Source organism: Staurois parvus, unplaced genomic scaffold (genome assembly GCF_062004578.1).
Source record: "Staurois parvus isolate SC_StPar_1 unplaced genomic scaffold, SC_StPar_1.0 ptg000910l, whole genome shotgun sequence".
Lineage (NCBI taxonomy): Eukaryota > Metazoa > Chordata > Amphibia > Anura > Ranidae > Staurois > Staurois parvus.
The window spans coordinates 143,792-215,880 of record NW_028318706.1 but is presented as its reverse complement, the minus strand read 5'-3'; the positions used below and the strand labels follow the sequence as shown (position 1 = coordinate 215,880).

Below are 72,089 nucleotides of genomic sequence, written 5' to 3'. Positions count from 1 at the left end.
CCCCCCCACTCCCCATCTCACCACCCTCCTCCCCCCCACATCCCACAACCCCCCCCCTCCCCCCCTCCCCCCCTCCCCTTCCCCTCCCCTTCCCCTCCAGGCCTCCTCTGCCTATGGATCTTTATCCACCGTAGATCCCTACCTCAGGGGTTCAACTCCTCCCATGACCGCACTCCCCCCCCCTCCTCCCCCGTGTCCCTTTATCCATTGCTTCTCTATTTCTTTTTCTAACCGGCTGCCAATTTTCTTCCTCCAGATTATATAACTCTCCCTCCTCCTCTTCCCAACCCGGGATCTCTAGTTTCTGTATGCCAAATTTATCACAGAAATCCCCCACATCTTCTGGGAACCTCAGGACTGCTGTAATTCCTTCCCTCCAGCCAATTAAACCCGCTGTACGACCCCATCTATAGTTCACATTATGCTTTTTCAGTACTTCTAATAGGGGTTTCAGTGATCTCTTTTTCCGCAAAGTCTCTGCTGTTAAGTCCGCAAAAATTTGGATGTTTTTCCCTTCATATACAATACTTGTTCTTCCTTTCACCTTTTTCCATATCTCTTCTTTATCACCGTGATTATGAAATTTAACAATTATGTCTCTTGGTTTCTCTACTCCTTTTTCTCGTTGAAACCTCCCTATCCTATATACTCCATCCAATTTACATATCGCCATGTCCTGATTATCCATTATGAAGGTCAAAATTTTGCCAATTACCTCTTTTAAATCTTCCCCCATGGTCAACTCGGGGACTCCTCTCACTCTTAGATTGTTCCTCCTTGCTCTGTTTTCTTGTTGTTCCATCATATAAAGCAGTCTTTTTAGGTCCTTTCTATTGTCTATTATCCCTTTTTCCAGATTTGGGATAATTTGGGCATGTTTTTGAACTTTTTCCTCCGTTTCCTCCACCCTAGTTAACAATTGCTCCAGATCTTCCCGAATTATACCCATCTCTTGCTTTATTGATATTTCCAGATTTTTAAACATCTCTGCCATTTCCTTTTTATTTGGTATTTGAAGGTCCCTTTCAATTTCTCTCGACTCAATGCCTTCCATTAATTGTTGACTGTTGTACACCGGACCCAGGGAAAGTCTCGGGCTGTTATCCAGGCTTATTTCCAATTCACTTTTTTCACTGATTCCCTGGGGTCTTTCTGGCGTGAGATTTCCCTGTGTCGTAAATTTTTTGATCGTGCCAGATTGGGGGTTCCTAGACCCAATTCCTTTGGTGTTTTTACCTTTCATGATTATTTTTGAAGTTTTGTCCCTACTCCTTTCCTTATAATCTATCGGATCTTTAAACCCACCCTAGGACTCTCCGAATTCAAAGTCCAAATTCCTTAAACAGCAGATGCAGAGCAAAAAAAAAAAAAAAAAACCCCACTCTGCAATAAAACTACTGTTATCACTCACCCTCCAAGTTGAAATGTCCTTCAGGGTGCGAATCTCTTCTGTGGCGATCTTCTCCTGGGGGGTTACTCTTTGTGGGGTTAACTTCTTCTTCTAGGAACAATATGTGATTTCCCAATGGTGTGGAAATAAAGGCTAGAGATGTATCTATAGTAGCATAAAGATAGTATAATTTGTTAACAGGGTAGTATAGTCATGTAGGGTGATATAGAGGTATGGAGGAGGGAGATAAGGAGTATAGTATTATAGTTCTATGATATATATAATATATAATCCCACGGAAACAGTAGCAGTATGGAGGCAATATGGAGGCAGTGTATCTGTGTTCCACACCTCGGGGTACCCGGTCACGGGTTTCTCTCCTCACTGGGCTCGCTGGGCCTCTCCACTCTTACTATATCTGTCTCCCAGGGTATAAGCCGGGGAACGGCGTCTCTCTCGTGTGGCTACGCCGTCCTAACCGTCTCCTGACAGCCACACTCCTCATCGCTCCGTCTCCGCCAATAACCCCAAGGGAGCAGGAGCCTTCTCCAAAGCCTCCAGGGGAAGCCTGGAGATCCACTGAGTCCAGGGGAAACTGGTATGGGGTGCTAGGGATGCACTTACCCAAACCACCGCGGAGCCTTCCGACCAAAAGCCGGCTTTGCTCCGGCCTTCGGCCTCTCAAAACGCCGGCCGGCCGGCAACTCTGTCTCCCAGTAATCCTCCGCGGCTGCACACGTGACTGCGCCTTCCTGTCTCCCGGCAACCGCAACTCCTTCTCTCGCCACTACCGCGAGATGACCCCCGGGGAAGCGGGCGCTCACTGTCTCAGTCCAGGCTCGGCTCCCCACCGTCTCCAGAAAACTTCTTCAGCCAAGCAGGTGGGTCCACATGTCTCCGGGGCAGCCGGTCCACAAGCTGGGACACTTGAGGAGGAGATAGTCGGGGGAGGTTAACGGAGAGTGTTCACTCTACACTCTCCAGTGCCGCCATGTTCAGGCTCCACCCCCTGGGGTCAGCGTATAAGCGTTTGCATTTAAAAACGTTTTTTAACTGTTCCATATCCAAATGCTATCCAGAGCCTTTTTTCATTATCAGAAATGCATGCAAAGCGTTTTCCATGTATTCAAATGGACCTAGCACACCAGCGCAGTCAGTTCCAGGTTTTGCATGAAGGAAAAAATAGCAGAACGTGCTGCATTATGCTCATGATGGGATCCATAGTGAATACAACCAGAAAAGACAGGTCATCTCAACACATTCTGCTCTCCCTGCTTCTGTTCTATTTCTCTCAAAATGTCTGAAATAGTTAATTTTTTACTGTTTTTCAGTGCATTCTGGGCATCTTGGAAGGTCTCCTGATTTTATCTTAAAAAAATGCTTCAAAACACAAACACAATGAAACGTGGTATGCAAACGCAGCTAAACAGACATTTTTTAACTTACGTTTTCCAGCAGTCAGTTTCCATCATTCAGAAGTGTTTTCCAAACGTCCCGTGTATATGGAGCCTTATTACAAGCAAGAACCTTAGCTCAATTCATCCAAGCCATGCCCCCAACATGTTTCGTCCTGCCCCCAGGGCTTAATCATGGAGACCTCCCTGATAAAGCCCCAGGGTGGGGCAAAACACATTAGTGGTGTGGTACAGATGAATTAAGCTGAGGCTGCACTTACTAATAACAAGGGCCATGCAAGGTGTGTGGCAGCCAGGGAATCCCTTCTCATCTTCACTGTGAACTTTGGGTCTGTGTGAACCCTTCCCCAGCCTGCTCCCTCACTAACCAGCAGCTTCCTTCTACAGGACTTTGGTAGCCTGAGCGGGGGCCCCTAAGAATAAACCCTGGGTCAGTTACAAAAAAAAATCCTTGTTGATCCTTTCAGGATTTAATGTGCTTGTAACTTCTTGCACACTGAACTATCCCAAACAATGTTATCAGTTACCACCAGTTCTCTTCTTGTGTACTAAAGAACACCTCTCCCAAATTATGGAGACGAGAAGAAAGGGAGATGATTGTAGTCCACATTATGCAAGCTACCTAGGATAACAACACTGCTCCTTCATATATACAGTACAGAAGAGTGAGCATTGTCATCCTAGAACAGAAAGCGTGCTACTAACAGGTTCACCAGGTCAAAAGAATGAGAAAAAAAAAGAAAACTAATGTAAATGTCACAGGTCTTGTACCTGCAATGTATTTCATGTTTGTTTTATACTCAGTTTAGCTTTCTTGATTTGAAGGCACTTAAACTTGTCCACCAAGACTTCCCACACAAACACCTGCTTTATGCAGCACCGATATTCCCCTACCGTGCACCATCTGTTCAACGTACAAAAAGTGAGAACAGGTGCCAGAATATATTTTGTTTTGTTTTAAGCAAACCACCATACAAAGCCAGGTTTGTAAAGTGGGATAAGTAAAATATTCTTTAACATTCAAGGTTAATAAAACAAGAATATGCAATTTGACAACTACTAATGGGGTTTTATGCTGATTTCTCAAGTTTCATGATGATCATTTCCTAAAAGGTAAGGTCTTACAGGAAGAAGCATGGATGTTTTGAGTAGCAACATTTTTAGTGTTACTGAACACGGGTCCTTAGATTTGCATTTAAAATGACTTTGGAAAATGCTTTTAAAGTTTATTGTGCAGTCATACAGTGGTGTAATTTTGCATTGAATTGCATTTGATGCAGACATGTTTCAACTTTTTTTTTTCTTTGCATTGCTGTTAGTGAGAATGGACTAAGACTGGAATGCCATTAAAGTTCATGTGTGTGTAAAGGCAGGAGTCCCAATACTTTTGGCAATATAGTGTAGTGTTTTTTTTTTCACTATTACAAGCAACAATCACTGATTAAGGCCTGGTTAATGCTAGTGCAATTTCAAATGTGATTTCAATCACATCACATGGTTCTGGATAACTTGTCCCACAAAGACCAAAATGTTGTGTTGCAGAAGTTTGGAGTCGAAAAGAAAAAAAAAAAAAATGTCAAATTGGACTGCTGCAAAAAGAGGCTACCACCAGATCCAAAACTCATGCAAAAATGGGTGGCACCTGGACTGGAGAGCTTGAATCTGGGAATGGAGAGTCAGAAGTATCTCCCGTGTAAGGAAACTCTGGTTAAGCTGTATCCAGAACCAGAAAAACTCCCAATTAATTAGTTATAGCGACACTTTCTGGAGGTTCAGGATGTTTCCAAACCGCTGTACCATCTGGACAAATTGTAATGTCCAACAAAGCCCACAGCAGCTATACCCTCCCATTGGTCATCTAAGTATCTGACAAGGGCAGAGCAGGATATACTGTGATTAGTATCTTGGTGAATACCCAAAGTGGCTAGAGGTAGAAGGACAGGGCCACAAACAGGTAGTGTAGGGGTCGACTGCAAGACATAGAAAAACAATGTGCGGAAGAAATTGGGACAGGCAGGTATGCATTCATAATGTCCACAGGCTCTCTGATGAAATGAGCAGTGATGGATTTGGTGAATTCCAAGTGGAATTTCTCAAATTAAGACATTTGATATCCAAGATGGAGCAGTGCCCACTTTGTGATCGGGAACAGAAAGCAAGTTGGAGTAAAACCCCCTGAAACAATTATTCCACATAAACTGGAGCACCAACATCTTGATTCAGAAGACCTTAGGGTGCGTGATGGAGATCTGTGCAAATACAAAGGAAACTTAGAGGTGATAACTCAAGAAGGGGACAGGAAGTACTAAAATACCGCCAACTGCACCCAAGAGCAGGAGATGCAAGTTGTCCAAGCGATGGCAAAGGACAACAAAAGTCCCCCACCCTGGAGGCACATCATCATGCAGAAGAAAGCTTTTTTTGAAAAGTTTGCAGGATGACTGGAAGTCAAGCTCAGAGGTCTTGACAAGGACATCCAGGGAGATGAAAACAGAAAAGATAAGACTTAGCAGTTAGTTCTTTAGGCTTCACTGCTGAGAAAAAATGTGTGCTCTTGCCAACTGTAGCATCATTTACAATAGCATCAAGGGTCAGTCTGAAGAGACATCCCTCAAAGACCATGCAAAACACATACAAGAACAAATAGAAAGCTTTCAGCAGATAGTCACAGCTGAAATGTAAAGCTAGCAAAAAAAAAAACTTAGACAAAGAAAGATCAGATCCAGGAATGGGTAAAGAACACTAGCTTAGACAAAATACTAGACAGATAAAGTGGGGAGGGAATACATGTAGACTTTGATGCTATGTGGGTGGCCATGTCTCCATACTGAGATACAGTACATCCCTTGAGAGCAGCAATATCTGGCTTCTCAAACACCTTCACAAAAATGGGTACAGATCCTTGGTCTGCCTGAATCTACTGTGCAGATTGAGAATGACTCCCAACAAGGCTCAAATCAAAATATATAGGGAAGTGCTTCGTGTATATCACGTGAGAATCTCTTTGGTCAGCTACCTATAGCAGGAATAGGTGGACAGAAGGCGGAAATACATACATGCAAGCCCCTATCTCCAGCTGCCTAATAAGACTGTTCAGACATTACACAGGATTTGGAGGATAGAGAGATTGCTCCTGAGACAAGCACTTTGTGCCAGCTATAGGACTTTCAGATTACTGTAATAAAAAACTAAATAGCCACAGTCCAGAGACTCCTGAAGATCATCTCTAGACTTGTCAGGGTCCTGTCTATGGCAGAAGTTCTGGAAGATCTGGCATTTCTGCCTGTACTCTGCATGGCTGCAGAAGCACACATCAGCCTCAGTTTGGTGCCAGACGGCCTTTATAAGGAGGCTCATCACTTCCTCAAGTTGATGGATGATCTCTAGCTCCCCATGCCCTGTTCCGGTTTCCTGTTATTTTGACCTGTGATTTCCTGTTACCGACTCGGCTTCCTCCTGGACCTGTCTACTCTGCTTTACCCCTGATCTGTCTTCGGCTTGGCTTACGGATACTCTCTCTCGCTCCTCTCTGTATGACCTCGGCTATCCCATCTGACTACGTCTGCTCTGATTCCCACCTGGTACCTGACCTTGGCATGAACAGACCACCCAGTAAACATCTAAATCCCGGAAGGGCTTGCATACCACGCACAGGCGCCTCCTGTCTGCAGACCTATCTCCGTGCACCAGCTGTGCTTCTGAGTGGACCACCAACCAGCACTCCTACAGGCGACCTGTGCAACTTTGGGCCAGACTCCGGCTGTCCCACTCTCAGGGGAGTCCAGAACTTAGCTGCAAGGGAAGCCCTCTCTCCATTGGCCTCCATCACCAGGTACGTGATAAGACTGCAACAAAATGCAAGCTCAAGTGTAGCTGCTGTTACAGCAATCTCCTGTTACTAGCGGTCTCTAGAGCAGCAAGCTTAAGAAGCTGCTTCTCCTGCCAATATAAAGAAGACAAACAGGATGCTAAGAAAGAGGAACACTCAAGCATAAACTTCTTCCTGTCAACAGCCCCTGAGACTTGTAAGTGGTGCCTGAGCATGGCATGGGTAGAGGAGTAGCAGCACCAACCAAACATGCAGTAATACTCCTGCAGCATCCACACAAGACAAAACGTGTATGTTCTGAATCTCAATAAAATTTTGAAAACCATTTATCATTTTCCTTCCACTTCACAATTATGTGCCACTTTGTGTTGTTCTATTACAGCCTGTCTCAACTAGAGTGCCTTGAGGTTTCCATAGGGGTGCCTTGGCAAAATGTCTAAAAATTGTGCAAAACTTGTATACAAGCCAGCGAGTGGAACAAGCTTGCCTTTTAGGTTTTTATTGTGCACCTTTACGACCTTCTAGCCGCTGGTGTCCTGACAACCAATTGCATCATCAGTTGATAAGGAGAATGACAGTTGCCTGTACAGTATCCTAGTTTTCCCCTCCCCTGCCCCTCTCCATCATCTCTAATGTTGGGTGTCCTACATGTGTGGATATTGCTGCGTTATATAAAACTGTTAGAATCGTTTTTCACATTTTAGAATGGGTGCCTCAAGACTGTCCATAACTTTAAAGGGTGCCTAGGGACAGCCCGTAATTTTAAAGGATGCCTTGACTGAAAAAAGGTTGAAAAACACTGGTTTATCACATAAAATCCCAATAAAATACAATCATGTTTTTTGGTTGTAACATGACAAAATGAGGGAAATTGTAAGGGGAATGAATACTTTTTTAGGGCACTATATTATTTTTTCCCTTAGGAGCCTGGAAAGCATTGCACCCATGATCAGTGGATCAGAGTTGCAATGCCAGACTCCTGCAGACAAACCCTTTATACAGGCTTAATGTTTACAACGGGGGCCAGCAACCCGTAGAACGCAATCTACCAGTAGATTGTGGCCAGATGACTGCTAGATTATGGTCTGGCCTTGCTGACCCTGCCATCCCTGAGTATCAAGCAGAATGCAATGCAGAGGGACTGCTTGTAAAGTTGGAGCTGTAGTATGGAGCTAGAGCCACATATGCCGATGCCTCCTCTGTAGTATTTGCTGCTGTCCCAAGAGGAGTGATACCAACTGCACTCTACCTAATATCCTGGCTAACGGTCTCTAGAGCAGTGTTCCTCAACCTACTTTCAGTCAAGACACCCTTTAAAATTCTGTAGAATCTTGAGGCACCCAAGAAAAGTTACAGTTACGGTAAAGTCTTTTCCAGGAGTCTTTCAGGACAGCACCCTTGAGAGACCTTGGTTACTCCCCACCTGAGGAAACACCACCTCCATCTAGATTAAAGTGCTGCCTCCACACACAGACCTCAGTTCATGACTTAGCACCTCCGGTCACCTGGGGAGACACAAAACAAGTCACAAACAAATGCACTGTATAACCACCACAAAAAAATGATAAAAGGGTGGGTAACTGGCGCCATCCTGAACAACTGGAAAAGGCGTTACCATAAGTGTAACTTTTCCTTTTTTTTCCCCCTCCCCATCTTTCAGGACAGCACCCTTGAGAGAATAAGCGATCACTTACCCCTAGGGCGGGACCACCGTTTACAAGACCTTGCATCCGAAGGTCTGCTCCTTCACCAAGACCAGGTCAAGCCTGTAATACTTAAAGGTGTTGTAATTGGACCAGGTAGCTGCCTTACATATCTGTCCTTGAGTTACACCAGCCAGCTGAGCGTACGTGGCCACCATAGCCCAGGTGGAGTGAGCCACAATGCCTTCTGGGACTTCTAGACCCTCAGCTAGATATGCCTGTCCAATTGCCAGTCTCAGCCACCTAGCCAAAGTGCACCTAGAAGCTTTACAGCCCTTTCTTGCTCCTGAACATGATACAAAAAGGGAATCTTACTTCCTGCTCTCTTTGGTTCTATCTAAATAAAGAACAATACATCTTTTAACATCTAACATGTGAAATTTCCTTTCTTGGTCACATGAAGGGTAAGAACAAAATGACAGTAAAGTAATTTCTTGGCCTCGATGAAATCTCCAGGCTATCATGGGTAAGGAGGTCGGGTCTATCCTAAATTTTACCCTATCTGCAAAAAACTGGAGGAAGGGGGCCTTTATTGATAAGGCTTCCAACTCATTTACTCTCCTCGCTGTAGTAATAGCTACCAGGAATACTGTCTTGAGGGTCAGAATATTTAGGGAACCTGAATCCAAAGGCTCAAACAGGGGCTTTGTCAGAGCATTGAGCACGGTCGTCAGGTCCCACTTCGGAAAAGGCTTCTCCCTTACTGGCTTTTGTCTGGTCAAAGACCTAAAAAACCTCACCACAAGCTCATCCCTGGCTAAAAGCGACTCGAGGAAGATGCTAAAACCTGGCATTTTAGCATACTCACTGCTAGGCCCCAGCCTGCAGGAATTCGAGAACAGAAAATAAACTATACACTTCCAAGGAAGTCTGGGCACACCATCTGTTAAAAAGTTTCCAGACCTTAAGGTAGATTGAACGAGTTTCTTCCTTTCTAATATTTAACAGGGTAGATACTACCCTAGCAGAAAACTCTTTCCTCCTCAGCAGCTGTTCTTCAGAAACCAGACCGCTAGATTCCACCTGTCTACCTGGGGACAAAGGACCGGACCCTGTGAAAGAAGGTCTTCTCTGCACAGCAACATCCATGGAAGGTAAGCATCCAGAGCTTCGAAGGGTCGAAGGTAAGCATCCAGAGCTTCGAAGGGTCGAAAACCAAGCCCACCTGGGCCAGTGCGGGGATATCAGGATCAGGGAAGTTTGCTTGGATCTGAATTTCCTCAAAACCGCTAGCAACAAGGATACTGGGGGGGGAGGCGTAACACAGGGGAAAGTCCTACCGTTGCCGTGCATCCACTGCCAGTGCCCCATCCCAACGGTTTAATGAGAATAAAAAAGGGACCTTTGCATTCTGGCCCGACGCAAAAAGGTCTATGGACGGAGACCCCCACTTCCCTATGATGGTCTGGTAAATCTCCCAACTGAGCACCCACTCCAATTCCCTCAGCTGCCTTCTGCTGAGAAAGTCTGCCATTTGGTTTGAATCCCCCTTTAGGTGGACGGCAGATAGAGAGGCTACACTGACCTCAGCCCAGGTGAGCAATTCCGAGGCAAGTGACCACAAAGTTTTGCTTCATGTCCCTCCTTGTCTGCTGATGTACGCCAGGAATTGTCTGAGAGCACCCGCACATGTTGTCCCCACAGCTGCTCCTGGAAAGCCACAAGGGCCCACGACACTGCTTTGAGTTCCTTCTAGTTCGGGATCTGCCCCCCTCCTCTGGTAGCCAAGAACCTTGTGCCACTGACCCCTCTTACTGCACTCCCAAACCTCTGGCACTCACGTCCGTTTAACTTCTCTGGAGATGGGCAGGATCCAGAACAGCCCCTGAACTAAATTGGTTGACCTCAAACACCAGAGAGTTCTCTTCACCTGGGGGGCTATCTGTACCAAGAAGTCCAAAGACTCCTGCTGGCAATCCCAGATGTCTAGAATGAACAGCTGGAGGGGCCGCAGATGCAGCCCTGCCCACTGCATCGCCAGGATGGATGAGGTTAGTAGGCCTAATACCGACATGGACTCTCTTAGGGACACAGCCTGATTCCCCTATCTAATTTCAGAATCTTCTCCTGGGGTAGGAAGGTTTTCTGAAGGGTGGAATCCAGCTCATAGCCTAGGTACACCAACCTTTGGGAAGGGACCAAATTTGACTTGGCTAAGTTTATTAGCCAGCCTAAACCCTCCAGGTGTCTCATCACCAAGGGTTTGTCCTGCATCAGCTGTTCCTCTGAATCTGCAAACAACAGATTGTCCAGGTATGCCCCACCAGCGAGACTCCCCTTAGATGAAGAGACACCAGGGCCTCAGCCATAATTTTTGTGAAAATCCTGGGCGAGGAGGAAAGCCCAAAATGCAAAGCCTGGAACTACAGATGAAGGATTCCCCTGGGGCCCCCACTGCGAACCTGAGGAATTTCTGAAGCGGCTCTGCAATTGGGACATGTAAGTAGGCGTCCCTTAGGTCTATTAAGGCCAGAAAGCAGTTGGGGGGAAGAAGAGACCACACCAAAAATGTGGAATCCATACCGAACCTCTTGTATTTTATGGTCTTATTCAAGGGTCTGAGGTTCAGAATGAGCCTGTACTTCCCTGAGGGCTTTCTGACCACAAAGACATGGGAATAAAAGCCCTCCCTGATCTCTGCACAGGGGACCCTGATGACGACCCTCTGCTCCTCCAATTCCTTAAAAGAATTCCTGCACATTTTGGGAGTTCCATCACCAATAGCTTCTGCGGCGTCGTTAGTCTCCGAAATTCTAGGCAGTACCCCCTTCTCACTATACTTAGGATAAAAGTGACTGTAAGACACCGCTTTCCACTGTGGGAGGAAGACCCCCAATCTTCCTCTCACTGGGGGAACACCATCATTGAGATTTTTGGGGCTTCTCGTGAGGACGGAAAATCGCTCCTCCCCTGAATCTTCCTTTTTGCCCCAGGGTCTCTTCTGCTCCTCTGACCTATTAGCCTGTACCCACTTCTGGGGAAAAAAAATGTCTCTCTTTCCTGCACCTGGAGCTTTTTCTTAAAATGAAAGGCCTTTATCTTGTCCATGGTACTGTCCAACACTGTTTCAAGACTGGGCCCAAAGAGAAGATCCCCTGTGAATGGGATGCTGTAAAAGCTTAACCTTGAAGACAGCGTCCCCCTGCCATGTCTCTGCAGGCTGAGTTAGTTAAGGCCGCTGACCTCGTCATCATCATCACTAACTCTGCTGATCCATCTGCAATCTAACCAACCCCCTGTAGTAAGGTCTGGAAAGAGGCTAGTATTTTATCCTTCGGGGAACCTGCAACAATATGGGCCTGTAGTTGCGTGAACCAGTATTCCATGTTCCGAGCCAGCACTGTAGTTGGATAGTGTGGAATCTCAGGACTTAAAGGAATCTGCCCTTTTGTCCATGGTGTCAGACAATACCCCCATATCCTCAAAGGTAAGGTCCATCTTCCTGGCTACCTGGGAGAATGACGCATCAAGCTTGGGGCTCTTATTTAACACTGCGGATGAATCTTTGTCAAAGGGGAACCTGCGTTTGAGAGGTTTAGCAAAGAACGGCTCTCTCTCCAGGTGCTATCACTCCTTTTTTTTTTGGATTCTACTAGAACCTCGTGGGCTGGGAAGACTCTATGCTTCTGTTCCCCCACACCTTGATACATCTGATCATGCAACGTGAGGGGCTTTCTATCCTCCTTAATCTCTAAGGTGGCTTAAATGGCTTTAAGTATGTCATCAACCACCTCCAGAGACAACTTATATCTAGAGATGCCTCTAGACTTGCTAGAGAGACCCTCCCCTTCAGAGTCTGCCTGGGAATGAGTCCAGGGATGGATCCTCAACCAACTCAGCTCTCAGACCGCACACCTCCCTACTGGTCGCAGGGGAAACCTGAAAGGCCGCTAGTTCAGTCTGTTGGGGAGAGGGAAGGAGCTCTGTGTCTGAGGTAGAGATAAATTCTCCACAAGGGACCTAAAAGAATCAAAAGTAGCCATCAGCTCCCTGACTTAACCAGGTCCCCCTGGGAAGGAGCTTCCTCCTTAATAAGGCCCTTTATACAAGATCCACACAGCACCTTTGCCCAAGAGTCTTTGAGAGTCACCCTGCATGAGGGGCACTTCTTTTTAGCCCTGTGGTGTGGCTTAGGTTTCTCCCTTGCTGCCACCTGAAAACAGAACACACAGAAATAGGCTTCCAATTATACCATAATCAACCTAGCCTGCCCCCCCTCTTCCTTGCAACGCCTGGCAAGGCGTGGGAATCTTCAAAGCTGAGACACCCCCCCCCCTAGCTCCAGGGGGTGTCCTCAGTCCTCCTGGTGGTCAGAGTGACCACCAGGAGGACTGAGGACACCCCCTGGAGCTAGGGGCCAAACAGGTAGGGGAAGAGGTTCCACTGAGCCACGTACCTGAGACTGGCTGGTGCTAGCATCTGCTGGTCCCTCTGCTCTGGACATGGCCCATAGTGGTGGTCTGCCTCTGCAGGATGCAACCCCCCGCATCAGCCTAACTCCAGTCCACATTTTCCCAGGAAGTTCTATCCCTCAGCCGTGACGTCCCCCGTCATCTGGCCTGGCAAAGAGCTCCACTGCTGGCAGACATGGAGCGGCGGTACTTCTCCTCTGTGTCCCCCTGGACGACCAACATGCGGACACCCAGCACCCCTCTCCTCTCCAGGTGGGGGCCGGAGAACAGAAGGTAAGGGACAGCCCCCATGAGCCAAGGAGGCTGACTGGGACTCTCTCTCCGTATCTTGGGGGGGCACAGCAGACTGCCCCCGGTCCTACCCCCATCTCCCAGGCACAACGCAGCCCCCTGGAAGGGATTCCAAGACCGTGTCCACCCACTAGAGGAAACACCATTACTGAGGTCTGTGTGGGGAGGTAGCACTATAATCTGAGTGGAGGTGGTGTTTCCTCAGGTGGGGAGGAGTCGAGATCACTCAAGGGTGTTATTCTGAAAGACAGGGAGGGGGAAACTACATCAACAGTTTTATAAAATGCACCAACATCTGCACATGAAGGACACCGAGCAATAGAGGTTATTTATTCTTCCAAAGCAAATACACTTTTGCACATTGATACCGACTAGTAATTCCATTGTTTCTCTTCTCCCTCAGCTAATGTAACCCCAGTGTTGATGGAGAGGGGCAAGCAAGGATGCTATGCAGAAGCCTGATGCCCTTATCAACTGATGACATCATTAGTTATGTCACCAGCGGCTAGAATGTTTTGGTGCACAATGGAAACCTGGCTCTGTGTAACTAAAAGGCAGACTTGATCTGCCTGCTGGCTTGAATACAATATTTTGGGCAATTTTAAGGCATTTTGCCAAGGCACCCCTGAAGAAACCTGAAGGCACCCTGGTTGAAAAAGGTTGCTCTAGAGTACTGCCAGCAGCAGGAAAGAAGAGATCTTCAGGTCAGTGTGAAGCAATACAGTGGGCTTATCAGTATAAGGCTGCTTTCAGTCTGATGTGTTACAGTTTACCCACACCACGAGTGCAATGCAGTGTACCGGCAGCTTTCCTGTGGGTTTGCTGCACTTAGCCATAGACTTCTACTATATCCTGCACTTCTCTAAGAAGCAATCAGTGTGTTTGACAGGTGGAGAAGAGGCAGTGTTGCCTCTTCACCACCCGATTTAAACCCAGGATTGCGACACGGTTGTACAGCAATTAGAGGTTTAAAACAGGAGTGAGGAGGCGGCACTGAGCCAGGTGATCTTTGACTTTTCCCATATTGTTCAGGTAGATCTCCACCTTGAAGGTTGCCTACCCCTGGTTTACAAGCTACAGAGCTTGTGAAGGAACTAGGAGGTGGCTCATCAGCAACCTTGCAATCCATTCAGAACTACAAGCAGTCAGCTGCAATGGCTGATGGTAGTTCCTTCGTGCATAGGAAACTGTGATAGCATGATGCAGCCAACAATTTGCAGCATGCTTTGCTGCTTCTTGTCTACTCATTCCTTTGATTTACTTGTAGTTTCTAAGGACTGCATATCCCATGGTACCTTGCTGCTTGTAAGCAGATATGGTGTGTCTCCTAAAAGGATTGTGCCTCTTGAAACTCTTTTCAGGATCTTTGTGATTCAGACAGTTGGCTCTGTGAAACGTGTAACACACCAGTGAATAGTGAATGTGTGTTACTGCATTGAACAAAGAAAATGTGTGTGATTCTTCAAAAAGTCAATTTTCAAAAAGGTTAAAGTTTTTTTTGCCATTTTTGTGCAAAAGAATATAGTCATGGCCAAAAATATTGGCACCCCTGCATTTCTGTCAGATAATGCACCATTTTGTCCAGAAAATTGTTGCAATTATAAATGTTGAGGCATTCTCAGTTTAATTTGTATTGGTATGACAAACAAAAGCAGAGAAAAAAAAAAGCAAAACCTGACATATTCCACGGAAAACCCAAAAAAAAGACTAGAAAAAATGGATAGCCACCTCAATTTAATATTTGGCAGCACACTCCTTGGAAAAAATAACTGAAATCAATGGTAACCATCCAGTTTCTTCCACCTCTCTACTGAAATTTTGGAGCACTCTTCTTTCACCAACTGCTCCAGGTCTCTCAGATTGGAAGGGTTCCTTTTCCCAACTGCTGTTTTGAGATCTCTCCACAGATGCTCCATGGGGTTGAGATCTGGACTCATTGCTGGCCGGTTCAGCACTCTCCAGCGCTTTGTCTGAAACCATTTCTGGGTGCTTTTTGTCATTGTCCTGCTGTAAGACCCATGACCTTTGACGGAGACCCAACTTTCTGACACTGGGCCCTACATTGCACTCCAGAATCCTGTGGTAGAGTTCAGATTTCCTAATGCCATGCACAAGGTCAAGACATCCAGTGCCTGAAGCAGCAAAGCAACCCCAAAACATCAGTGAATCTCCACCATGTGTGACTGTATTCTTTTCTTGAAAGACCTCATTTCTTTTTCTGAAAACAGAACTAAAAAGCTGTAATTTTGTTTTGTCTGTCCACAACACATTCTCCCAAATGGATTTTGGCTTCCTCAGTCAAGTTTTGGCAAACTCCAATCTGGCTTTTTTATGTGTCAGCAGTGGAGGTCCTCCTGGGTCTCCTACCATAGCGTCCCTTTTCATTCAGATGGTGATGTATAGTGCGAGCTGACTCAGTTGTACCCTGTGCCTGAAGGTCAGCTTGAACTTGTCTGGAAGTTGATTGAGGTTCTTTATCCACTGTTTGAACAAAACCTTCGCTACAATTTATCAAGTTTTTCTTTTTCATCCACATCCAGGGAGATTAGCTATAGAGCCATGGGCTGTAAATTTCTTGACAATGTTGCATACAGTGGACACAGGAACATTAAGATCAGGTAACGGAGGCAGGAGAGTTTAATTACAAATGACAGGAGCATCATAAACTTGGAATGTAATTATTTCTTACAATTTTGAGAAGCTGCAAGTAATTTTGTCCAGTTCATTTTTGGGGTTTTGTGTGGATTGGGTCAGATTTGGGGTTTTGTTTCTCCACTATTTCTTGTGTCATACCAATACAAAAAATAAACATGAGAATGTCTAAACATTTGTAAATGCAACAATTTTCTGGGCGAAATGGTGCATTATCTGACAGAAATGCAGAGGTGCCAATATTTTTGGCCATGACTGTATTATTATTATATCGAGTTTATATAGCGCCAAAGGGTTTGCTCAGCGCTGTACAATAGAGGGGGGGACAATACATGAAACAGTACAGCAACTACAAACAGCATACAATCTAGAAGGGAGGGGGTAGTGATACAGGAGGAAATGGCTGTGGGGGATGGAGTGGTGGGAGGAATGAAGGAGAACGGCTGTTAGGTGAGGGTGGGGTAGGCTTCCCTGAAGAGGTGGGTTTTCAGGGAGCGCCTGAAGGTGAGGAGGGAAGGCGAGACTCTGATGGATTGGGGTAGTGAGTTCCAGAGGATGGGGGAGGACCTGGAGTGTTGTCCATAGTACACTTTAACTTAGCCTTTACGGGTTACCAGCTATAAGGAAATGTTAACATTAACCATAAATTTTATTTAATGTAAAAAGTATTTACAAAAGAAATAATGAAAATAGCTTCCAATGTCCATTTCTAATCCATTCTGTGTCTCCGTGATCCTTAGGCTGAATGGTATGGTCCAATTGTGACAAGTATCTCTCCAATGCCATAAGTTAGCCAACTAGTGTCACGCTGTATGTAGCTCGAAATCACGGTATAAGGCAAGAATTGTCCATATGTTGTGGTGGTGTTCTTCTGAAAAGCCGCCAATCATAACACAAGCCTGCATCAAATACCAACATGTTAATATGTAATAATACATAAATTGGCCAAATATACAAACTACAGGAAAGGAACTTAATACTGTCCATTGCAAACAGAATCTATATGTGGGGGATCATTCAAACATGTGGACAGCAGGTAGTAAAACCAGGCATGCAGGCAGGGTGCAATGCTGTGCTTCATGACAAAAATTAATACAGCATGTCCCATTCGGCAGGTGTTACCGCTGCCAAACGCAAACTGTGCAAAAGTCTGTGGCCACCCCGCAACTGCATGATATGCACATAGTGGTGCATAATTTACAGGTTAAATTAGGCATATCTCCACCTGTCAAACAATGCAGATCGCTTTTCAGAGGGGTAGCAAGAGTTGAAGCACATGTGAACAAGCCCCAAGTCTTTCACTACAGATCATAAAATGAACAGTGTCATTTACATGGTTTATAAAAGAGCAACAATTCACCTCCTTTTCCTACAGTATTTATACAGGAACTCCTGCCCCAGTTAACTGAAACAATTCCATGTACCATATATGAGACATATAAATATGAAGCAAACTCTCCTTGAGACATTTATGCAACTTTCAGGAAATTGCACAGCAAGTCAAAGAGCCCCAATAATGGAGATTGAACACTTGAGACAATTTTATTACCTGTTGATCCTCCCAGTACATTATTCCACCTTTAATAGAGCAATGGTACTGTTCATTCTGAAGTGAAATGGCACAGCAGTGTTGTCACCCTGTGGACAAGGTAGGCTTTTGCCCATATTCACACCGGTGTTCCTAGTGATTTTAAAGGTTTTTTTTTTTTGTTTACAAGATTTTTATGTTTTTGCATGTGTATCTAACTTCAGGCGTTTTGTTTCCTTAGCAGAACAGTTTTAGAGGAGATGAGTTTTTCAGGCACAAAAATGCAAGAAAATGCATGTGTCACCTGTGTTACAGATGCACATTTTATAGTCTATGAGGGTAAAAACTCTTTGGCAGTGTTCCTACCACCAATCCTATTTCACATTTCCTTGCTGGCCACTGTGGTTTCTCCTGTTGATTCCTGAATCACTACACTGCATCCTGAAGTGCCTAGGAAACAGCAGGAAATTATTGGATCTGTAAGGAGGAGCACCTGGTACAAAACGTTCATCTCACTTAAAGTACTCTTTAAAACATTTCATGGTTAAGAGCATCAGATACAGCCAACGCATTTCAGGGGGTAAAAAGACTTCCCTCCTTTAGAGTTTGAGCAGTCGATCTTAAAGTAGAACTATAGACAAAATGTTTTTTTTTTCACTTTGGATAGAGCAAGGGAGGGTTATAATCCCTATTAGATTTTGTTCACCATATGTCTCATTTCAGAGATTTCCCTTCACTTCCTGTCCCATTGACAAACAGGAAGTGAGAGGAAATCCCTGCAAATTACAGGAATTCCTTTGGGTCCCCCAGGTCACCAGAACTAGTGTTCCCATTGGAACATTTCCCCTCTATTCGTTTTCTGTGGAAAACTCAAAATTTGGGAAGTAGATTTTTGGCTACTTCTTTCTAGCCAAGGATTATTGAAAGTTCCTCCATAAGTGCAGGAAGTCCTTAACCCCCCTATGTCTGGCACCTCCCGAGCCCCTTAAAGGGTATCTGATGCTGGGAGGTGGGGGCAGGGTTCATGATTAAGTGACCAACGTGATTGGCTGTCACAGCAGTCACATGATCGGCACAGGTTTGTTTACATTTTTATACACAGATATGCTGCCTCTTGACATCAAGGCCCACCCGAGAGGCTGCAAATTTTGGTACTCTCTGCACGAACAGGTTAACCAGAAGTAGGTGTCTCATGAAGTCAGCTGTGAAATAACTTGTCTCAGTCTATGTTGTTATGCTCCTTACCTTTTATTTAATTAAGCTTCCGAATCAGATCATTAATGGCATCTCCTCTATGTCCAGGATCCCCCACCTCAGACAGATAGCCCTTCCTATTAATGCCTGCATGCCTAGCAATAGATAGGACGAAGGGGCATAAGAACTTATTGACTTCTACAAAATGTTTTCCTGTAGAGTACAGTTCATGAATCACATCTTCCAAACAGATGATCCCAAACGTTCCTAAAAAGGGACAGAAAAACATGAGTAAAAAAAAAAATGAAAATGAAGATGGGCTTTGCGTATTATAAATGGGTTCTTTTTATGAAAGAAATACTGCACTTTCTTTTAATTCTCTCTTTGTAGTTAAAGGAAACAGTGGAGTCAGTTTTGGTGCTGCAGAGCAAAACTTCCTGTTATCTGTACCAGTCACGGCTGCTGTACCTCTGTGTGCAGGGTGACTGCTCTTGTATCTGCCCCGCTAATGTAGCTTTCTACAGGCAGCCTGTAGTGTGTAGATGTGCTGTGTTGGGTCCTTCCCACAGTGCACAGGCTAGGTGCAGCATAGTGACTATGCCACTGCTATGTTTTCAAGGTAATACCTGGGTTTGCAAAGGCATTGGGTGCACATACAGTATATCTCTTGTGACCGTTGAACAATATACTTAAATGAAAGCGTTTGTGCTTGGTGTTTAGCTTTAAAGAGGTAGAAAAATTTCTAAAAAAAAAAAAGTTTCCCTCTGCAAGGTAATATCATAATGTACTAGTATGCATTGAATTCTAGCACATTATGAAATACTTACCTTAGAATGAAACCCTCCAGCTTCTCCACTGGCACTGATGATAGAGCTTCCGTCTTCACCCTGTCTTCCTTCCTTGTTCGCGGGCTCCGGCCAATTGACTGGCGTGCCGTGTTGTCGTCACACCCCAGGCATGGCACAGAGCTCTGAAGGAACGACATACACGTGATGTCACTGGCTGCTGCTCGCTGGAATATCTCCTAAGTGGTGCACATTTAGGAGATATTCATTAAACCTACAGGTAGGCTTTATTATGAGCTTACCTGTAAGTAGAAATGTCACACAAGAGTTTACTACCACTTTTAAAGGAAAAATGTGTACTACTTGGTATTAGATAAGTGTACCACAAAAAACTGCATGCAAATGCATAAGAATGACTAAAAGCTCCCTGCCACACAGAATATTCAATTTTTTGAACGGGATGAAGTAGACTAGGCAGCAGCAAAGAAAATACATTTTTGTAAACATAGTTTGATAATAAAGTTTATTACCTAGTTTCTCTTCTATCATAGTATTGTCTGTAAGGGCAACTTTTTTGCCATTTACTTTCCCCTGTCCACGTTTCAAGATGAGCTCACGTACAGACTTTAGGTTCGGGAAACTGTAAAAAATAAATAAATCCAAAATCAAGGGAAATAAACTTCTTCAGACACAAACATGGACACAGTCAGGCTGCACATGCTCCCATAGATTGCGTTCATTCAGCTGGCAGGCTGAACAAAAGACATCTAACAGATTCAGATTCCACCATCCATACTAAACAGAGCAGAAAGACAAATCTCAGTACTTTGTGGCTGTATAAGAGGATATCATATTGGTCTATACATTTGTGTGAATTTGATTACTTTTAAATACAAGACTGTATATTTTATGAAAGTAATATACAATACCAGTATTTTATTATATTATAACCAATTGTGTGTATGTACTTACTACAAGCCATACACAAAAAGATGTGAAAATGAGGCACAGGAAGGAAAAAAAAAAAAAAAAAAAAAATTACTTTTCAGTAAGGCTAGGTTTACATCTATGCAGTTTGCGTTTGATCAGTTTCTGCATTGCTTTTTGCGGTGCATTTTGCATTTTTACACAAATGCGTCTTTTTTGTTCAACTTGTTGCTGGGCAGAATAAAACGCATCAAAAAGCGCTACATGCTTTTCTGCAGCATCTCCATTGAAGTCTAAAGAACCAAATACGCAACGTTTTGAGCTTAAAAAAGTCCCTGACCCTTTCCAAGAAAGGCACCGGGTGAAAACGCTGAAATGTGAACCTGTCCCATAGGAAATCATGTTAAATGGACTGCTCTGTATTTCTGCAAAACACAGCGGAAAATGCATAGGTGTGAAACTAGACTGAGTAAGGATTTAATGACCAAGTTATTTTGCTCTGGTCCATAGTGGTATAAAAGTGGGGGAGAGCAATTGCCTAATAAATACACAGAAAAAACTATCTATAATAAGATGACCACAAGTTATGAGGAAAGATTAGAGGAGCTGAATTTATTATCTCTTGAGAAGAGGAGATTAAGGGGGGATATAATCACCATGTATAAATACATCAGTGGTTCATATAGTGAACTCAGTGTAGAGTTATTCACCCTGAGGTCATCACAGAGGACAAGGGAGCACTCTTTACATCTGGAGGAAAAGAAATTTAATCTCCAAACACGGAAAGGTTTCTTCACAGTAAGAGCTGTGAGAATGTGGAATAGACTCCCTCAAGAGTTGGTTCTGGCCAGCTCAGTGGATTGCTTTAAAAAAGTCCTGGATTCTTTCTTGGATACACAGAATATAACTGGATACTAACATTTATAGGTAATTAACTACAAACCAGGTAGCCAATACTCACCCCCATGCAACATATGGCTCAATAAACTGTAGCTGCTTCAACGTTTCTGGTGTTAGCTTTACAAACACCCCTGAGAAAATTTTACCCAAGCGGAAATACTTCAAGATTTGCATGACTTTCTGGCTGACCCCTTCAATGCTGAAAGCAGAGAAAAACAAACATTAATCTGACGAAATTGAAGAAAAACAATGTGCACAGAGAATATATTAAAAGTCTCAAGAAGAGACAACAATTAATTTCCAGTTGTTATCTTCATCAACAGCTCTGACCTTCACTGAATATAGGGATCCAAATCAGAATATTTTCAGATTTTGTGATCACTATGTCAGCTATGACTAACTGATCACATGGAGGCTTAATTGAAAAAAAAGGTAACCTAAAGCTAGCCATACATTAGACAATTTTCTTATTCAATTTCCTTTAGAAATACCTTCAACTATGAAGTGCAAGGGCCTGTCTGATTGCCTACAAATTGAAAGTGTTTAGGTTTGACTTGATATTAGGTTTTGGTAAATCTAAAGGAAAACTGTATAGTGTATGGCCAGCTTAAGAGTGGCAATGTTTGTCTGTTGTACAGGACACCAGGGCTGGATCCTGGATGGGAGATATGCGTCACCTCTGTTTGGATTGTGGTTCATTTAAGGGGATTGCAAAAGCAGTTGGATTCTAACCCATGCAGGGTGAGGGGTGCTGAAGGATGCACTTAAAAAATGATGGGTATGGGTCCCATAATTCGGAGGCTCAGAGAGATCTTGGGTGGGAAAGTGCCTCCAACTGTGACTATGGGTACCTTCAACCTGGAAGCGTTGCCTCACTTGCGACAGAGCAGAAAAGGGCACGAAGCAGCCAGGTGTTCTTGGGATGTTGTGTGGAACAGGACACAGTTGTGAGAGGGCTGTAGGCTATTCATCTGCTGGGCTCCTGTGAACCTTTGCTGAACCCCTGAAGCAGGCGGAGACTTATTTGTCCCCTTTCACTATATCTCCAAGACGGAGCTATCATTCTCCCCTCTGCTAAAGGAAACTAAGGGGCGGGGTCACTGGGTAATCCCACCCCTTAGTTTCGTTTAGGGGCAGGGAGAATGACAGCTCCTCTTCGGAGCTATAACGACGGAAAAAAAAAAAAAAAAAAAAAAGATTGTAATTGCATTTGAAAACAAAGCCGATTTTTAAATGTAATTACGGGCATTTTTTCCCTTCAACATAGCTCCGAGAATGAGCTGTCATTCTCCCCTCCTCTAAAAGGAAAGTGAAATTACCCAGTGACCCTGCCCCTTAGTTTCCTTTAGCGGAGGGGAGAATGACAGCTCATTCTCGGAGCTATAGTGAAAAGAAAAAAAAGCCGGTAATTACAGGCAGTCCCCGAGTTAAGTACATTCGGCTTACGTAATACTCATACTTACGTACACTTCCCTCGGGACCGGAAGTCAAGCTGTCAGCATTCTTGTGCAGCAAGCTGATAAGAGACTAGCTGATAAGAGACATCAGAGAGACATAAGAGACAGAGACATCCATTGCTCGTTACTTGTGGGGCTAGCAGTGTCTGCCCACTATCTCCAAAGTGATTTAAGACTGTCTGTCTGCACCTCCGGGGAGAGGAAAGGAGAGGCTGTCAGGCTGCTCACTGAAGTGATCCTCCGTCTGTGCAGGGGGGAGGGGGCAGCGTGTGCTGTGTAAAGGAGAGCAGAGTTCTCTCATACAGTACATTACAGTACAGTGTATTTTTACCCTGCAATAATGCCTCCAAAGCAAAAAGCTGATGCAAGTGCTGGCACAGCAAAGAAAAGAAAAACAATCTCCTTGGAAGATAAAGTAGAAATAATAAAGAGATCAGAGAGTGGTGAAAAATCATCATCCATTTGCAAAGCATATGGTTATGCTCCGTCAACAATTTCAACAATTTTAAAAGATAAGAGTAGAATAATGGAGCATGTAAAATGCTACATCCCAACCAATGCTACAATTATTACCAAGCAACGCAGTGGTTTAATCATCAAGATGGAAAGGATGCTGACCATTTGGATAGAAGACCAAAATCAGCATAATATACCTATCAGTCTTGCTTTAGTACAAGAAAAAGCTCGGAGCATTTTCAATGATTTAAAAGCTGCTCATACATCAAGTGAAAGTGATTGCAATGAAGAATTTGTTGCTAGTAGGGGTTGGTTTGATCGCTTTAAAAAAAGAGCAAATTTGCATAATATTAAAGTTCAAGGTGAAGCAGCTAGTGCTGATTCGAGTGCTGCAAGTGATTTTTCCATGATATTGAAAAATATTATTGATGTGGGAGGGTATTTGCCAGAACAAATCTTTAATGTAGATGAAACTGGCCTGTTTTGGAAAAAAATGCCTGAGAGAACATACATTTCAAAAGAAGAAAAAAGTGCACCTGGACATAAAGCATCAAAGGACAGGCTAACTTTATTACTTGGGGGTAATGCATCGGGTGATTTAAAGCTCAAACCTTTGCTTGTGTATCGCTCCATAAATCCGAGGGCACTGCGCAATGTCACAAAGTCATTTCTTCCTGTTATTTGGAGGGCAAATTCAAAGGCTTGGATTACGTTAGCACTCTTTGAAGAATGGTTTTTGAACCATTTTGTCCCTGCTGTTGAACGTTATTGCTTGGCCAAAAACATTCCTTTCAAAATTCTTCTTCTCCTTGACAATGCCCCTGGACATCCAAGCACTTTAGATGACAAGCACCCCAATGTAAAGGTGGTATTTTTACCCCCTAACACCACATCACTTATTCAGCCAATGGATCAGGGAGTCATAGCCTCCTTTAAAGCCTATTATTTAAGGAGAACATTCTCACAAGCTATCAGAGCTACACAAAATAATGAGATGACCTTAAGAGAGTTCTGGAAAAATTATAACATTTATGATGCCATCAAAAATATTGCTGAAGCTTGGGATGAAGTGAAAGACACAAATATGAGAGGAGTTTGGAAAAAATTGTGCCCTCAATTAACGCAAGAATTTCTGGGGTTTACAGATGATGAAATTGCAGAAACCAGGCAAACTGTGGTTGCGATTGGCAATCAACTGCATTTAGACATCACTGAAAATGATGTCATAGTGTTACTCGACTCCCATGGCAAAGAACTAACCAATGAAGACCTTATGGAACTAGATGAGCAGATAGAATTTAGAGAAGAAACTCAGGGGCTAGAAACTCCACAAACCAAAAAGTTTTCTACAAAAGCGTTAGCTAATGCTTTTGATCTCATTGAAGCAGGAATGGCAAATTTAGAGGAGCAAGATCCTGATACAGAGAGGTTTGCAAAAGTTTATCGTGCAGTTACTGAAGGTCTGAAATGCTATAAGACTATTTATGAAGAGAAAAAGAAAAGCTCTGTACAAACCTCCCTTGATGCCTACTTTACAAAATTGACCCCAGCAGCAAAATCAAGCTCTGCATTACATTTGGATGTCGGAGACACTGTTGCTGCCCAATCCTCTCCAACATGCCATCCTCTGCCAAGATAGTTTAAAGTTGTACTCTACACTGTACAAGAGTTTACAGTATAAAATTTGAATGTTGAATTTGATGTTTAAACATTTACATGCACATAAAAGTTAAATATGTTAAGGCAAACATGTGTCCAAGCTGCAGTTCTTATGCAAAACACCAGTTTAGAGCCTCTTGAGGTTTTACTGCTTTCTGTAACCTTATTACAAAAACGTAATCTAATATCCTGTCGTTTGGTTAGTAGTTAGTGCTTATAAAAGTGCCTGATTCAACTTATGAACAAATTCGACTTATGAACAAACCTACAGTCCCTATCTTGTACGTAACCCGGGGACTGCCTGTACATTTAAAACCGGCAGTGACATTTAGCCGTATCTCATTGTATACACTGCTCCTCTCCTGCCTTTCTCTGCCCCCCCCCCCATGTGCAGTACACACAGTCCCCCTATCGGCATCTGTATTGGCTAAAAACTTCCTATTGGCAAAATGCCAATAGGACTATTTTCAGCCGATATGTTGTTTCGGCCACCAAAATTTCGGTGCATCACTAAATATTAATTTAAAATATTTTATTTATTCTGGTAATCACATGTTCAGGTGAATAATTTTGGATATATGTTTTATATGCTGCACTGCTTTGATATATTTATACATTGCGTTTGTCACTTACTTTTTGGTGCAAGCAGCTCCAGTTCTCTAGTGCTCACCATTTGCTTCAAACAGTACTCAGAGACATTAGGTGTCCCAATTGACACCTGATGTTTCCCTTAAAAAACCTGTAACTACACTACGCTACCTGTACTACACACACCTGTACTACACTATCACATAGGGGGTTGATCAGCCAACGTTGTGATAGCACAGTTTAAAAAAAAAAATGAATTTAATCAAACTTTAAATTTTTTTTTAAATGTGTAAAAGCCTGCTGTAAAAACCAAGCACGAACGTAAAGCATCTGCTTATGAAAATGACAATTTCACCACACACATAAGGTACCACACATGTCAAGGATCCACAGAGTTTTTAGGCTTGACATATTTGGTATCTACTCGATGCAACCTCATCTTTTATATTTTAACAAAAAGTTGGGTATTTTATTGTGTTTGCATTCACTAAAATTGATTCGAGAATACTTTCTGCTGAAAATATGGGTGTTATAAACAGTTGTAATTGAAACTGTAAGTGCCACCATTTTATTTCGACAGGTCCTCTCCTTCAGCCATGATATAATTTGGGTAGTGGTTTTGGGGGGGTGAGGGGAGTTTAAAAAAAAAAAAAAAAGCAAGCTTACTATAAATACAACTAAACAAAACCGCGACATACTCTGTAATTCGGACAACAAATGCAAGTCTGTGTTTCTGCAAGCTGGGAACTTTCTTCCGGTACACCTCCATCCTCCGCAATCTACAGTCATCTCTCATTTTTCTTCTAGAGTTCCGGACAAAGGTTTCTAGTCGTTTAAATTTTATTTGCTTTCCAGGCTGAAGCTGAGGAAAAAATAATCCAGTGAAACAAGGAATATGGAAAATCTGTTCTTCAAATTGTACTCAGTGACATTAGGGGGTTTATTTACTAAAGCTGGAGAGTCCAAAATCAGACTCCCTTCTGCATAGAAACCAATCAGCTTCCAGGTTTCATTGCCAAAGCTTCATTGAACAAGCTGAGGGTAGAAGCTGATTGGTTTCTATGCAGAAGAGAGTCTGATTTTGGACTCTCCAGCTTTAGTAAATAAACCCCTAGGTGTCCAGCCCCAAAGATGTTGACACCAACGTACATTCTACAATGTACCTTGGGAAATCAACAAGCTAATAAGGAGGTGCACCAAATATAAATAGCACAATACATTACATGCACTGTGGACATATCTTAAGTGTCAATATTTCTAAAAGCAGAAAGTTGCAGACTGTGTCCTACATTTCACAATCTTTCAGGCCCCCTTGCAGCAATGGGACATGGTCACCTAAGCTACGCCTCCTCATCATCATCCGGAACTTTAAAGCAAGCTTGTAGTTAACCCTAAAAGTATAGCGGAGCATTTATCCCAAATTTTTCTGTGAAGGTTCTCATTTATCCAGGTCATGGTACAGCTAAGAGTATGACTTGATCTTCAATGCTGAAGACATTTCATAGTTTAACCAAGCTGCTGCTTCAGCAATTATTAGTGTCAGGGAAATATACCAGCATTTATAGCCACATGGTAGTGCAGTTACTTTAACCACTTATACCCCCTTCCTGCCCAGGCCAATTTTTAGCTTTCAGCGCTGTCGCACTTTGAATGACAATGCAACACTGTACCCATATGAAATTTTTATCATTTTTTTCACTCACAGAGCTTTCTTTTTGATTTAATCACCACTGGGTTTTTTTAAATTTTTTTCACTATAAACAAAAAAAAAGCAAAAAACGTGAAAAAAAAAAGAAAAAAAAGGTTTTTGTTTCTATTATAAAATTTTGCAAACATGCAATTTTTCTCCTTCACTGATGTGCGTTGATGAGGCTACACTGATAGGCAGCAATGACAGGCTGCACTGATGGGCAACACCGACTGGCAGCGCTGACTGACAGCCCTGACGGGAGGCACTGATCATCAGTGCCTTGATGATCAGTGCCAATCTGCTCAGCATGAGGAAAGTGCTGCCGATAACCAGCAACTGTATTGGACACAGCTGATCACTTGGTAAAAGGCTGCTGTGATCGGCCTTTTACTTCATCACGTGATCAGCTGTGTCCGTAGGACACAGCATTCAGAGATCGGCAGGTACGCGCCCCTGGGGGCGCGCGGAAGGACACATTCTGGGAGGACGTCATATGACGCCCTCTCAGAACTGGGTAACCATGCTGTAGCCGTCATTCGGCTATAGACTGGCTACCAAGTGGTTAAAGGATAAGTTCACCTTTAATTAAATGCACATCTTTTTGCAGGTAAAAAACATGCATATATTGTTTTTTTTACTTGAAGCCTGGAACGCATTGCCATGCAGGATTCCTGCAGGCTTGTCAATATATCTGTCTGCTCATACCTTGTACGAAGCCCCGCACAACTGCGTTTTTTTCTTTTTTTTTTTAAACTGACAGCGAGCGGGGGAGATCACATATATATTTTTACACATGATCATTTTAAAGGATAAGTTCACCTTTGTTAAAAAAAATTAAATAAATAATAAATTAACATCTTTTTGCAGGTTAAAAAAAAAATAAATTGTGCATTTAATTATTTTTATTTTTTTTACTAGGAGCCTGCAAAACATTGCATCCCCGATCAGCAGATTGGGGATGCAATGAAGAACTCCTGTAGACTGTCTATGTAAGCTGTCTACTTGTACTTCCTATGGGCAGGCAGTTACACACTGACAGGAAGCATCATTGAACTACCTAGAGTGCTCAACATCGACTTGGCAGTTTGAGAACTACAAGCTGACAGCCACAAAAGTACTCGTAGTTCTCACATTCACAGAACTCTCTGAATGAACGAATCACACAGCCAGGTTGCCAGAGGCCCGCAAGGCCACGCTGTCACGAGGGACTGGGGTGGGTACAGGGGTTGCTGCAACAGTAACATGTTACACCCTAAATACTGGCGTAACATGTTACAAAAGGTAAAGTTATTCCTTAAAGTAGGACTTTCCAGGCAATGTAAATGGCTAGGCAATCAACGACAGGAGGACAAGCAGAGCTTCTTGTTCGTATATAAACCACAGATTGAAAAACAGAATGCCTCATCAAAACATCCACTAAGTGGAATTTGTTTGGAGGCCTGTGGCATAATGCCCAATCATCACCAGTCAACAGAAAAATAATTATGTGTAACATGAAACGAGAAGAGCACATCCCATCTATTAAAAGCACTGGAGGGTTTGGGCACCCAAATCAGTTTTAATCAGTGAGAAGACCAAAATCACCACCTGCTTTCCGTGTTAGAGCCCATTCACACAAGATGCATTGGGACTGTCGCAAAACAAACAAAAAGCCCTATTGCCTATCATGCCATGTCACACCTCCACACTGCCATAGTATGGCTTTTTTTCAGTGCAGCATGGTGTGACCTAATCCACTGTGGTCAAAATAACAAAGCATAGGGTCACCTTTAGCAACATGTTACACTCATATTTAGAGTGGACAACAGGTGTGCTGATCAGCACACTCACAACCCACTGAATCTTCATCAAGCTTTCTAACTGAAAGCCCGTTCAGCATGGCTGCCAGTGTGAATGGGCCCTTAGAATTTCATTCCCCCATCACTGCACTGTTTGGAGAAGAGCTCCTCCTGTGTCCAGTTAGCACTACTAGAGGGTTCTTACAAACATTCAGCTTTATATTCTCAGTGAGCATGCACCTCTTCCCTCTCAGCTCTCCTCCTCAATGTGCCCCTCATTTTTAGCATATCCTTCACATTCTCCTTCTCTTTCTCCCTACGCTGGAATCCACAGACTTTGGAATGATTGCAAGGAAGTCAAGAGTTGTGGGCTGCCCTACATACAGCAAACAGAGTACACATGCAAACACATTAAGTGGGGACATGCAGATAGGCAAAAACACAGAAGCACAGCACAAAAACACAGTACAGGCATAAAGAACATACACACTGGGCATGCAGAGTGAGAGCACACAAATATTGCTATTGAATAGAAAAGCATCTTTGCAAAGATGGGGAGGTCTGCAAAAGTAATTGCTTAGCAAGGCGCTGCAAAAACATTTTGGCAAGCAAAATTTATACACTTCTTCAACAGTCACAGACAGCTATATGAATGTAGAAACGCTATCATAAAATACTACTTTATATCAATATACAGGAAAATAAGCAACGTATAAGTGTTCGGGAATTAAAAAAAAAAATAAATCATACTCACCTAGGTGGATGCACCATCAGTCCCAGCTGCATCTGTCCCCCATTACCTCCAAGACTGAAAACTGAGCAATCAAAGACTGCTGATCGCTCAGTCACCAGCTACCTGCTCCACACCTGCAGCACTCACTGGAGCGCTGACCTGTGGAGGGGGCAGGAGCTGCTGAATTTCTCTCTTGCCCTCAGTGGCTTGCTGAGCCATCTGCGGACCCATGCATCTGGGTGGACCCCGATTTTAGCCACTTCCTGTCTGGTCCATGTACATAAACGGCCGGATGGGAGCAGTGCATAAGCGACACACGCATTTACAGCCTGTGCGCGCTCCCTGGGAGCGCGCAGCACCGATCACTGTACAGGGTGAGGTCCCAAACATGTGATCTCTGATTGGCCAATCAGTGATCACACGAATAGTAGTAAACAAGATGTCACTTCTGACATCATTGCTTACTACTAGTGAAATCTGTGAATAATCACAGAGATCACATGGTACAAGGCTATTCACAACAGCCTTGTACCATATGACAAGCTGTGAGCAATCACAGCTCGCACAGTATTTCTCAATGGCTGCAAGAATGCAGCCAGAGAGGAGAAATGATTGTTTTTACAGCCTAAAAGCGATCAGTGTAAAAAAAAATAAATAAATCATCACCCCCCACAAGTAGTACAGTGTCACTATGGTGACACTGTACTGCTAGGGTGACAGTATGTTAAAAAATAAATATAAAAAAAAAAATTTGAAAAATTATAATTTTGGTTATAAACGAATTTGGGTTATTTTTTTTTTTTACTAAAAAGATAACTGCATAAATTTTGGCCAAGACTTATGAAGAAAGATTATGTATTTGCAAAATTTCATAAGAAAAACACCCTTTTTCAAAATTTTTGGACTTTTTCATTTATATAGCAAAAAAAAATAAAAATCCCAGTGGCGAATAAATACCACCAAAATAAAGTTTTATCTGTCTCAAAAAAATGTACAGTGGGGCAAAAAAGTATTTAGTCAGCCACCAATTGTGCAAGTTCTCCCACTTAAAAAGATGAGAGAGGCCTGTAATTGGCATCATAGGTAGATTTCAACTATGAGAGACAAAATGAGAAAAAAAAAATCCAGACAATCACATTGGCTTATTTGGAAAGAATTTATTTGCAACCTATGGTGGAAAATAAGTATTTGGTCAATATCAAAAGTTCATCTCAATACTTTGTTATATATCCTTTGTTGGCAATGACAGAGGTCAAATGTTTCGGTAAGTCTTCACAAGGTTGGCACACACTGTTGCTGGTATGTTGGCCCATTCCTCCATGCAGATCTCCTCTAGAGCAGTGATGTTTTGGGGCTGTCGCTGGGCAACACGGACTTTCAACTCCCTCCAAAGGTTTTCTATGGGGTTGGGATCTAGAGACTGGCTAGGCCACTCCAGGACCTTGAAATGCTTCTTACGAAGCCACTCCTTCGTTGCCCGGGCGGAATGTTTGGGATCATTGTCATGTTGGAAGACCCAGCCATGTTTCATCTTCAATGCCCTTGCTGATGGAAGGAGGTTTGCCCTCAAAATCTCATGATACATGGCCACATTCATTCTGTCCTGTACATGGATCAGTCGTCCTGGTCCCTTTGCGGAGAAACAGCCCCAAAGCATGATGTTACCACCCCCATGCTTCACAGTAGGTATGGTGTTCTTTGGATGCCACTCAGCATTCTCTCTCCTCCAAACACGATGAGTTGTGTTTCTACCAAACAGTTCTATTTTGGTTTCATCTGACATTCTCCCAATCCTCTTCTGGATCATCCAAATGCTCTCTAGCAAAGACGGGCCCGGACATGTACTGGCTTAAGCAGGGGGACACATCTGGCACTGCAGTCCCTGGCGGCGTAGTGTGTTACTGATGGTAGCCTTTGTTACGTTGGTCCCAGCTCTCTGCAGGTCATTCACTAGGTCCCCCCGCGTGGTTCTGGGACTTTTGCTCACCGTTCTTGTAATAATTTTGACACCACGGGGTGAGATCTTGCGTGGAGCCCCAGATCGAGGGAGATTATCAGTGGTCTTGTATGTCTTTCATTTTCTAATTATTGCTTCCACAGTTGATTTGTTCACACCAAGCTGCTTGCCTATTGCAGATTCAGTCTTCCCAGCCTGGTGCAGGTCTACAATTTTGTTTCTGGTGTCCTTCGACAGCTCTTTGGTCTTCACCATAGTGGAGTTTGGAGTGTGACTGTTTGAGGTTGTGGACAGGTGTCTTTTATACTGATAACAAGTTCAAACAGGTGCCATTGATACAGGTAATGCGTGCAGGACAGAGGAGCCTCTTAAAGAAGAAGGTACAGGTCTGTGAGAGCCAAAAATCTTGCTTGTTTGTAGGTGACCAAATACTTATTTTCCACCATAATTTGCAAATAAATTCTTTCCAAATCAGCCAATGTGATTGGATTTTTTCTCTCATTTTGTCTCTCATAGTTGAGGTCTACCTATGATGCCAATTACAGGCCTCTCTCAACTTTTTAAGTGGGAGAACTTGCACAATTGGTGGCTGACTAAATACTTTTTTGCCCCACTGTATATGGGTACAGTGTTGCATGACTGTGCAATTGTCATTCAAAGTGTGATAGCACTGAAAGCTGAAAATTGGCCTGGACAGGAAGGGGGTAAAAGTGTCCGGACTTGAAGTGGTTAAAGTCAGGATTTCTCCAGAGCCTGGGCCGGCACAGTGACGTCAGTCCAATCTAGGTTAAGGGAATGCAGAACTAAGTGCACTCCTGTGACCTACAGGAGTAGTAGGGCTAAAAGAGCTTTGGTCCTACTTCTCCTTTAAGGGAACCCCAATGACAACCCTGAATCTATATGGGCCATAAGAAAAGCCTTTACCAACATGGTGACATGTTAGTGCACCAACATGGAGACAGGTACAGGAAGAGAGTGTTGTGTCAGGTATAGGAAGTTCTGCATGTTGGGCCTAAAAAATTATGAATAAACTGCGATTTCTTTTATTCAAAACAGATTTACCTTCCGCTTCTCTTCTAAAGCCCTTTTGGCTTCTGCTGCTTTCAGACCTTGATACTTCTTACGTTTCTTCAAAAGATTTTCTGGCACTCGTGGCAGCTTCTTGGGCCTTAAATTATGAAAAAAAAAAGTATGTCAGTATGCTAGATACATACCCTGTAACTATACTACATCTATTAAAAGTTTCATTACAACCTGGCAACTGTATCTAACGCAGATTCACATTTCACACGCTACTCCCAAGACCATTAATGGACCATTTACACCCACGCGTAGTGGTAAGGAGTGGGAAAACTAGTATGCAGCAACAGGCGTCACTTTGTGATATACTAAGTTGGAATATATGTTGCACATTTAATTTTGGCTGCATGTTTGTGAACCCCTTCCTGCCACTTCCCAGGCTGTTAACAGGTTCTGAATACCAGGAGGCAGGCAATCCGACCATGTGATTGCTGTGATTGGAAGTCATATAATTGGAAAGCTCCCAATTGTCCCTATGCATCAGAAGCTTTCCCGTACCTGCTCGTTACAGTGCGGGGAGCGTGTTCTCAACCCAGTAAAGTGTTTACCTAGGTACGCATATATGCAGCCGCTTGACGTTAAAGCCCACCAGCCAAGATGCTGCATATATGCATACAGCCGCCCAGAAGTGGTTAATGCACTGTCATTTAAAATTTTGAATGGGGCCAAAAAGATACTACAGTTGTATAGTAACATTTTCATTTCATGCAATACCTTGTTACTGATTGTCTCCTCATCCAAAAATTCTCTCTAGTGAAGCTTGAGCCTGCCTTGTCACTATCAGCCCTTTATGGCATAGTTTTAAATAAGAATGCTGCTTTCTGGTGTGTTATGAAAGCAAACCTGATAAAAATGTGCCTATGTTAAATATTAGTAATGTGTACTGTTTTATTTTGGTTTAACTGCTGACTGAATTCACGCATTGTTATCATTAAGGAAGTGATGGGAAGTCCCACATTTTACTGCCGTCGTTCCCCTCTTATGCAGTTGCAGGGTGGATAAAAAATCAATGATTTAAAGAAAAAAAAAATTGACTTAAATCATATTTTTTTAATTTTTAACAAATTTTAATAAAATGCTTTTGCAGTAAAAATCTATCTAAAGATTTTCTATTTAAGATACATTATTAATTTAGTTTATTCAGCATGAAATGGAGCTTAGTTATGTAGGCATGAGGCTGTATATTCTGCAATATTTATATTTTTGGTAAATTCATTCAATGAATTCAAGCTCTGCAAGCTGAGATAACATGCACTGCATTGATGCATTCACATAATTTCACAGGAACCATGAGAAAAAACATGAAATAAAAGAAACTGAATAGTTCAGCTATGTGTAACCTATTAACTTAAAATCGGTCCTGATATTGCTGTTTTACTAACCTGACAGCCTATTATTCCAAAAAGGAAACCTTAATTTGGTTTGCAAATATTAAAGATTCTAACTACCAGCAAGAATGAGTCGGATTCCTTACATTTAAAGAGCACCTGTCATTTTAGATCCATCTTGGTAGCGCCTGTTAGCGAACATCCACTCACCTCCTGCCGCCACGTCCCTCGCCTTGTGTCACTGCCGCATCAGCAGCCATCCATTAAAGTGAACGGGCAACAGCGGGTCAGAAAAGCCGCTGCGGGACAGAGATGACAGTTGCTCTTTAAAAATTATGATTTAAATCAAGCCTTTTCACTAGTGATTTAAATCATGATTTAAATTAAATACATCCTGCGCAGTTGTCACCAAAGTTCCCTTCACTTTGTAGAAATTATTTCTGACTTCCAGGTGCATTCCCGGCACAGGAAATGAAGGGAAATCTTCCCAATATGGAAGGCAAGAAAATGACGGGTTTTAACCTAAGGGATTACCCATCCAAAACTACCTTACTCTCACGTGCTAAAGCAATATTAACTGGTTCTCACCCAGCCTATTGTACCAACGGGCAGGACTGCTCGTGTTCTGGGAGAACGTCATATGGCGCCTTCCTATTCTTGACATGCAGCACGGTGATTGGTGTTGTGCTGTGTCCTTCAGACACAGAGCACCACCAATCAAGGTAAAGAGCCCATGACATTGGTTCTTAACCATCTGATCAGCTGTGTCCAATCATTGGCATTACCTTTCCTCAGCGCTGTCCTGTGGAACCGACTTTCCTGTGATGGGACATTTACACTGATAATCAGTACCGATTTTTAGCGCAGCCTCAACGGTGCCCATCAGCGCAGCCTAAACGGTGCCCATCAGCGCAGCCTAAACGGTGCCCATCAGCACACATCAGTGAAGAAGAAAAATTACTTATTTGCTAAATTTTATAACAGAAATGAAGGAAAAGGTTTTTATTTCCAAAAGTTTTGGTCTTTTTTCGTTTGTTTAGCAAAAAAGAAAAAACCCAGTAATGATTAAATACCCCCAAAAGAAAGCTCTGTCTTAAAAAAAATGATAAAAATGTAATTTGGGTTGTGTTGCATGACGGTGCAATTGTCATTCAAAGTGTGACAGCACTAAAACAATTGGCCTGGGCAGAGAGCGAGGTGAAAGTGCTCCATATTGAAGGGGTTAAATCCAAAAAATTATTATATTGCAGCTCACCAATACTTAGATGTAGTGGCTGCATTAGTTTTAACACATTTTCCTTTATTTTCACCTGATCATCCGACCAGTACATCTGTTATTTTTTAACCACTAAAGCCATAAGGCTGTATATATACAGCCTCGGGTGAAGTAGTTATACCAGGATCATGGTTGCAGCTACAGCCATACTCCTGGTAATGTTCTTTTCTGCTGGCGTCAGAGCAAGAGTAATAATTCAAGCTCCAGACCTTTTATCTTGTAACATGTAAAGACTTTTAAAGCGTTACCTGTGGATAATTTAATGTACTGTAGTTTGTTGTCATTCCATGGGCCTGTGCTATTTTAAGGCGTTTAAATGTTTCTATTTACATGGTGAAATATCATCTTTTATATTTTACCAAATTCGCTTTGTTAAAATTAAAAAAAAAAAAAAAAAAAAGTGGAGTTCCAGCCGTTTTTGTGTTTATTAAGTTAGCAGCCACAAAAACTGTAGCTGCTGACTTTTGATACACACTCACCTGTCCCAGGGTCCAGCGATGTTCTCACCCATGCCGTCCCTTCTCCCCTCCATGGTGCCAACATCTTAACTGTGGGCACCAGGCTGTGACAGCTTACAGCTTCATAGCCTGGTGCCCACTGTGCCTCCTAATTGGTCCGGCAGTCTCCTGGGGCCTGTGAGACTGCGGGAAGGAGAAGGGGGCAAAACTTCCTGCTCACTTCACCGCTGCGAACTGAGACGTACGTGGGAGTGGGTACCTGTCAAAATCAGGTACTCGCTACCCCCCAAAAGGTGCCAAATATGGCGGTGGAAGGGGGGGGGGGGGAAGGAGGTAAATAAGCAGAGCTTTCGCTTTTGATGGGCACTGAAAGGCAGCACTCATATGGCACTGATAGGCAGCACTGACTGGCATTGATAGGTGGCACTGACTGGGTGACACTGAAAGGCAGCTCAGATGGGCACTGATATGTGGCAATGATGTGCACTGATAGGCACTGAAATGTGGAACTGATGGGCACTGGCAGGTGGCATGGATGAGCACTGACAGCTGGCACAGCTGGGGCTACACAGATCATCAGGGCACACTGATCATCAGTGCTCTGATGATCAGTGTACATGTCCCCTCCGAGGAATGCTGATTACCAGCTCTCCTCTCCTTTCGAGCTGTCAGCATGACAGATCGTGAGAAGAGAAATACCGATAACCGGCATTTCCCTGTTTACATGTGATCAGCTGTGATTGGACACAGCTGATCACATGACCAAGCCGACATCTTCGGTTCTTTCCGTTGATCGTTGATCCGCTGTGTCCGAGGGACAAAGCGCACCACTGATCACCGCGCACTCCCTGAGCTGCGCATGTGCAGTTACAATGGGAGGACGTCATATGATGTCCTCCCAGTATGAGAGAACCGCCTTGCGCCCGTCATTGTACTATATGGCGGGAGGTGGTTAAGATAGATAGAAAAGTATTTATCTGAGGGTTCTACGTCATTTTCTAGCAAAAAAAAAAAAACTCAGATTTTTAAATATATGAAAGAAATGTCAGTATTGGCCTAGGAGTCAAGTGGTTAACAGGCCGAGCTATCCAGTAAAAGTGGCAGTCAGTGTTGAGAAAAACCATTTACCACTTGACAGGAGTGCTTACAATGATCAGCTTTTATGTAAAACTTTTTCCCAAAAAAAAGTGTTAGCTGGAGGTCATCAAGTTCATCTAAATCTGGATTTCAGCTGCTACAGTGAGAGTCATCCAGAGGATCTGTTCCTGTAACTGCCCCTTTGGCCCCAGTACGCTAATTACCCCCTACTTCCTGGGCCCCCCCGTATGACCACTCTCCCCTCTTGCTTGCAGCACTGCTGGCTTCATCTCATCTCCCTCCCACCAGCTTTCATCTGATGGTGGGAGTGATGGGATCTGTTACAGTAACTGCCCCCCCACACTGTAGCGATCACCCCTCCAGTAGCTATTCTCCTTCCTCCTACTGCTGGCCCCTTGACATCTTCTCCTCTCCCTCCCACTAGCTTTCATCTGCTGCAGGGGGGGCCGCAACAGGGGATCTGTTATAGTAAATTCCCCCCCACGCAGCAGTGATCACCCCTCCTGTAGATATTCTCCTTCCTCCTGCTGCTGGCCCCGACAGCTTCTTCTCCTCTACCCCCCCCCCCCACTAACTTTCATCTGCAGCAGGAGGGGGCGCGACAGGTGGTCTGTTATAGTAAATTCCCCCCCCCCCCCCTGCATGCAGCAGCGATCACCCCTCCTGTAGATATTCTCCTTCCTCCTGCTGCTGGCCCCGAGAGCTTCTTCTCCTCTTCCTCCCACTAGCTTTCATCTGCTGGGGGGGGGGGTGCAACAGGGGATCTGTTATAGTAAATGCCCCCCACTCAGCAGTGATCACCCCTCCTGTAGATATTCTCCTTCCTCCTGCTGCTGGCCCCCCGACAGCTTCTTCTCCTCTCCCACTAGCTTTCATCTGCTGCAGGGGGGGCCGCAACAGGGGATCTGTTATAGTAAATGCCCCCCAGCAGCAGAGATCACCCCTCCTGTAGATATTCTCCTTCCTCCTGCTGCTAGTCCCGCCAACTTCTTCTCCTCTCCCTCCCGCGGACTGTTGCAGGGTATGGGGCATCGCTTCAGGGTTGAGATACTGTACTGGGCCCCATGACTTCTAACAGCAGCGCCAATTACGGGGATAAAACAAGAGAAGGCATCACATCCCCTCATCACCAGCCCGAATGCCTCTGACAAGCAACCCAAACATAGATCACTTTTCACAGGTGCAAGGGTTCAGGTTTATACTCAGCCCAAAGATCACCTATAGATCAGACACGTCTGCTGCACATTCTCTTGTTGTCACTAACATGGTATTCATATCACAACTAGACATGCCAGGGAATGGTAACCGAGGTGACACTTTTGTAGGTTCACCCCATACAGCTGCCTAGCAGACAACACACCACTCTCATCCCCTTGAGAGGTGACCCCATCCAGATCAATGTCCCCGACCCCAAACCGCCCATTGCAGGATCCCTCTCCGCTCCTCCGCATCACAAACCTCTCCCTTACAGCGGATGGCACCGGATTACATCCCCCCCCCAAATACTTACTCCGTGCCGTCCATGTTGTCTCACTGTATTCTGAAAACCGGAAGCCGCGCGTCCACTTCCGTACACAACACGTGTTCCGGTCCGCCATTTTGGGATTGGCACGAACTAGGGAACGTGTGCTTGAGAAGTACGCATGTGTACATGACACGCTTGCGGACAACAGCTGTGCAAGAGGAGCTTGCAAGTGCACAGACCAGGGGGCATAGTCAGTGCTTGCAAGCTGATATATAAAGCTGCTTTAAAAAAAAAAAAGTTTAGTGTTTGACTCTTAAAATATTACTGAGTGGAAAAGGAAGCTGTAAGAAAGCAGATACAGGAGCAACCCCGTTTGTCTCACTGACTTGGGGAACGCTCTCGGATGGAGATACAGACAGCCAGTAAAAAGCAGAAGGCTCAGTTTTAACTTTCATATTTCTAGATGAAAAATGCATCATTTTTTTTATCAAGAAAATATGAAAGCAAAATCAGCTCAACTTCAGGAAGGTCTTACCCCCAAAGCATTTTTTGCTAGTCAGCACTGTGCTACTTTAACTGGCAATTGCTCGGTTATGCAACGCTGAACCCAAATTAAATTTATATAATTGTTTTCACACAAATAGAGCTTTCTTTAGATGGTAATTTTTTTATTTTTTTGCTATATAAAATGAACAAAATACTAATAATATTGAAAAAAATGTGTTTCTGTTATACTATTTAGCAAATAAACTTTTATCTTTCATGTTTTTCTCCCAAATAGAGGTGTCTTGGCAGTATTTAATCACCACTGGGTTTTTTATTTTTAATAATAAAACAATATATATATTTTATAAATACAGGCATACCTCGGTTTACGAATGCCTCATTTCATGCAATTTTCGGTTTACAAATGAAAATCCATTGAAAATAATGCTTTGGTGTACAAATGTTTTTTGCGATATGAACAGATTAATTGGTTTTCAATGCATTTACAATTTTTTTTTTTTTTAATCATGTCCCTGTACAGTATTTACAGTTGCAAGAAAAAGGATGTGAATACCTTGGGATTACGTGGAGTTTTGCATGAATTGGGCATAAAATGTGCTCTGAACGTCATCTAAGTCACAACAATAGAAGAACACAGTCTGCTGATCATAATACTACACAAACATTAGATGTTGCCATGGTTTAATTGCACATAACATGTAAACATTCACAGTGCAGGGAGGAAAAAGTATGTGAACCTTTGGACTTAATAACTGGTTGACCCTCCTTTGACAGCAATAACCTCAACCAAATGTTTCCTGTAGTTGCAGATCAGACCTGCACAACGATCTGGAGTAATTTTGGACCACTCCTTTTCACAAAACTGTTTCAGTGTAGCTGTCAGGGCTCCAGGGTATGACCAGAGGTATGTGACTGACGCAGGGAAATGCAGGCTTCAGATAAGTTATAAACAATATAATTTATTAAAGACTAACAATACAAACATAAACGCAGTGCAATACTAAAACATAAACACAGTGCAAACGAACCAAACCAAACCACCCACAGATAACAGTACATACAATGCAAGCGTCGTCAGGCAGGCCGGGTCAATAACAATCGGGCAGGTAGGTACAGGGGGGTCAGGCAGAGAATGGTCGGGGTCACAAGCCAGGGATAAAGCAGGAGAAGTCAGCAGAGGTCCGGATCAGGCAGGGTTAGCAACGAATCAGACAGAGACAGGAACAGGAACAGGGATGCAGGAACAAGATACAGGGCCCAGGAAAAACACACACACCAAGGCAAAGACTGCAGGTCTGGCCATCACTTAAATACACCTGCCTAAGCAGTTTCAGGTGTTTGGCTGGCTGCAGGGTTGAGTCTCTGATTGCTGGGAGCACCCGCTGGCCAGCCCTGGTACTGCAGCCCACAAGGCAGGTGAGTCCCACCATTACTGGCAAGTCCATTCCTAACAGTAGCAATATTCTTGGGATGTCTGGTGTGAATCGCTCTCTTAAGGTCATGCCACAGCATTTCAATCGGGTTGAGGTCAGGACTCTGACTGGGCCACTCCAGAAGGCGTATTCTGTGCTGTTGCAGCCATTGTTTTGTTGAATTACTTGTATGCTTTGGGTCATTGTCCTGTTGCATCACCCATCCTCTGCGGAGCTTCAGTTGGCAGACAGATGGTCGTACGTTTTCCTGCAAAATGTCTTGATAAACTCTGGAATTCATTTTCCCATCAATGACAACAATCCGTCCAGGCCCTGGGGATGAGGTTTTGATGTTGGTGTGCTGTGCCTTTTTTTCTCCACACATAGTGTTGTGTGTTCTTCCCAAACAACTCAATCTTGGTTTCATCTGTCCACAGTATATTTTGCCAGTAGTGCTGTGGAACATCCAGGTGCTCTTTTGCAAACTTCAAACGTGCTGCAATATTCTTTTTGGACAGCAATGGCTTCCTCCGTGGTGTCCTCCCATGTACTCCATTCTTGTTTAATGTTTTCCTTATTGTAGATGTGTCAACAAAAACGTTAGCATGTGCCAGAGATTTCTGTAGGTCTTTAGCTGACACTCTGGGATTCTTCTTCTCCTCATGCAGCATTCTGTGCTGTGCTCTTGCAGTCATTTTTACAGGACGACCACGCCTAGGGAGAGTAGCAACAGTGCTAAACTTTCTCCATTTGTAGAAAGACAGTCTGTCTTACCGTGGGCACATGAACATCAAGGCTTTTGGAGATACTTTTATAACCCTTTCCAGCTTCATGCAAGTCAACAATTCTTGATTGTAGGTCTTCTGAGAGCTCTTTTCTGCGAGGCATGGTTCACATCAGACAGTGCTTCTTGAAACCAGTAAACCCAAAACAGGTGTGTGTTTTTTAAGGGCAGGACAGCTGTCAGAAACACACCCAATATCATCACACTGATTGGAGTCAAGGTTGGTTCACTCCTGGCTCCAATTAGCTCTGGGAGAAGTCATTAAGCTAGGGCCTCACATACTTTTTCCTCCCTGCACTGTGAATGTTTACATGTTATGTGCAATTAAACCATGGCAACATCTAATGTTTGTGTAGTATGTTCAGCAGACTGTGTTCTTCTATTGTTGTGACTTAGATGACGTTCAGAGCACATTTTATGCCCAATTCATGCAAAACGCCACGTAATCCCAAGGGGTTCACATACTTTTTCTTGCAACTGTATGCCTTTAAAGTGCACTTTATAAAGGGTTTTGAACAGATAAAACTTTTTTTTACTTCTTTCAGATGTCCGGAACGGATGAATTGGTTTTCAATGCATTTATGAATTTTTTTTAATCATGTCCCTGTACAGTATTTATGCCTTTAAAGTGCACTTTATAAAAAGTTTTGAACAGATAAAAGACTTTCTTAAAACTTTTTTTCTGACCTCCAGAACAGATTAATTGGTTTTCAATGCATTCCTATGGGAAACCACATTTTGGTTTACAAATTTACTCTAGGAGGGCTGGACAGGGCTGTAGAAGGTTCTTAACCCATCAGCAGAACCGGTATCTGCTCCTTTGTGCAAGGAGGAACAGGATGAGCACTGCCAGAGTCCTACAAAATGACCTCCAGCAGGCCACTGGTGTGAATGTCTCTGACCAAACAATCAGAAACAGACTTCATAAGGGTGGCCTGAGGGCCCGACGTCCTCTAATGGGCCCTGTTCAAGCTCAATTGGCATTTGACATTGAACACCAGAATTGACAGGTCCGCCACTGGCGCCATGTGCTTTTCACAGATGAGAACAGGTTCACCCTGAGCACATGTGAAAGACATGAAAGGGTCTGGAGAAGCCATGGAGAACATTCTGCTGCCTGTAACATCGTTCAGCATGACTGTTTTGGTGGTGGGTCAGTGATGGTCTGGGGAGACATATCCATGGACAGACACACAGACCTCTACAGGCTAGACAATGGCACCCTGACTGCCATTAGGTATCGGGAAGAAATCCTTGGAACCATTGTCAGACCCTATGCTGGTGTAGTGGGTCCTGGATTCCTCCTGGTGCACAACAATGCCCGGCCTCATGTGGCGAGAGAATGCAGGCAGTTCCTGGAGGATGAAGGAATTGATACTATTGAATGGCCCCCACGCTCGCCTGACCTAAATCCAATAGAACACCTCTGGGATATCATGTTTTGGTTCATCCGACATGCCAGGTTGCACCTCAGACTGTCCAGGAGCTCAGTGATGCCCTGGTCCAGATCTAGGAGGAAATACCCCAGGACACCATCCGTCATCTCATTAGGAGCATACCCAGACGTTGTCAGGCATGCATGCAAGCACGTGGGGGCCATACAAACTACTGAGGACCATTTTGAGTTGCTGCAATGAAATTTCAACAAAATGGACTAGCCTGCTGCATCATTTTTTCACTTTGATTTTTGGGGTGTCTTTGAATGCAGTCCTCTGATGGAAATTAAAATTATTAACCTACAAACGATGAGGTATCTTTACGTTCCTAACACATTACCCAGTCCATCTCAGTGTAGACATCCAGCATGATATTTTTCCCCATTGAGATCTGATATGTTTTCAAAGTTTACCTTTATTTTTTTGAGCAGTGTACTGTATATAAATATATATATATATATATATATATATATATATATATATATATACAGTAGATCCATAAATACTGGGACATCGACACAATTCTAACATTTATGGCTCTATACACCACCACAATGGATTTGAAATGAAACGAACAAGATGTGCTTTAACTGCAGACTGTCAGCTTTAATTTGAGGGTATTTACATCCAAATCAAGTGAACGATGTAGGAATTACAACAGTTTGCATATGTGCCTCCCACTTAAGGGACCAAAAGTAATGCGACAATTGGCTTCTCAGCTGTTCCATGGCCAGGTGTGTGTTATTTCCTCATTATCCCAATTACAATGAGCAGATAAAAGGTCCAGAGTTCATTTCAAGTGTGCTATTTGCATTTGGAATCTGTTGCTGTCAACTCTCAAGATGAGATCCAAAGAGCTGTTACTATCAGTGAAGCAAGCCATCATTAGGCTGAAAAAACAAAATAAACCCATCAGAGAGATAGCAAAAACATTAGGCGTGGCCTAAACAACTGTTTGGAACATTCTTAAAAAGAAGGAACGCACCGGTGAGCTCAGCAACACCAAAAGACCCGGAAGACCACGGAAAACAACTGTGGTGGATGACCGAAGAATTCTTTCCATGGTGAAGAAAACACCCTTCACAACAGTTGGCCAGATCAAGAACACTCTCCAGGAGGTAGGTGTATGTGTGTCAAAGTCAACAATCAAGAGAAGACTTCACCAGAGTGAATACAGAGGGTTCACCACAAGATGTAAACCATTGGTGAGCCTCAAAAACAGGAAGGCCAGATTAGAGTTTGCCAAACGACATCTAAAAATGCCTTCACAGTTCTGGAACAACATCCTATGGACAGATGAGACCAAGATCAACTTGTACCAGAGTGATGGGAAGAGAAGAGTATGGAGAAGGAAAGGAACTGCTCATGATCCTAAGCATACCACCTCATCAGTGAAGCATGGTGGTGGTAGTGTCATGGCGTGGGCATGTATGGCTTCCAATGGAACTGGTTCTCTTGTATTTATTGATGATGTGACTGCTGACAAAAGCAGCAGGATGAATTCTGAAGTGTTTCGGGCAATATTATCTGCTCATATTCAGCCAAATGCTTCACAACTCATTGGACGCCGCTTCACAGTGCAGATGGACAATGACCCAAAGCAAACTGCAAAAGCAACCAAAGAGTTTTTTAAGGGAAAGAAGTGGAATGTTATGCAATGGCCAAGTCAATCACCTGACCTGAATCCAATTGAGCATGCATTTCACTTGCTGAAGACAAAACTGAAAAATGCCCCAAGAACAAGCAGGAACTGAAGACAGTTGCAGTAGAGGCCTGGCAGAGCATCACCAGGGATGAAACCCAGCGTTTGGTGATGTCTATGCGTTCCAGACTTCAGGCTGTAATTGACTGCAAAGGATTTGCAACCAAGTATTAAAAAGTGAAAGTTTGATTTATGATTATTATTCTGTCCCATTACTTTTGGTCCCTTAACAAGTGGGAGGCACATATGCAAACTCTTGTAATTCCTACACCGTTCACCTGATTTGGATGTAAATACCCTCAAATTAAAGCTGACACAGTCTGCAGTTAAAGCACAGCTTGTTTGTTTTATTTCAAATCCATTGTGGTGGTGTATAGAGCCAAAAATGTTAGAATTGTGTCGATGGCCCAATATTTATGGACCTGACTGTATATATATATATATATATATATATATATATATATATATATATATATATATATATGTATATATGTATATATAAAGATACTAACAAATTAAAAAAAAAAAAACATTTTTCTTTATTTCTTATTTCAAAATTTGTTGCTACATTTCTTTCTGTAAAATGAGCCAAATAAGTGTATGTTATTCAGTATGTGGAAAAGTTATAGAATCTACAAACTATGGGATATATATTTGAAAATTGACCTGACCATTCCTGATGTACTGATGGCCAATCTCATTTCTTGAGGCCCTAAAGTGAAAGCACAGTACAAATACCCCGCAAATGACGATGATGGAAAGTAGACAGTCTAAAGTATTTAGCAGGATGCATGGCGAGTTTTTTTGAGGTTGCAATTTTTTTGGTCACTTTTTTTGGAAAATTAAGAAATTAAATAAAATTGCCTTTTTAAAAAAAGTTTACATACTGTCACCAATGCAGTACAGCATCATCGTCTGAAGGGATACTGACTAGTGACCAGTAATGATCACTGTTATAAGTAACAGTTTTAACTATCATGAATGGCTTTCATTCATGATAGCTTGCTTACCATTGTAATGCTGTGATTGGCCACAGCTAATCACATGGCACAGTGTGCTGTGATTGGCCCAGGTACCTTGTGATTGTTATTATTATAATTATTATACTACAGTATTTATAAAGCTCCAAGAGTTTGTGCAGCGCTTTACAATGTAAAGGGAGACAGTACAATTACAATACATTTAAGTACAGAAAGAATATGAGGGCCCTGCTCGTGGAGCTTACAATCTAAAGGAAGGGGGAGGTGATACAAAAGGTGATAGCTGCGGGGGATGATCTGGTGGAGGTGATTCAAGTACAGTTCTTAGGTGGAGGTGGGGTAGGCTTCCCTGAATAAGTGAGTTTTCAAAGATCGCCTAAAGGCAGAAAGAGTGGAGGCTGACCGGACATACTTTGGTAGGGAGTTCCAGAGGATGGGAGAGGCTCTGGAGAAGACCTGGAGGCGAGTGTGGGAGGAGGTGATGAGGGAGCTAGAGAGGAAGATATCTTGGGAGGAGTGGACCGGGCAATTTGGGTGGTATCTGCGGATGAGGTTGGCGATGTAGCTAGGGGCAGTGTTGTGGATAGCTGTCAGCCAATCATAGCATCGCAGTGGTAAGCAAGTGGTCATGAATAAAAGTCATTCATGACAGTTTTGCTTATATGTTATCATATGATCGCTAGTGGTGACACAGTGGTCACAAGATCATGTCTCTGCACACCCCAGGGAGCGTGTCAGTGTGCATGTGCACCACAACGTACATGTACATCGCAGTGCCTAGGGAAGTCGCCCGCCAGTAGTAAATGTACTACTGGCATGTGGCAAGTGGTTAAATATACAGGTGTACCTCGTTTTACTAATTTAATGTGTTTGTGTGTGGGATGTTTCGTATGTGGGATGTTTCGTATTGCGAAAAATTTGTAAACCGAAATGCGGTTTCCCATAGGAATGCATTGAAAACCAATTAGTCCATTCCGGAGGTCAGAAAAAAGTAAAAAAAAAGTATTTTATCTGTTCAAAACTCTTTAAAAAGTGCACTTTAAAGGCATAAATACTGTACTGGGACATGATTAAAAATTAATTTGTGGAGTGCGCATGCGCGGCCGGCGGGATGGACATGGAGAGCTAGAGCTCCGTCTCCCCGTCAGATGTAGAGGCAATCCGCCCACGGATCCCGGCCGACACGGCACCTACTGAGGTACCTGCCTCCACTGTGACACCCCCCAGATCCAATCCGGCCCAGTAAAACTGGCCGACGATCGGAATAATGTATATAAGGAGTCGCGGCGGTGCCCCCCCATAGGCCGCACGGAGGCCCGCCTACCTCTCCCGGGCCCACAACGAGGCAAATCATATAGCCTCACACAGACCGGGGGGGGGCATAATCTGAGGGGGCACACTCACCTGACAGCACCATGGTGAAAGGGGCACCCCGCCACCAGGCTCCACCACAGCAGAAGCTCATTAAGGAGGCATTAGCAAAGGCCTCATCCAAACTGGCCACAGCTACACCGCAAAGCAGCAAGCAGGCTGCAGGATCCTTTGCAGCTCTGAGGGACGCACTGCCCGGCCACCCCAACGCATCCGACGGTGAGTCAGATGTAGATCCAGACACCCCTACATATGCCCCGGCACCTGACCTTACACCCCCTGATCTCCTAGCATTTGAAAAGATGCTGTATAAAGCCCTGAAACAAACCTCTGACCGCATCACCGCTACACTCTCCAGAGAAATTTGCGAACTAGGACAACGCACGGCGGACCTGGAACAGAACGTAGACGATATCGATGCCTCACTTCAGACACATGCGGACGATCTTGACCTCCTGCGTGATGAAAATGCAACGTTGCTAGCACGCCTCAAGGACTTTGAAAATCGGGCAAGGCGCTCAAACCTGCGTATCCGTGGCCTCCCTGAGTCGATCGTTGATGTCCAGTCTACTGTAACGGCGCTGTTTCAGGAGCTCGCCCCATCCATTCCAATAGACCGTTTGGACAGGGTCCACAGGGCATTAACCCTCCAGCGCCCTGATGGCCCACCACGCGATATCAAACCCGGGACTACTCTTGCAAAACCCCTGAAGACTTGCTGGATACCCTACAGAACCTCCAACTACATTCCCCCTCGAGCCAGTCAGAAGGCACCGAACGCAGATCTACATCCTGCTCACCGCGGAAATCCTATCCTCCGCGCTCGGCCGACGGTCAACTCAGTGTCCACAAACGTGGGCGCTTCTCATCACCGGGCCCACCTCCTCAGGATACCATGGATTGAACTACATCCCTCACCTCTTTTCTTGACACCCGTTTTGGACCAACCACCACTAGATCAGCGGCGAGGTTACCATCTATGGTTCATATTTTTCCTGCTCCGCGCCTCAATGCAGGCGTTGTGTAACCTCATACTGCCCACCGGGGCCTGTTTGGCCCTCTAATTTCTCTCCTTTTTGATGGCTGCTTTTTGTTTTTGAGAAAAACTCATATTTGGGGGTTTTTCTCGCATGTTGATGGTTAAGTTATCTCTTTGCCTCCCATATATCCCTTGGAGCCTGTTGCTCATTGAATGTTACTGTTGACATCATTACCCCTTAATCGTGTCTTAGATTGTTTGTGGGGGCCTCAGCTCCAGCGGCATAGGAGGATACTTCTCCTCATTCCTGTTGTTCAGTTTTCGCACTAGAAGCCGCCTGAGCTCAGGACCTCTTTAGCTGCTTGAGTACTGATTTGTCTATTCTTTTCCAGGATCTCCTTATCATACATTTTTTTTTCTCTTTTTGACAAACCTCTATCATCCCCACGGTCCGCGCACCTGCACACTCCCCTTTAGCCCCTGCGCTATTGCTTACTTAATAGTGCTTGGGCTACTACAGCTGCCCGAACCACCCTGTTTTTAGGTGGTTCTGGGGACTGCCACTTGGGCCTGGCATGGCCCCGCATCACCTCTCCCTGGCATCTTTCCCTTATCTTATCCCCTTACTTTTCACCTCATATGACTCCATGACCCCACCTAGTTTCTTATGCACTCAGACTGTCTTACATAACGGTTCCCAGCCTCGCACATGGCTGACAATACTCTCTCATCTGACGCACCATAAACTCTCTTCATGGGCCCATTAAATTTTCTCACCCTGAATGTTCAGGGCCTCAACACACCACAGAAGCGCAACAAAGCCTTCCGCTCTTTTGCATCACTTAAAGCCCATATAGTTTGCCTGCAAGAAACGCACTACACCCCAATCTCTACCCCCAAGTTTTTTGGCCCCCGTTACCCACAGGTCTACACAGCCTCAGCCACAGCAAAATGCAGGGGAGTACTCATCGCCTTCCATCGCACAACACCCTTTACGCTAAGCAATGAAGTCAAGGATCCTGAAGGTCGCTACCTCCTGCTAATATGGCAACTTCTAGATGTAGACGTAACCATAGCCACATATTATGCACCGAATCAAAGGCCCTTACCATTTCTTTCCCACCTACTATCGGTTATAGACCATCATGCGCGAGGTACTTTGCTTGTCTGCGGAGACTCTAACTGCACTTTATATCCCTTTCTTGACAAATCTCCCCAACCTACCCCCCTTCCTACTTCTAAGCACACTCTCCAAGTCATATTGCAACTTCATTCCATGATAGACACCTGGAGGGAACTTAATCCAACTAAGCGTCAGTACACTTTTTATTCACACCCTAATAAGTCCTTCTCTAGGATAGATCACATTTTTGTAACTGCTGGCTCCTCATCCCGACTCTTGGCCTCTGACATACTTCCTACCCCTGATCAGACCATAGCGCTGTATTCACCTCCATGACCTCCCTAGCCCCATCTCCGTCTGACCCCTCCTGGATCATTAATGACAATATATTAGCGAATCCATCTCACTGCCAAGAAATTGAGGCAGCTCTCAAAGATTATTTATCTTTCAACCAAACACCCGATATATCCCCTCTCCTTCTCTGGGAAGCACATAAACCGGTCCTAAGGGAATTTTGCATTAGTAAAGCATCCTACTTAAATAAAGCGAAACGACAGAGGCGTCTCTCCCTTGAGCGAACATACAACCAATCCCATCAAGCCTTCCAAGCAACCCCTACACCAGCCAACAGTGAAGCTCTTGAGCGAGCCTGATTAGCTCTTGACCTATTCCTCACGGACCAGGCGGAGCTCTCACTCCGAAGAGCCAGACACAAATATTATACAAAAGCAAATAAACCCAGTACCTTTCTAGCCCTTTCGCTTCGTAGGCTTGACCAGATAACTAGACCCATTCAAATACGCACCTCTTCTGGCAACCTCACCAATAACCCGGAACGCATTCTGCAAACCTTTCACAAGCATCTCTCACGACTCTACTCTTCCTCCACACCCTTTGAAGTCACCCAGGCCGATGCTCTCCTGGCCCCCATCTCCTTCCCAGCACTCTCTGAGCACCACCTAGCAGCCCTAGAACAACCCATCACTCCAGCTGAAACCTTAAGCGCAATTAAAAATTTAAAGTTTCGTAAACGCCCAGGACCAGATGGGTTTTCCGCCACATATTACAAAAAATTTGCCCACCTTCTAACGCCCATCCTTACCAATGCTTTTAACGCCATACTATTGGGCCATACCTTTAATTCAGAATCAGTGCAAGCTACCATCTCAATGATCCCAAACCTAATTCAGACGATACGCAATGGTCCGATTATAGGCCGATCTCCCTCCTCAATATTGACATTAGACTACTTGCCAAAATTCTTGCCACACGCCTTAATATGTGTATAGGTTCCTTAATCCATAATGACCAGGTGGGATTCATTCCATCTCGGCAGGCCGCAGACAACGTCAGACGCGCAACTCTTCTGGCGCATATTGCTAAATCCCGTGATATCCCTACTTGTTTCCTGTCCCTGGACATCAGGAAGGCATTTGATACGGTTTCATGGCCCTATTTACGCTACATTCTGAACCGCTGGGGTTTTGGCCCACATTTTTGAACCTGGGTTTTTTCTTTGTACCGAGAGCCATCGGCTAGCAATAAATACCTGGGGCATAGATCTGCTCACTTTCCAATCTCCCGGGGCACAAGGCAAGGTTGCCCTCTCTCCCCTTTACTCTTCGCTTTGGCCATAGAACCGCTTGCCCTCCTAATCAGAGCTAATTCGGATGTCCGAGGACTTGAAATAGGTGGCTCCCACCATAAATTATGCCTCTTTGCGGATGATGTTCTGCTTTTTCTCACTTCTCCCTTGACCTCCTCACCTCCCCTCCTCCGGCTTCTCGAGAGGTTCGGATCACTCTCTGGCCTTATAATAAACCCCCACAAATCCACAGCACTTAATATTTCCCTCCCCGCTAAGGAGCTGGCACATTTGAAGCATATACTTCCATTTCCCTGGTCTCAGAATCATATTCCTTTCTTGGGAATTAAACTAACCTCTACTTTATCAGACCTTTATACAGCTAATTATACTCCTATTGTCACGGTGTAAGGTCAGGTTCAGAGACCAGTTGCTATAGCAGTAAAAGGCTTACCTGGAACCAGCAGGATAGGTACACCAGCGGATCCCCCTGGGAGTGACGCAGGCTCACCTGTGGTGCGGGGTCTAAGTATTAACCGGTATTCACCAGAGCTCCTAATGGTGGAGATGGATTGGGCTGCGTGTTAATACCAGGTCGCAGATCTCAGGATCACCCCACCAGGGAATGAGCAGACTGGGAACCAATAGCGGATCAACAGGTTAGGGATCAGACGAAAGCAGAGTCGGTCACAAGCCAAGGGTCGGTCACAAATGGTAGCAGATCAATCGTGGTCAGGAACAAGCCAAAGGTCAGTAGCGGAGGTGTAGACAGCAGCAGGAACAGTAGCAGGATATTGGCTGGAAAGGCACAGTAATCTGGCAAGGAGGAAGTCCAAGGACATGGCTTATATAGGAAGTTCATGGGAGGAGCAAGGAGTTCAAGGTTCAAGAGCAAACATGGCACAAGGCAGGATTATCCAATAGATGAGGCAAAGTGTTGTCCAGCATCCCAGGTAGCTCAGTGAGTAGAGTTACTGCCTGACACAGTAGAAGTCCCAGGTTCAAGTCCAGGCCCTGACAGTACTCCCCTCCTCCCAGGATGTCCTCTGGACGTCTTAGGACTAGGCTTGCGTGGAAACCTCTGGTGGAATTCTCTTGTTAGTCTAGGAGCATGAACATTCTCCTCAGGCTCCCAAGAATTTTCTTCTGGTCCATATCCTTCCCATTGAACCAGATACTGTAACTTATTCCTAAAGATCATGGAATCAAGGATTTTCTCCACCACAAATTCTTCTTCACCCTGTACCTCAACAGGTGGAGGAGGTGGAAAAATTCTTCCAGGGAAAGGATTTTCCTGAAACGGTTTGAGTAGTGATATATGAAAAACAGGGTGAATCCTCATACTATCCGGAAGCTGTAAGCGAAAGGTGACTGGGTTGATTTGGGCAGAAATCTGAAAAGGACCCACAAACTTTTGACCCAACTTAGCAGATGGCACCTGGACCTTCAAATTCTTTGTTGATAACCAAACTTTTTCACCCACATGAAACGTAGGAAGTGTTCTCCGGTGTCTGTCTGCAGACTTTTTGTAATACTCCTGAGCTTCCCTCAAAGTCTCAATCAATTTCTCTTGAATCTCCTGCAATGTAGTTAGTCTATCGGTAACAGCAGGGATTGGAGTTGTGATAGGGAGATCAGGAATAAAAACTGGATGGTAACCGGTGTTTAAGTAAAAAGGACTTTGAGAGGTGGAACTATGTTTAGAATTGTTGTATGCAAACTCTGCAGTGGGAAGACAGTCCACCCAGTCATCCTGAAGATAAGTGACAAAGCATCGAAGATACTGTTCCATTGTTTGATTTGTTCTCTCAGTCTGACCATTAGACTGGGGATGAAAAGCAGAGGACAGATTAATTGTAACACCTAAGGCTGAGCAAAAACTTCTCCAGAATTTTGAAGTAAACTGCACACCTCTGTCAGACACTACATCATCAGGGATTCCATGCAGTTTAAAGACTTCTCGAACCATTAGTTCTGCAGTCTGTTCAGCAGTGGGCACCCCCTTAACTGGAACAAAATGGGCCATTTTAGTGAGACGGTCAACCACTACCAAAATGGTGGTCATTCCTTTTGAGGGAGGTAAATCCACCACAAAAGCCATAGAAATAGACCCCCATGGTCTTGATGGAACAGGGAGTGGCTGAAGCAACCCCAAAGGGGAGGCTCTGGGAATCTTATTGCGTGCACAGGTCAAGCATGAGGTCACATAGCGTTTGACATCTTTCTTGTACCCCGGCCACCAAAAGGAACGTGATAATAGTTCTTCAGTCTTAGCGACTCCAAAATGCCCAGCAAGTTTGGAATCATGAACCAACTTGAGAGCTTCCACCCGAACAGATTCAGGTACATAAAGATGATGTCCTTGAATCCAAAAGCCATTCTTATAAGTCAGGTTAATGTCCGTAGGTGGATGATTGAGAAGTGGGTCATTCTCATACCCCTCTTTAAGAAGATTCAAGAATGCCTTAGGACTTGTGGCCCCTAGAAAGTTCTTTTGAGGCAGGATTGTGCATTCAGAAGTATTCTCCTGGAGAGGCCCAGACGACATTCGTGATAAAGGCATCAGCCTTGCCATTTCTTGACCCAGGTCGATATGAGATAATAAAATTGAACCTAGAAAAGAACAGTGACCAACGTGCTTGTCTAGAAGACAATCTCTTGGCAGAACGGATGAATTCAAGATTTTTATGATCCGTGAAGACAGTCACAGGATGCTTAGCCCCTTCCAACAGATGCCTCCATTCGGAAAAGGCTTCCTTAATTGCCAGCAACTCCTTATTCCCAATGTCATAATTCCTTTCAGTAGATGACATCAAACGAGAAAAATAAGCACAGGGATGAAGCTGCATTTTTTCCCCTCGTCGCTGAGAAATGATAGCTCCCACGGCGGAGTCTGAGGCATCCACTTCCACAATAAAAGGTAGCTCAGGATCAGGATGTACCAATATTGGTGCAGATGTGAAGAGAGTCTTTAGCTTACTAAAAGCAGTTTGTGCCTCAGTTGACCATGCAAAGGGCACTCCTTTCTTTGTCAGCTGTGTAATTGGTGCTATTACCTTAGAGAAGTTTCTTATGAATTTCCTGTAAAAGTTTGCAAATCCAATAAATCGTTGTATTTCCTTAATGTTTCCAGGGGCAGTCCAATCCACCACTGCCTTGATCTTTTCAGGATCCATGCTCACTCCTTCTGAAGAAACGATATATCCCAAGAACTGGATCTGGGCTCGTTCAAACTCACACTTCTCCAGTTTGATGTAGAGTCGGTTCAACCTTAACCTTTTGAATACAGTGCAGACATGCTAGCGATGCTCCACCAGGTTGTCCGAAAAGATGAGGATATCGTCCAGATAAGCAATAACAAACTGGTCCAACAAATCTCGAAACACATCATTTATGAAGTGCTGAAAAGTCGCGGGAGCATTACATAGGCCAAAAGGCATAACTAGGGACTCAAAGTGTCCATATCTGGTTCTAAAGGCAGTCTTCCATTCGTCGCCTTGACGCATGCGTACCAGGTTATATGCCCCCCGTAAGTCAAGTTTTGTGAAGACTTTGGCAGAGCGGAGTCTTTCCAACATCTCTGCGATTAAAGGGAGTGGGTAACGGTTTTTAACAGTGATTTTATTCAAGCCCCTAAAATCAATGCATGGACGCAAGGTGGAGTCCTTTTTCTCAACAAAGAACAGGGCTGCTCCTGCAGGAGATGTTGAGGGTCTGATAAAGCCCTTCTCCAAATTCTCATCAAGCCACTCCCTTAGCACCTTTAACTCAGGTTCTGATAAATTGAAAATGCGGCTGAATGGTATTTCTGCTCCTGGAAGCAGTTCAATGGGACAATCATATGGACGATGAGGAGGTAGTTGATCCGCATTTTTCTTATCACAGACGTCTCGAAACTCATGGTATTGTGGAGGCAGATTGTCATATGACTGTGTAGTTACCATATCAGCCTGTGATTTCCTGATTGGTAGACAACTTGTAGCACATGGTTTCCTACAATGTTCCTCACAATGGGGGGATGTAAAATTTATGGTCCGTGCTCCCCAGTTGATGAAGGGATTATGGGTAGTAAACCAAGGGATGCCCAGGATGACAGGAAATTTAGGTGCTGTAATCAGCTGAAAGCTGATGGTCTCAAAATGGTCAGCCTGAAATTGGAGTACTAGAGGAACTGTTTCATGAGTAACTGGTCCTGATGATAAAGGTGAACCATCAACTGTCTCCATATCAATAGGGGCAGATTTGTTTCTCCTGAGAATATTATTATTGTGGGCAAACTCTATGTCCATAAAGTTTCCCCCAGCCCCAGAGTCCAGCATAGCAGAACAAGGAATTTCATGGCCCTCAGTAAAAAGTTTGATAGGGACAACAAAATGAGACTGTTTAGGACCAACTTTATTTTCTTCATCGATCAATGGGGAGATAGACTGGGTAATTGAATTTATGCGTTCAGGCAGGATAACATCAGTCGCAGCAATTGTTCTTTTGGCTTTATTAGGACAATTGACTGCGTAATGCCCAGAGTCCCCACAGTATAAACATAAATTCTCCAAACGTCTTCTCTCCTTCTCTTGAGTAGAAATTGATCTTTTAACAGTATCTACTTGCATAGGTTCAGGTGTGTTATAATCTGAAGAAATGTTTAAATCCTTCTGACTGAACTGATTAGCAGAAAAACGCATGCCATCATTACTTCCCAATCTCTCCTTTCTTCTTTCTGTCAGTCTTTGGTCAATCCGAATGCATAATTGGATGAACTCCTCAAGATCGTTAGGAGTCTCTACTCTGGCGAGCTCATCCTTCACCTGTTCAGAGAGCCCCTGCCGGAACTGACTCTTTTGCGCTGCTGGGTTCCAGGTGGTGTCTGAGATCCAGCGTCGAAATTCAGTTGTATACTCCGCAACAGGGCGTCTACCCTGCCTCAAACTATGCAGCTTTGCTTCAGCGGTAGCGCAGCGGTTGGGATCATCAAAGACCTGGTTCATTGCAGTCACAAAAGTCGCAAAACTGTTTAACATTGCATTGTTTTGCTCTATATAGGGAGAGGCCCAAGCTAGGGCTTCCTCAGTCAGGAGGTTTATAACAAACAATACCTTCTGCCTCTCAGTATTAAATGCAGCAGGTTGCATCTGGAAATAAATGCGGCATTGGTTAAGGAAACCCCTGTAGTGGCGGCGGTCTCCATTGAACTTGAGTGGCAGAGGCATGCGTGTATTAGCAACATCGCGGGAGCACATGTCCAGCAATCGTGTCTGCAGAGCATGGATCTCTTCCTGTTGCCCCTCTACTACACTTTGCAGTTCAGCAAATTTCTTTTGGTAGGTAACACCAAACTCTTGTACCTCTGAAATTTGCTGCCTGACAGGAGCCATGGCATTTGCTATAGCGGCCTCCATGTGTGGGCCAGATTATTCTGTCACGGTGTAAGGTCAGGTTCAGAGACCAGTTGCTATAGCAGTAAAAGGCTTACCTGGAACCAGCAGGATAGGTACACCAGCGGATCCCCCTGGGAGTGACGCAGGCTCATCTGAGGTGCGGGGTCTAAGTATTAACCGGTATTCACCAGAGCTCCTAATGGTGGAGATGGATTGGGCTGCGTGTTAATACCAGGTCGCAGATCTCAGGATCACCCCACCAGGGAATGAGCTGACTGGGAACCAATAGCGGATCAACAGGTTAGGGATCAGACGAAAGCAGAGTCGGTCACAAGCCAAGGGTTGGTCACAAATGGTAGCAGATCAATCGTGGTCAGGAACAAGCCAAAGGACAGTAGCGGAGGTGTAGACAGCAGCAGGAACAGTAGCAGGATATTGGTTGGAAAGGCACAGTAATCTGGCAAGGAGGAAGTCCAAGGACATGGCTTATATAGGAAGTTCATGGGAGGAGCAAGGAGTTCAAGGTTCAAGAGCAAACAAGGCACAAGGCAGGATTATCCAATAGATGAGGCAAAGTGTTGTCCAGCATCCCAGGTAGCTCAGTGAGTAGAGTTACTGCCTGACACAGTAGAAGTCCCAGGTTCAAGTCCAGGCCCTGACACCTATGTTAACACATCTTACCGCTCTCATGACTAAGTGGTCTTCCTTACCTCTCGCATGGCTTGGCAGAATAGCAGTCATAAAGATGTCAATACTTCCAAAAATTTTGTATCTTTTCGAAGTCTCCCAATCCCAGTACCCCCCCACTATCTTAGCGTTCTACAGCGTCGCATTTCATCCTATGTGTGGGGCACTGTCCGCCCCCGCGTACCCCGCTCCACCCTTTATCGCTCCAAACTTAACGGTCTTGGTCTTCCAAACATCAATAAATATTATCAGACGGCACACCTGGCTCAGTTGCCAAAATACCATGTGACCTATGAAATACCTCAGTGGGCTGCTCTTGAATCTATAGATTGTGACCCCCTTTCTACGGCTAACTTACTTTGGCTCAGACCAAGTGACCGCCGCTTGATAACAAACCCCATTACCTCTCACTTTCTATCGTTATGGGACAAATTCAGGACTCGCTACCTTCTCCAATCCTTGCATAACCCCTTACTCTCACATCTAAAGAATCCGGCTTTTCCCCGGCCTGGTCTTCGCCACTCTCATTTAAATTATGGACCTCCGCTAACCTACTCCACACTCATCACTTCCTGCAGAGAAATAAATTCAAATCCTTCGCTTCACTGCAGGAGGCGTATAACCTCCCAGCCTCTGAAATATTCAGGTATCTACAACTGCAACACTTTTATGGCCCCTATTCTAAAATACCCAACCATATAAAGACCCCCATAGGCGCGGCCTTAATTCCTATCTATACTCCCTCATTGCAACTTCGGCCACCGCATCCTCCCTTTCATATACCCGCAAGTGGGAAACAGACTTAGATAGGCATTTAAATCAATCTGACTGGGATCACATATGGGCCAATACGAAATCATCTTCGCAGAACGTTGCTGCCTTGGAAACCAACTATAAAGTTTTGACCCGTTGGTACATGGTTCCAGCGAGAATCGCAAAATATATTCCTAGCTACTCCCCCAACTGGCTGTGTAGACCCGGGAACATACTACCACATCTGGTGGGATTGTCCGGTAGCCAAATCTTTTTGGATGGATGTCTTCACTATGATATCCAGACTTAGTACAAACATACTCCAACCCACCCCGACAACAGCTCTTCTCAACCTACGCCCTCTCAATGTAACGTCGTCACAATTCAAACTTATCATGCAAGTTACCACAGCAGCCAAGCAGGTCATAGCGAAATCTTGGAAAACCCCCGCCTTAAGCATTGCTGCTGTTAAAACTAGAGTAACACAAGCTATGATACACGCAAAGGTTGAAGCCACAATTCTTGATACAATTCCTCAGTTCTTGAATGTCTGGACTCCCTGGGTCGAGAGTTTCCTTCCGCAAAACTTTGACGAATCCCTCCTTCTTCCTTGATCTAAATTAGACTAAATATATATATATATATATATATATATATATATATATTTTTTTTTTTTTTGGTTTTTGTTTTTGTTTTACACAATGCTGGTACCACTTCTAGCCGGTCTCACGTATTACGTATATTCCTTCTCACTGGTCCTGGAGTCATTCCTGCCACCTCCCCCCCCCCCCCCCACTCTTCCTTGGTCTCCCTTGGCCTCTCCCCAACTCCTTAAGTAGCTCTGGAGAGTCTCTATCCCCAATGAATGAACTCTCTTTAGCACGTCGTTACCTTTTCCTAAAATAATCTCTGTATGCCTAGAGTCACAAGCTTGATTGCATTGCACTGTCTGTTTGAAGCTTTCTCTCCCTATTTGTTTAAAGACATGTCTACTGTGTACATTTTTCTCTGTATTTCACGGCCTGTACAATGTCTAATGCCAATTGTCTATGCCTTTCCCCCTATGTTTCAAAATTAATAAGATGTTTGAACAAGAAAAATTAATTCGTAAATGCATTGAAACCAATTAATCCGTTCAGGAGGTCAGAAAATCAGAAAAAAGTAAAAAAAAGTCTTAGCTGTTCAAAACTCTTTATAAAGTGCACTTCAAAAGGCATAAAGGAACATGATTAAAAAAAAATTGTAAATGCATTGAAAACCAGTTAATCTGTTCTGGAGGTTAGAAAAAAGTAAAAAAAAAAGTCTTATCTGTTCAAAACTCTTTATAAAGTGCACTTTAAAGGCATAAATACTGTACATAAAAAAAAATCGTAAATGCACTGAAAATCAATTAATCCATTTGTGTTGCAAAAAAAATTTGTAAACCGGGGCATTATTTTCAATGGATTTTCATTTGTAAACTGAAAATTACGTTAGCTGGGGCGTTGGTAAACCGAGGTACGCCTGTATTTGCAAGTATACAGGCATGCACCGTTTGAGGCTTTATGCACACCAAGCATTTGCCCAGCCCCTCTGAACACCTTTTCTCCTGGCAGGAGATAAGCATCTTAAAAAAACGTGCCTAATGCTGCGTTTTGCAAATGCATTTAGATGCGTCAAGTGTTTGGGTGTTCATTCCATTGTCCAGAATATTATTTGATTCTGGCCATTGAAATGAACAAATGCGCCTAGAGTTTAGGTGCTTCAAGTGTTATTTTTTTCTGCTCAAACTCCCCTTTCCTGAATGCACAAGGGAAGGGTTTTTTTTTAGCCTCTAAATGCTCCTCTTCTAATATGCCTGTAAACGCCTATGTGCGCATGCCCACCTAGGCTAACACCTAGGGTGTTTAGAGGCTGGGGAAAAAAAAATGAAAGTGTGCCTAATCTAGGTTAGTTGTCTAGTTTTGGTGTGGTGGTGAGGGGTTAGCTTCCCTGTGAGATTTGTATTGATGTCTGTGTCCCCAGTAGGGAGATTTACCCTCTTTCTGTGTCCTGTTAACCATTGTCACTGGAAGTGAAAGTGAAGGCAAATACTACATTTTGATTGGTCACCAGAACAGTAATAGATTGTAATTTGTGTGGCGAGCTTAAGACAGTTGTTACCAGAACAACTGTCCCCAGTAAAAGATTTATTCTCTGTCTGTACAAGCTCCTTTAGATCTACATGTAATATGAGGGCCTACCTGATTGGATACAAATTGATTGCATAGTATACAGTAGGTAGGTCCTCACACTACAGTTTTAGATATTGTAATGTCTGCCTTCAATTTGTAAAGCACTGCACAAACTGTTGGCACTATATAAATACTGTATAATAATAATATTATTAATAATAATAATAATAATAATAACATTATGCAGTCAGATTGTAATGTGTATGATGAGCACTAACAACGAAGTATCACTACATTATTAAATCTTTAATAAATCCTCCAGGGGACCAAGTACTCCATTCTAGGTCAATGCTTAGGTTGCTGGGCAAGGTTAATTATGGGGACAGGAAGCTGCAGTTTTTTTCAGGGAAGATACTTGTTCTGTCTGAGGAAGAAGACTGTGGAAGAATTTGAGGTCTCTCAGTAAGAGATAAAGGATTATAGAGAGCCTGCGAGGACCAGCTTTGGACATTGTCCACAATTTAGAGAGGGACAAGCCAATTTGCATTGTCAAAGAATATCTAGAGGCACTTTGAGATGTTTACAAATAGGCTGCGATGAGCTGATTTGTGTGTTTGAGCACACGTACCAGGAGGAAGGAGAGAGATTTTCCATTTTTTTCCCTAGCCTTGACAAAACGCTCCACCAGGCTATCCTTAAAGGTGGGATCAGGGCTACTGTTAGAAACCACAGGGCCCCATACAGCCAACCTGACAGCCCCCCCCCAAAAAAGGCAGTTTACTATGCTTCAGTTATGAATGAACACAGTGAGTTATCAGTACCAATCACTTATTGTGTTCATTTAGGAAAGGAAGGGGCTGGTAAATGTGACATATGTACCAGACCCTTCCCTCACTCTACATCCTAAAGGATCTTATTGTGTGCTTGCAGGAGAGGTGGAATGCCAGCAGCACTGTTGGGGCACACAAGGGGGCCTGGGCAGCAGAAGGAAATGTTTGGTGCACAAAGAGTGTAATGGTTGGGGCGGGGGATTTACCAATCCCCTGTATGGCTCTCTCTGCATCAGCTGAAAGCCAGTAGGCTGGAAAGGAGAAGAAGTCTGCTTTCAACTGCTGAAGGGACAGGGTATGAGAACCAGTAATTGCCACCCCATATATGATTCTCCCTCCTGGGCCCCATACAGGAGGACTGGTGGTACCCCCTTATCCACTGTCCTGGGTGGGATGGAGCCAAATGCTGCAAGTCAAGGTTTGTGGACTCAGGTGCTTAAAAGGGCACAAACTTTAGACTTCCTAGTGTTGAAACTATGGAAACTATAGTGCTGAGATCAAAGTGATTCATTGACTTACTCCAAAATGATCAAGATGATGTAGAAGGAAGAGGCCCGGTTAGCTGCCATAACTCATAAAACAGTTGTTCAGACCGAATCTGGTCAGCACCACAAGGATATCTTGTTTTGCTTGGCTCTGATCATTTCTGGGACCCTGAAAGAAAACAAAAAGTGAGATGTAAAATTTTCTGGTCCAGGGAGTTCAGGTGGAAATTTCTCACTGATGTTAAAAATAAAGAGGGTTCAACTGGTAGAGGCTCAAGCAAAGATGCAACAAACTCTCACCAATGTTCAGAAGGATGTAATTGCCCTGGCTTTATGAAGGAAGGCATCAGGAGAAGCTAAATCGAATGACTTTGGTTAATTTGCCAGTAAACAATGTTATAGTTCCATAGTTAGTCTGGTTGAAAAACGACACAAGTCCATTCAGTTCAGTGAAAAAAAAAATTTAAACAAATTTATACAACACTATATATACAATCCTACATCCACAGTTGATCCAGAGGAAGCCAAAAAAAACCCCAGCAAAGCATGATCCAATTTGCTCCTGCAGGAGGAAAAATTCCTTCCTGATCCCCTGAGAGGCAATCTGATATTCCCTGGATCAACTTTACCTATAAATGTTAGTATCCAGTTATATTCTGTGCATTGAGGAAGGAATCCAGGCCTTTTTTAAAAGCAATTTACTGATGTCTGTGGAGAGGCCGGACACTTCAAAGCTCGGTGTCCAAGGAGGCACTGATCTTCAGCATTGGTGTAGTGAGAGGCTTTTTGGCCATCTTTATAATGTTATTCTCAGAAAAAGCTAAACCAGAACTTGTTGAACTTCACTTGAGTAAATCCACATTTGTTGAGGAAAAATAAACCCCCTGGGTGAACAATATACATTACAGGGACTTTAACAAACTTTGTAGCAGTTTCCTACCTTTTGTTGCTTTTTGTTTCACCAGATTGATTGCATAATCATCCGAATTGAAGGGCCTGGTTAATTGTTAATCAGCTGATGCACTTTCTGTATTCGAATGAGGAAAGCTGCAATGTCTGCAGCCATTCAGAAGTTATTAACCCCTGGGAAGTATCTCAACAAAACTTGCATTTCCATTGCAGGGGTGCCTAAAATCTGTTCTTATATCTGAGTGTAGACTTCTGGGAAAATTTGTGAGCCAATCACACAAACAGGAAATTCAATTTTTGGAGGCGTTCTGTACACTAAATATGTACAGAATGCCTCCAGGTTGCCATATTGCATTTTACAGAAATTTACAGCCATTACACCACTTTTTTACTACTGATGTGTTGGTAAGTTGTTGGGTTCAGTTAAAGGCAGATCACCACTTGAGGTGGCAAAAGGAGACAGTGCTACAATTTTATATAATAATAAGCAAGCTCATTTTCATCTTTGCAAGCCTGATTCGCCAGTGATACTGCATATGCTGTGATGCAACTAAATGGGATGTGGCTCCAAAGCAAAATCGTAGAAATAACTGAACTATAACTAGAGGAATATGGGACTTTCAATAGCACTGAAGTATTATCACAAATACATATGCAATATAAAAAACATTTAATATTACTATTCAGGATTTATATAGGACCAACAGTTTGGGCAGCACTTTACAAAATAAAAGGAGACAATACAGTTAAAACACAATTCAAAACAAGAGAGTTAACTGGGCTGAGCTAGGTGGGCAAGTGATACAAAAAATCATTAAAGTATACAGTATGTAAACCATAACCTTGTAAAACAATCCATTCAGTTTAAAATAGAAATGAAAGGTATAACATTTGTGTATGGAGATAAAAAATACATTCTAAACATTTTCTTTCTTTTTATAAATGATCACATTCCCTCTGTTCTCAGTTGCATAGGAGTTGGGGGAGGAGAAACAGTAGAACACTGATCTTCCCAGTGAAAGGCTGTGCAAGGGAGGGGGAGCGTGTCAGCAGAAGTCTGATCATTGGAGGAGAGCAGGCTGAGTTCCCAGCACATCTAGAGAGCTGAACATGCTGTGCTGTCATGCTCAGTGTGGTCAAATTTTAATGAAAGCAGAGGAACTGGCAGGAACACCAGGGATTTTGCATAAAGGATGCAATACAAAGAGAAAAGGATACTTTTTCAGACAAGAAAATGCACTCACCAGAGGTTAATAGTATAAAGCCTAATAAGACACTCCAGCCAACAAGGACCTCCACTGATCACTCTTTAGCATGGATGGGATCGTTTGTCTGAGGTAAGCCCTGTTAGGGAAATTGCTTACCACATGGAGCTCAGAATAAGGTATATATTGTAGTATTTTATTAACTTGACGATCAAAACAATTAAAAGCAAGACCATAAAATAACATGGAATGCAAACAAAACAGATGCAGCCGGACTTACAAAGATGGCCCAGTGGCGTGACATCAACATGTAAAGTCCCTCCCAATGTGTTTCGTCTACATGGGACTACATCTACTGCTGACATTGTGCTTGTCCTCCTTAAATAGCCTCTGGGCATGGTGTGACCTGATGCGTGCCATTTTGTTGTGGGCTAGAAAGACTGAACCATTTTGTCATGGCCCAAGAGCCATTAACCAGTTCCTGACCACGCTATAGCCAAAAGACGGCTACAGCATGGTTGGCTAGTTCTGGGAGGGCGTCCATGGATGTCGTCCAAGAACCATGCCCCCCACGTGCCCCCTGGGCATGCTCTGTGATTGCTGTGTCCTTCAGACACAGCTGATCATGTGTCCAGGTAAAGGGCCAATCAGAGCAGCCTTTTACCATGTGATCAGCTGTGTCCAGTCACAGCTGATCACAGTGTAAATAGGAAATGCCAGTTATCAGCAGTCCTCTCCTCTCACTGTCAGCGCGTGAGGAGAGGAAAGCCGGTAACTGGCATTTCTCAGAAGAGACATCTACACTGATCATCAGTGCCCTGATGATCAGTGTAGTCCCGCCAGTGCGGCTAATAGTGCCCATCAGTGCTTTGCATCAGTGTCCATCAGTGCTGGCTGTCAGTGCCATCAGTGCTGGCTATCAGTGCCTCTTCAGTGCTGGCTGTCAGTGCCCATCAGTGCTGGCTATCAGTGCCTCCTCAGTGTTGGCTGTCTGTCCCTCCTCAGTGCTGGCTGACAGTGCCCATCAGTGCTGGCTGTCAGTGCCCATCAGTGCAGCCTCATCAGCACACATCAGTGAAGGAGAAAAATCACTTATTTACAAAACTTTATAACAGAAACTAAGAAAAAATTTTTTTTGTCATTTTTGTTTGTTTAGCAAGAAATAAAACCCCCTGTGGTAATTAAATACCACCAAAAGAAAGCTCTATTTGTCTCAAAAAAATGATAAAAATTTAGCTTGGGTACAGTGTTGTATGATCCCACAATTGTCTTTCAAACTGCAACAGTGCTGAAAGCTGAAAATTGGCCTGGGCAGGAAGGGGATAAAATGGCCCGGTAGGCAAAGGGGTAAACTGTAGACCACACATCCAGAGCCATTTTGCCATGGATCAGAAAGGGGAGCATCGAAAAAAAAAACAAATACAAGTCAACATTGAAAGCACAAACACAAAGCGTACCCTGTGAAATTATAATTGAAAACTCCACATCGCTAATGAAAAAGCCAATAAGTATTGGCCACATCAAAGTGCTAGGAATATGTAAATAGGCTATCTATAAAAGGCTAAAAAATGGAATGGCAACCAAAACATAGAAAATATGAAATAAAATAGGGAATACAAATCCATAATGCCCATAAATCAATAAAAAGGCAGGCTATTTAAGACATGCTCATAACAATACCATACAATATCATATCCATAAAAATTTACATAAACAGGACAATACAATAATAAATCTAAATTGTATTGTGAGTACCTACTGTGGAGGATTTGCACTGAAGATATTCACAATTTTGGATTTATGGCATTGTGGAACGCCTACAGTGGAGACTCCTGATTGGTTGTCTTTTTTTTTGTTATTTGGACTATATATGAACTGTTCTATACAATTGCGCAATCACTTTTAGTTCACCACAGTGGTGTAATTATTAATCCTTAATTATTATTTATAATATATATTAGTTATAATGATTCTTTATATGGTGGATTGTTTATACATTCTTTGTATTTAAATATACATACATTTTTGTTTTATGAGCTTTATAGGTACGCTAAAGGTTTTTTCTTTTTGAGGCACTTTATTATAGTCACTGTACAATTCATACTACATTTATTCTATTAGGTTGGTTTACCTTTAAAAGCCAGCTGAAAATTTTGTAGTGTAGATATTAAATTTTACCTTACCAACCAAAGATTGTTGTGCTGGATTATAGGACCACTTGGGTCGAGAAAGTGATGATCTTCTACTCTGAATTTCCCCCTTTTATTCCCAAAATTATCATATTATCACTGCATTATACAGCAAAGTTGGATTAAAATTACACACATATCTATAGTTAGCACAATTTTGATTTATGTTAATTTGGTATTTTATATTATTGGTTTTTGGTATATGAATCAGCGCAGCAAATAAAAATTTTTTATACAAACTTCTATTGATTATAATCATAATTATGACAATTCTCCTTATTACTGTATGTTTATTTAAGTGTTGGGACAAACAGTATAAGAAATATGTGCGAGCGCACCTGAAAAGACAATATAGCAGCTGTACACCAGGTAACCATAAGAACCTCCAAAACCATATAAATCAAAAAGTGCAGCGCTGGAAACAAACACTAAAATATAAATATAAATATAAACAGTTCATGTGGTGATTTTGAGTAACATCAGGTGCCTTCATATACTCGTATCTTTCTGGTAGTAAGGTGCTGTGGGATAAGGTGCAGAAAGAATGCACACTTACCAGAACGCACAATTTAATGAGCGTTTGTGAATATGTTCCTCCTGTGGTCATCTACTGGTCAAGGATGATGTCTGGACTCTAATATCCTCCCTTCAGTGGTCCTGGATGTTTATCAAGGTGGTCCAGTGTACCCTCCAGGTGATAGCCTATGGACTGCTCTGCAGTGGTAAAGGGAACTCCTTCTCCAGTGGTCAGGTGAATGACTGTGGATTGATACTCCCCAAGGGAGTCAAAGCAGAGACATCTCCATAGTGTAGTAAGTTTAGTAGTAACTTTATTAAGGTAAAACGAGGATGTGTAGAGTAAATATACAAGCGATAATGTGGACTAACCATCCAGTGTTAAAGATGGCCGCCGGAGCTCCACGATGCTCCGGCGGCGTGACGTCACGGCGTTGCTGGCTCCTCCTACGCATTTCGTGCACACGCACATCGTCTGGGGGGATTTGCCAATAACGCCGAGCCGTGTGACGCCAATTTATATGCTCGGCGCATGCGCATTGGAGAGGCGCCATATTGTAGAAGTCCGATCATTGGACGTCCGTGTTATCGTACGGGCGCCATTTTCTGTTGGTTATTTTAAACTTAGAAATAACATTGCAGTTACAATGTGTCTATTATACTGGCAGTAATTTATTTGCTTATGTGTAAGTGCGGACAACTGCCATCCATTGTCACTATATTCTATATTTAACCTGTCAAGGCTGCTTGATGTGCATTTTTATTATAAAATAAACAAAGTGTGCATTAAAACACCTTGTCAATCAGCCTGCTGTTCATTTGGAAAAATGCCAATTAATTTCAAATAGGAAATGCAGCACCAGCATATAAATAGTCTATATTCACAAATACAAATTCATTACATCATGATATAATAAAATTCATTTAAACTTAAAATATTCATGATAAAATTACAATCAAGATAATACAAATTATTGTTAATAATCCTAAATGATAACCATAAATAATTTCAAATAGTTAGAATAGTAATAAAATGTTTCTCTTTAAAACATATATAAAACCATATATATAAAAAATTTATTGTTTTTATAAATTTAATATAAGATCCCCATATACTGACATCATAATTCTGAAAAGCATATCTCATATTATAAATCTTTTAAATAGTGTTAGATCATATACTATCTTATTCTATTCTGTTAAAACCCCGAATAAAACGTACAACCAAGAGATATTAACTATTATTAATGAAGCAATTTAAGTCTATGTCTATATTGTGGCCTTTTGGGTGCAGGGTATGGAGCTCATGTATCCAACGTGTTTCAAGTTGTGAAACAGCCCGCGGTTTATTCACCCCCCTCCAGTGTGGTTGTACCGCATCTATTCCAACAAAACGTAAGGATGAAGGGTCTTTATTATGTTTCCGTTTGAAGTGATAGGACAAAGAATGGTCCTTATAACCCTTTTTCATATTGTTGACGTGTTCTCTCAGTCTGTCGCGTAAACGTCTAGTTGTACGTCCCACGTATTGTAGTTTACACGCACATTCAAGGAGGTAAACTACGTTCTTACTATAACACGTAATACATTTGTCAATATTGTATGCTCTACCTGTAGTACATGAAATAAAAGAATATTGTTTTTGCTTTCTTGTATTATTGGTTGTGCATATAACGCACTTATTACAAGGAAAAAAACCTTTTAGGTTTGATGCGAAAGAGATTTTCTCTGGGGGATTTATGACATTCGGTGCTAATCGATGTCGCAGGGCCACGGCTTTTTTATATATAATTTCTGGCTTATCTGGTAGAATTTTGGAAAGGATAGGATCCGTCATCAGAACATTACAGTTTTTATTTATAATACGTTTGATAGCTCTATGTTGTATAGAATACGTGGTTATGAAAGGACAAGTCAAGGAATTATTCGATGGTCCTTTGTTTTCTAGTAGCGTACTTCTGTCTGTATTTGCTACTTGTTGAATTGTGTTATCCAAATTCTGTTGGGAGTATCCTTTTTCTAGGAACTTATTCTTTAAAATCTTAGCTTGTGTGTAATATGTATTGAGTTCTGTGCAGTTTCTACGAATTCTTAAAAATTGGCCTTTCGGGATGTTCGCCAACCATGTGGGATGGTGGCAACTATCAAGCGGAATAAAACTGTTCCTGTCAGTTTTTTTAAAAAAGGACTCCGTTACAATCATACCATTAACGTTTGATAGTGTCAAATCAAGAAAATGTATTTCTTTAGTACTATAAGAGTAACTGAATTCAATATTAAGTTTGTTGTTATTTAGTGTAGTAAAAAAAACTAATAAAGATTCCTCCTCCCCATTCCATAATAAAAACACATCGTCTATAAATCTTTTATAAAATATTAACTCTGGCCAATCTCTGGCATAAATTAAAAACTCCTCCCAGTAGGCCATAAAAAGATTTGCTAGACTGGGGGCAAATTTTGCCCCCATCGCTACGCCTTTGGTTTGGAGAAAGTAATTGTGGTCAAACCAAAAATAGTTATTCTGCATAGCGAACTGTAACAGTGATAAAATATACTCAATATGTGGGGAGGACAAAGTGCTATAAGTGTCCAGGAAATATTTTGTAGCTTCCATCCCATCAGCATGTGCGATATTACTGTATAGGGAAGTGACATCCGCTGTTACTAGAAACGTTTGAGATGAAATCCTAATGTCTTTCATGTCATTAAGAATATGTTTTGTGTCTTTTAGAAAGGAAGGGGTCTGTGTTACTAGAGGCTGCAGGAAATAATCTATATATTCCCCTGCTTTTGAGAAAAGTGATCCTATTCCACTGATGATAGGTCGTCCTGGTGGTTTCACCGGATTCTTGTGTACTTTCGGAAGTATATAGAACACAGGGAGTTTCAGAGCTGAAGGACATAAAAAATCTTTCTCTTTTTTATTTATCATGCCATCTTCAAATCCCTTTTTGATAATATTTTTCAGACCCTTCTTAAGAGTTGGTAGTGGATTGTTAGGTAAACGTATAAAGGTGGTGGTATCATTGAGGATTTTATATGCTTCCTCAAGATAATCTGATTTGTTAAGTATAACCACCCCTCCTCCTTTGTCCGCTGGCCTAATGACTAGATCTTTCCTTTCCAAAAGAAGATCAATCGCTTTAGTAATATGAGTATTAGAAGTCTGTTTTAATTTCAGCTCATCCAGGTCTTTTAACACCATTTCTCTAAATATATTAACATGAGACCTGGATTGGGGTGGGGGGTTGTAGGTTGAAGCATTTCTTAATGTTGAACAGTTAGTAGTATTATTATTGTAAGTAATAGGATTAGAGTAAAAATATCGCTTTAGGGAAAGTTGTCGTGAGAACCTATGAACATCAATATAAGTTTGGAATTTGTTTAGCTTTTTCTTTGGAGCAAATTTCAACCCCTTATCTAGGAGTTGTAACTCTGGTTGGGTTAATACTGTATTACTCAAATTGAAGATGCCCTGACCTACTAAGTTTTCCTTCTTTTGCCTGTTTCTGCAGACCCTTTTGCCACCCCTTTTCCCTCTGCGGAACCGCTTCTTTTCTGAACCCTTCCCTCCCCTAAAAAATGCACCTGAGGTGTTCTATTTGGGCCGTGGTTGTATGATGTCCTTGGCGGTGTATGTTGATAGTTCCTATCCTCATAATAATCCCTGCTGTACTGTGGAGCTGGTGGCTTAGTTTTTGAGTTAGAGGGCACCTGATTATAGTACCTTGAGGGTGCCCCTGTTCCTTGTTGATGAGGGTATTGGTTCTTATTAGGATAGTGTTGCTAATTACCAGACTGATTTTGTTGAGTATGATATGGATATTCATGAGCAGGATGCCATTGCAGGTTCCGTGGGCCTACATTCTGATCGGCAATTGGTTCAAATCTGTTATAGGTTGGGACATTATACTGATTAGGTCTCCTATTATTCCTAGGAGACTGATATTGTTGATATACAGGTTTGTGTCTATTGTCAGTTTGTGTTTTTTTAGGTTTCCCCTTACTATTATCATCAATAGAGTTTGTTACTGTTTGGGAAGTATCTTCATCGGATTGCCATTTAAAAACTACATTTTCTTGATAATCCCTAAAATCTCTAGTGTACTTTTTCTTCTTTTTTATTTTTTGTTCTCTTTCTATGTTTTCAAGGTATTTTTTTACTTTATCAGATTCTTTTTTATATTCCTCAGTATCTTTATATGGAATGAGTTTCTCTCTTATGATATTAATCTCAGAGTCTAAGTGAGTAAGTTTTTTCTTTTTCCTTGTAATTAGAAATTTTATTAGGTCTGTCCCAGCCTTATTAAAAAATTGGAACCATTCTAAAAGACCTGTATCATCCATATATTCAGGGGGTACGTCCCATCTAAGTGATCGGGGAACCATACCATCTTTTAGATATCTGTCTAAAAATGACACATCCCATAGGGTTCTGACCTCAGCAGAAGTGAGGTTCTGCAAATGTAAAAAGAGGCCCTTAAGGTCATCTCTTGTATCCTCAATAGTATAGATATCCTCAGAAATGATAGATCTGGATGACCTCATAAAGAAGAGGCTATATATGAATAGTCTATGAATTATTTATGGTTATCATTTAGGATTATTAACAATAATTTGTATTATCTTGATTGTAATTTTATCATGAATATTTTAAGTTTAAATGAATTTTATTATATCATGATGTAATGAATTTGTATTTGTGAATATAGACTATTTATATGCTGGTGCTGCATTTCCTATTTGAAATTAATTGGCATTTTTCCAAATGAACAGCAGGCTGATTGACAAGGTGTTTTAATGCACACTTTGTTTATTTTATAATAAAAATGCACATCAAGCAGCCTTGACAGGTTAAATATAGAATATAGTGACAATGGATGGCAGTTGTCCGCACTTACACATAAGCAAATAAATTACCGCCAGTATAATAGACACATTGTAACTGCAATGTTATTTCTAAGTTTAAAATAACCAACAGAAAATGGCGCCCGTACGATAACACGGATGTCCAATGATCGGACTTCTACAATATGGCGCCTCTCCAATGCGCATGCGCCGAGCATATAAATTGGCGTCACACAGCTCGGCGTTATTGGCAAATCCCCCCCAGACGATGTGCGTGTGCACGAAATGCGTAGGAGGAGCCAGCAACGCCGTGACGTCACGCCGCCGGAGCATCGTGGAGCTCCGGCGGCCATCTTTAACACTGGACGGTTAGTCCACATTATCGCTTGTATATTTACTCTACACATCCTCGTTTTACCTTAATAAAGTTACTACTAAACTTACTACACTATGGAGATGTCTCTGCTTTGACTCCCTTGGGGAGTATCAATCCACAGTCATTCACCTGACCACTGGAGAAGGAGTTCCCTCTACCACTGCAGAGCAGTCCATAGGCTATCACCTGGAGGGTACACTGGACCACCTTGATAAACATCCAGGACCACTGAAGGGAGGATATTAGAGACCAGACATCATCCTTGACCAGTAGATGACCACAGGAGGAACATATTCACAAACGCTCATTAAATTGTGCGTTCTGGTAAGTGTGCATTCTTTCTGCACCTTATCCCACAGCACCTTACTACCAGAAAGATACGAGTATATGAAGGCACCTGATGTCACTCAAAATCATCACATGAACTGTTTATATTTATATTTATAATTTAGTGTTTGTTTCCAGGCTGCACTTTTTGATTTATATTATTTAAGTGTTGCTTGTACCTGCCCACCAGATGGTGCTCTAAGACCACAAATTCTTATTTTGGGCAGCTGAAGCTAAAATTGGATATACAGGCATACCTCGGTTTATGAATGCCTCGGTTAACGTAATTTTCGGTTTACGAATGAAAATCCATTGAAAATAATGGCTCGGTTTACAAATTTTTTTTTGCAATACAAAATGGATTCATTGGTTTTCAATGCAATTACAAATTTTTTGTAATCATGTCCCTGTACAGTACTATGCCTTTAAAGTGCACTTTATAAAGAGTTTTGAAAAGAATAAGACTTTTTTTTACTTTTTTCAGACCTCCGGAATGGATTAATTGGTTTTCAATGCATTTACAATTTTTTTTTTTTAATCATGTCCCTTTATGCCTTTAAAGTGCACTTTAAAGTGACCTCAAAATGGATTAATCGGTTTTCAATGCACTTACGATTTAATTTTTAATCATGTCCCTGTACAGTATTTATGCCTTTAAAGTGCACTTGATAAAGAGTTTTGAACAGATAAAAGACTTTTTTTTTCTTTTTCTGACCTCTGGAACGGATTATTTGGTTTTCAATGCATTCCTATGGGAAACCGCGGTTTGGTTTACAAATTTTTCGCAATACGAAATGTGCCACAGAACGCATTAAACTCCTAAACCGAGGTACGCCTGTACCCAAATCAACCCTATCTGGGATATTATATTTTTATACTGCAATAAAAAAACAAAAGAGAGGGTGCTCTGGCCTAGTGCATTATCCTTAAAATGCAGCTTTATTGTGTAACAAGGTAAATATTATACTCACAAAGTAGGCTAAAAATACAAGCTCATCACATGAAAAACAGCACAGTTCAATCTACAGTGCATTATAGGGTAACAGGGCGATGGAGTCTCAACAGGCTGCCATGTTTCAAAGACTTAGCCTCTTCCTCAGAGCCAACCTGAGCTTGGCCCACTCTCCAAGCGTAGGAGCATTAAGGTTTTCTATTATATTTTTAATACCTGGCTTAAATCTAGATATATTATCCTCATCATAGTGCCCAGAGGAATAATATCACTTGTGATCCTAATTTTTACTGTACCTTCATTTTAATCATGGGACATTTGCTAAAGATGTGTGACTTATTGAGAGATCAGTTTTGAGATAGTATTTATTAATCCTCAAAAGGACATCTGGATAAATATCATATCATCATTTTCCAATTCATTTCTGAATCATCCATAAAATGAAAAAATAAATATCTATTTTAAGTATTACAATAATACATATACATGGTCAGGCTCAGACTGGGAAGAAAAAGTTGGCCCGGGCATTTTAGATGAATAGCCAATTTTTCCACAG

The 72,089-nt window shown here is 42.9% G+C and overlaps 1 protein-coding gene across 1 annotated transcript; it reads right to left on the bottom strand.

Moving 5' to 3' along the window:
- Nucleotides 1–16,322: 16,322 nt before the first annotated feature.
- Nucleotides 16,323–38,232, bottom strand: RPL7L1 (ribosomal protein L7 like 1). Its single transcript, XM_089656494.1, has 7 exons — nt 38,095–38,232; nt 32,407–32,512; nt 25,885–26,048; nt 21,088–21,225; nt 19,730–19,839; nt 18,466–18,681; nt 16,323–16,591 (listed from the first exon to the last, which is right to left on the bottom strand). The coding sequence occupies exons 1-6, from the start codon at nt 38,106–38,108 to the stop codon at nt 18,473–18,475; spliced, it is 741 nt and encodes a 246-aa protein (XP_089512620.1). The 5' UTR covers nt 38,109–38,232; the 3' UTR covers nt 16,323–16,591; nt 18,466–18,472.
- Between the last annotated feature and the right edge of the window lie 33,857 nt (nt 38,233–72,089).

What these genes read in the sequence shown, in the direction of transcription:
- RPL7L1 (XM_089656494.1), bottom strand. An exon ending in TTTGTTGTCCGAATTACAGA is followed by an intron (nt 21,226 to 25,884) that starts GTATGTCGCGGT and finishes CTCTGCTTTCAG; the next exon opens with CATTGAAGGGGTCAGCCAGA. An exon ending in GAGCCATATGTTGCATGGGG is followed by an intron (nt 19,840 to 21,087) that starts GTGAGTATTGGC and finishes TATTTTTTACAG; the next exon opens with TTTCCCGAACCTAAAGTCTG.